This window comes from Myotis nattereri (assembly GCF_964212035.1).
Source record: "Myotis nattereri genome assembly, chromosome: 3".
NCBI lineage: Eukaryota > Metazoa > Chordata > Mammalia > Chiroptera > Vespertilionidae > Myotis > Myotis nattereri.
In genome coordinates, this window is record NC_138077.1 from 215,603,385 (window position 1) to 215,668,747 (window position 65,363).

Below are 65,363 nucleotides of genomic sequence, written 5' to 3' on the forward strand. Positions count from 1 at the left end.
GCACAGATGGCTGTGTGCATGGGGCCGGCAGGGCGCACGTCATCATTACGCGGGGGGCAGGGGCTGGCGGGCATCCAGGCCCCAAACGTTCTGTCCGCACCCCTCCCAGGGCCTGGCCATGGGCGGGGCAGGCAGGAGGGGACGGGGCGGCTGCCCCCAGAGGGCAGTGGCTTCCGTGGGGAGGGTCTGGGACCCCATCCAAGCCCCTGGTTTCTCATCCCAGTGGGCCCGCCCAGCAGGGTCCCAGCCCCACCTTTTTGAGGGCCAGAAGGGTGGACCAGCCCCCATTTTTTCCTACAGGATCCCCACCTCCCTGTAGGTGGTGGCCCCCCAGGCCCCCCAAGTGTGCAGCCAGGGCTGGGACAGCAGCTGCCCAGAGGCCAGGCCCGCAGAGTGTGGGGAGCGGCCTGGGACACTCATGAACCCCCTGACCAGACTCGGGCCTGCCTGCGGGGCTCCGGCTGGTCTCTCCTTGACCAGCAGAAGGGGTGACCCTGCGGCAGGACAGGCAGGGGGGAGGGAGAGGGGCGCAGGACGGGCCGGGTGTGGGTGGGGTGCAGGCCCAGGGCCACCCCGAGGCCGGCTTGGGGGGGAGGGGGAAGCCGTGCAGCTGTTGCTGCGAGTGGGCGGCTTCCTCTTTCCAGGAGGGCGCGCCCGGCACCCGCCTCCCAGATGAGGGCCAGGGTTCGAGTCCTGCACCTGCGGTCGCCCCCTGACCACACGGCATGGGGGGTGGCGGCGGCCGGGGCTCTTCACAGAGGTCATGTCAGAGGACGGACTAGAGACAGGCGGGCACAGCAGAGAGGGAGGGCGAGGGCAGCTGGGCTGCAGGTGGCAGGCAGTGAAAGCTGGGGTGGGGACAGGGACCCCAGGAGGCTCCCAAAAGCACCCCCTCCACTCGGGGCTCCCTTCACCTCCAGGCCTTGGGGAGTAGGGAACGTCGCTGGGCCAGCCCCAAGCAGGGAAGGCTGGGCTGCAGGATGGCCCGGGGGCCCAGAAGTGGGTGTGGGGCCATCTCTGACCCCTCCAAGCCTTTGCCCGCTCCCCTGTCCTGGAGGCCGGGGCTGCTAGGAATCGGGGGAGGGGCTTTCTCCTGCGCCGACCTTCTCTCCCCTAAACCCACAGAGGGATCCCTGACCCCCCAGAATGGCTTTGGGAAGGGGGTTCTGATGCCAGGTGACCCCCATGCTGCCTGCCCTGGGGGTGTGTGTGTGTGTGTGACCTTTTTAATCCTGTGAATTTAAGTCCAAAGTGGAGCCAGGGCAGCCTGGGCAGGCGGCCGAGCCCGGAGCCAGGAAGCTGCTGTGGGCTGGCTCCAAGTCCCCGCCGGCCACAGGGACCCAGGCCACCTTGCCCAGGGCCTCCAGCAGGGCCAGCCTCCCCCGGGACACACCTCCTGTCCAGCCTTGCCACCCCACCTCCGCCCCCCTGCCCCGGGGCCCGACCCCTCAATTCTCTGGAGGGGGGACCTCGAGTGGCATCTGGACGTGAGTGGTGGGGGGCCAGGAGGGCCAGGTGCTTGGGGAAGGGCAAGGCAAGACCCTCAGAGGCAGAGGGGCAGGACGGGCCTCAGAGGAGCTCTGGGCACCCACAGGGCAGGCCCTGGGTGGATGGACGCCAGTGGCGGCGCCGGAGCCCAGCGGTGGCAGCTGGTCAGATGAGCCCACAGGTCACATGGCCGTGCTGCCCGCTCCTGGGCTCACCCCCGGCTGCAGGGGCCCGGGACCCCGATGGGCCACAATGGACAGCCGTCACTCGGGACCTCAGAAGACGGCGGGAGGGCAGCCCCCCTGGTGGAAAGTGTTGGGGGGACCACCAGACCCTCACTCCCTCTCCTCCCTCTGGGGGGTGGGGTCCAGGCCCAGGTGACCCCTGGGGGGCAGCTGCACTGGGGGGGATGCTCTTGGGGCAGAGGATATCAGGGCCTCAGCAGTGCCCCACTGAGAGGCCACCCACCCAGGCAGGGCTCCCGGTCCAGGCCCAGCAGGAAGGGGGCACCCGGCCTGCCTCCGACCCCAGGCATCACCCACAGGGGCAGCTGCTGGGGCCCAGGTTCTGGTCTTGGCAGGGGCTATAGCAACAGTGGCCTCGGGTGTGGAGCTCTCTCCTGGGCCCCGTTCCCCCTCAACCTGGCCTGACCAGCCCTGGGGGGGGGGGTGGCCTTCTCAGGACACTGGGCCGGCCACCTGCACCTGGGACCAGGGGGATCTGTGTGCACCAGCACTTCTGGGCCCAGACTGGGGGGCCTCCCGGTTGCAGGAGACAGGGCCTGTGCCGGCTGCACCTGCGCTCCCGCCGCCTGGAGGACCAGCGCGGGGCCGGGGAGGCCCAGCACAGCGGGGTCTGCGGAGCCTCTGGGGAAGCCAGGCGGCATGGAGAGGGCCCTGCTCCTCCCCCAGGGCCACACTTGGGGTCCAGGGCTCTGACACCGTTCCCCGCCCCGTGAAAGACATGCTCTGTGGGGGACGAGGCCTCACAGGCCGCATGGAGGCTGGGCAGGGCCTCGAGCGGATGTCCCGGGCACCAGGAGGCGCAGCTCATCGTGACCGGGGTGGGGGTGGGGGTGGGGGTGGACCTGGCAGCCGCCCCTTCCCCTCCCTGGCTCCGGCGGGCGAGCACGGTGGCCGCGTGTCCTCTCAAAGTCCTTTATTGTACAAGGTCACGTCGGGGGAGGGGCGCCGAAGGGCGAGCGGGCACAGAGCGAAGGCGATAAATATGCCAAGCTTTCTTTCTCTTTAAATCAGGCATTTATAAACAAGAGCGCATACATTAATTACATAAAAATAGCTTTCGAATCGTAGAGTAAGTCGTATTGTCGTTAGCAGCAGCAAAGGAGAGGACGGGGCGCGGCGGGTGCTCCTGGGGGAACCAGGTAGAGCTGCGTTTTTCCTTAATTGAAGAAAAGGTCGTTGCGACTCCTGCTGTCGGACGGACAAGCTTCCTCGGGACCCACGGGCAGGGCGTCCCCGTCCCGCAGAGGAGCAGGTCCCGTGACGACGGCCCAGGACACAGGACGGCTCCCGGGTAGGAGGGGCTTCTGGAACCCCGCGTACACGGGTGGTGAGGGTATACCGGAGTCTCCGGGCGTCGCCCGGCCGGCCAGCTGCGAGGCGGAGGCGGGAAGGGTTAGCTGCCCGTGGATTGTTATTGCTGTTGTGTTTCCCTTCGGGAAGCCTCTCAGGGCAGAGGAAGGCGAGCGACTCGGCTACACAGTCGGACGGTGTCACACCTGGTCACCTGCCCACAGGACACCCGCTCCCTGGGGAAGGGCAGGGCCGCAGCTGCACCAGGGAGGGGGCTGGGCCTGTGTGAGCTGCACCCCAGGGTGGAGCTGCCGGGCACCCCTGCCCCGGCCTCGCCCAGGGAGCTGCCCAGGAAGGCTGAGCTGCTGGTGAAGGGGAGCCGCCCGTGTGCCTCCCGCCCCATTGCTCCCCCCCAGGCCTGGGTGGGACAGGGCCTGCCCAGGGCCCCATCCCCCCGGCTCCTGGGGACAAGAAGCCACTGCGTGTCTACCTCTTCCCCCTGGCATTTGGGGACACAGCTGGCAGAGGCGTGGGTGACTGGGGGGGACAGTGCCAGGGGACGGACAGGTGGCTCCCTCGTGTCCAACTGGAGGTCGCGTCTCCCTCCGGAGCCCGCCCGGCCCCACAGAAGCGCACCCACACGCACAAGCTCCAGCTACACCGTTTAGTTCCCTTGAAAGGGGCTGAAAAAAACACGACTAGAAAAACAAGGCTGACACGCATTCTGAGAGTTGCCTAACTGACCCTTTACACGACACGGTAATAATGCCCATCGAGGGGTGTACGTGTGGCAGAGGTTGAATTCCATGCATACAGGTTTAATAACTGCAAAAGAACAACAAAGCGAAAAGAAAAAAAACCCAAACGCTCGCTGCGATCACGGTGTCCCTTTTGCATTGCACTTCAGAAGGGGGCCCAGCGGCACCCAGGCCCCCAGTAAACCCAGGGCGACCCGCAGGGGATGTCGCACCCACGTCCCCGCCCGACGGCGCAGCTGCCGTGGCGTCAGGACGGAGACGGCGAAGATTCCGGTAAGATCTTCCTCGTCCGCAAATACCATCATCTCCGGTGGGCAGCGCCTGTCTCCCGGGAAATCACTTTCAAGCTTGGGCGTGGAAAACCTTACACGATTTGCATAAACAACAGCGGAGAGTAAACGAGATTATCTGGAATAAATGCAAGGAACTTATTCTTATAGTGGCAGGTTCGATCGCTACTGAAGACGGATATCTGGGGGTAAAGACGAGTCAGGATTCGCTGTACAAGATGCTGGAAGGCACAGAACTACCCCCGAAGTTCAGTTTTTGCATTTCGTTTCCGTGTGATTCCCTTGTTCAACCGAGCACCAGAGGGGCTTCTCGACGCCCGAGCGGGCAGGCGGGCCCGCGCCAGGGCGGGTTCAACGTCTGAAAGGTGAGAACCTCAGTCAACTGGGGGAGAAACAGGGGAAGGTTTCCGACAAAGTGCAGTTCTAAGTGTACGTTTAAATGAACAAACGAACGAGAGAAAAAGGAGAGTGAAGTAATGCTGTTTTGTTCTGCTGCTGCGGCCTCGGCTGGCGGAGCGCCATCTGCCCAGCGGAGCAGGTCGCTGCGGCCGGGCGGCCGGACAGTCCTGTCCCCTCGGCAGGTGGCGAGGGCGGGCCGGCTAAGGGGGCAGTGTCAGCTCCGGCGGGCGCTCCCCTCCCCGCGGCAGCACAGGAGACCTGGGTCCTTGTCGCTGAAAAAATAGACTCTGGAGAAAAACCCTCCCTGTCCTCATGCAGCCGCGGGCCGAGGAGCTGTGATGGCTTCGCCGGGTGCCGCCCCGGCTCCCTTGGGGTCCGGATGCGTCACGTGGTGGTGGGGCTTTTAAAAGTTAGTCAATAAAAAACGTGTTGATTTTTTTTCTGAATACCAAGCCTCCTTATTGGTTTTAAATAGCTTATAACAAAAGTGTGATGTGAGGGTGTCCCGGGCAAGCGGGGGCCCGCGGCCCAGCGGCCGGCCGGCTGCGGTGGGGCCCGCTTGCGCCTGAACTTGGCCAGTAGAAAATTTGCTGTGGATTCCAAAAGAATGTGGTTCCAAACACTCGCTTGGTGGAGGCACAGTAAGACGTTGTGCTATCTGGGCCGGGAGGAGGGCGGGCGGGCCCACCCACGCAGAGCCCCGCGGCGCGGCGACGGCCGGCCCTTCCCCGCAGGGTCCAACCGGGACAGGACGCAGGGGGTCCGCTAGGGATCCAGCTCCGTGGCGCTCTCGCTGCCTGCGGCCTCGGGGCGGGGCCGCGGCCACAGCTGCTCCTGCAGCTCCTTCACCACCTTCTCCAGGTGCTCGCGGGCCTCGCGCTCCCGCAGCAGGTCTGCGCGCAGCTGCTCGCGGTCGGCCTCTGCGTGCTGCAGCTTCACCTGCAGGTCCTCGATCTGCAAGGAAACCCGCGTCAGCGCCCCCACGCCCGGCCGCCACCGGCGCCGGGAGAGCCTCCAGGGTGCCCGTCCGGACCCACGCCAGCCGCCCGCTGGGCACGCGGAGCCCAAGGCGGGGGCTCGGGGCAGCAGTGCCTGGGGCCTCAGCGAGGCCGGTGGAGAGGCCACCCAGCCCACCGCCCGCAAGGGGGCCGTGCGGGAGGGGATCCCTGCGCCCTCCCGGCCCGCCCGCCCGCGCACCTGGGCGGATCCCTGCGCCCTCCCGCCCGCCCGCCCGCGCACCTGGGCGGAGTACTTGGCGCGCAGGCGGCCGGCCTCGCAGCCCTTGTCGCACACCCGGACCTGCCGCGCCTGCTCCAGCTCCCGCTTCAGGCGCAGCCGCGCCTCGTTCGCCTCCTTCATCTTCTTCTCGTTCTCGGCGCGGAGGCGCTCGATCTCCTTCCGCAGGTTGCGCTTCGCCTCCGTGGCCTCCCGCAGCTTCTCCTTCTTGGCCACGCGCAGGAACTCCAGCTCCTGTGCAGCAGCGCGGTCACCGCGGCCCGGCCGCCTCGGGCTCCCCGCTCCGCCCCCACCCACTCCCACGGGGAACAGGCCTGCGGGCAAGCCAGGCAGATACACACACACACACACACAGACGTGCACATACACGCATGTACAGACACACACACAGGCATAGGCACATGCATACAGACACGCACACAGACATGCGCGCACACAGATGTGCACATACACACATGTACAGACACACAGACACAGGCATAGGCACATGCACACAGACACGCACACAGACATGCGCGCACACAGATGTGCACATACACGCATGTACAGACACACAGACACGTGCACACAGACATGCACACAGACACAGACGTACACAGACACACAGGCCTGCCCTCCAGGCGCACTCTGGCCGCTCCACGGCACCTGTGATCCAGGAAGTGCCACCACTGGGCTCCTCTCTGCCTCCACACCCTCCTGCCTCCCTGCACGTTGACGGGTCCCCCGCAAGGTCCCGCAGCCTCAGGGCTCTCACCCCCTGCGTGCCAGGGCTCCGCTCTCACCAGCACCCACTCTGGGCCTGGGGTCCCAACACCCACTCTGGGCCTGGGGTCTGGCCAGGAGGCTGCTGCACTTAGAAGCTGCTGCGGAGCCTGGACCGCTTCTCCCCGAGTTCCCTCCGTGCCCACGGTGCCCAGCCCCTGGGGCTTCTTTGCAGCCAGGGGTTCCCTCAGCACCAGTGGCAGGTGGCACCGAGCCAGAGGGAGGCAGCCCCTTCCCCGCTGCTCCAGCTGGTTATCTGTGACGCACCCTGCAAACACGCTCATAAATATGCACGTGGGAGTCAGAGCCAGGCCGGAGGGCAGCGCCAGGGAGGGGAGGGCAGCGGAGCACAGAGCCTGGTGCCTGAAATACGCCTAGAGGGGCGCCCGCTATCCTGGGGCTCTCGAGACCGCAGGGTTGTGTTGTGCTAGCAGCCCACGTGTGAAGCTGTCCCGAGCTGCCAGACGCCAGCAGAGGTGTGAATTCACCAAAGCTGGTGTGAAGGCCCCGCCCTCCCCAGGCGCTGGGAACTCACTCAGCCTCCCCCACTCGTCAGAGAAGCAGCAAGCAAGCCGGGGACAGCCGTGGGGAGACTGGCTGAGCTCCAGGACCCACAGGGGTCCTGCCCTGTCTGCCCTGCTTGGGGGACGAGGGTGCCGCTGGGGCCCAGACGGCTTCAAGCCTCCAGCTCCCTTGTCACAAGAAAGTCACTTCTGTGGGGGTTGCCTTGACCTGGTGAGGGAGGGAGAGGCAGTGTGTGTGTGTGTGTGGGGGGGGGGGGGAAGAGGCAGTGTGTGTGTGGGAGAGCCTTGAGGGGGGGAGAGCCGTGTGTGGGGGGGGAGCCGTGTGTGTGGGGGGAGCCGTGGGGGGGGGGAGAGCCATGGGGGGGGGAGAGCCGTGGGGGGAGGAGAGCCGTGGGGGGAGGAGAGCCATGGGGGGGGGAGAACCGTGGGGGGAGGAGAGCCGTGGGGGGAGGAGAGCCATGGGGCGGGGAGAGCCGTGGGGGGGGAGAGCCGTGGGGGGAGGAGAGCCGTGGGGGGAGGAGAGCCGTGGGGGGAGGAGACCCATGGGGGGGGAGAGCCATGGGGCAGGAGAGCCGTGGGGCGGGAGAGCCGTGTGTGTGGGGGGAGCCGTGTGTGTGGGGGGAGCCGTGGGGGGGGGGAGAGCCATGGGGGGGGGAGAGCCGTGGGGGGAGGAGAGCCGTGGGGGGAGGAGAGCCATGGGGCGGGGAGAGCCGTGGGGGGGGAGAGCCGTGGGGGGAGGAGAGCCGTGGGGGGAGGAGACCCATGGGGGGGGGAGAGCCATGGGGCAGGAGAGCCGTGGGGCGGGAGAGCCGTGTGGGGGGGAGAGCCGTGTGTGTGGGGGGAGCCGTGTGTGTGGGGGGAGCCGTGGGGGGGGGGGAGAGCCATGGGGGGGGGAGAGCCGTGGGGGGAGGAGAGCCGTGGGGGGAGGAGAGCCATGGGGGGGGGAGAGCCGTGGGGGGAGGAGAGCCGTGGGGGGAGGAGAGCCATGGGGGGGGGGAGAGCCGTGGGGGGGGAGAGCCGTGTGGGGGGAAGAGGCAAAGTGGGTGCGGAAGAGCCGTGTGGGGGGCATTGCCCGTGCCTCGCGCCCTCCTTCCTGGCCACGCGGACACCGTGTGGGGCCTGCACACCTGCTGCTGGGGGCTGGCGGCCCCTCCTTCTAGAACACAGGCTGAGGAAAGGCCCGCAAACCCCTGCCTGCTGTCACCTGGTGGAGGCTGCGCTTGGCCTGCAGGGCGGCGCTCAGCTTCTCCTCCTGCTTCACGCGCATCTTCACCACCTCGTGCAGGAACTTCTCTTTGGCCTCCTTGGTGTCCAGGCCGCCCTCCAGGGCTTGACGCAGGTGCTCCAGCTCCGCCTCCAGCCCCCCACTCGGGGTGTCGGTGGGGACCGAGGTGTCCGGGGCTGTGGGGGGGGCAGGGGGGGCATGCACCCCTGGGGAGCTCAGGTCCTTGGCTGAGCTGGACGAGGTAAAGGACGGAGAGGAGAGCGAGGACAGGGAGGAGGTGACTGTGGAAACAAACAGGTGCCAGTTACGGGGGAGCTCGCGCCACCCCCTCCCGGAAGGGCTGTCCGCCGGGGCGAGGGGCTGGCCGCCGGGGCAGCAGGCGGCTCACACGTACATTCCTCTCTGCTCTCCACCTCCACCTCCGCCTCTGAGTCCTTGTCGTCCTCCGGGGTAACTGTGGGCGCCTGCGTCTCTGTGGCCCCAGGTGTGTCCACTGCCAACTTCCGCTTCCGTGGCTGGATGCAGGTGGCGAGGGGCTCGGGGGCCCGGGAGACGATGGTGGCACATGGCGGGCTGCTCACCACCTTCTGCTGGGCCGGTGGGGCCAGGGCCACGTTGGGGGCCACACCGGTCTCGAAGCTCTTGTAGGAGTAAAAGCTGCAGGGGCGGAGGCATGGGGTGGGGGGGCTGTCAGCGCCGGCCAGCAGGCGAGTGCTCAGCACGGGAGGTGTGAGGGAGACGCCAGCAGGGCCCGGGCTGAAACCAACACTGGCTGCCACGGCTGCAGCCAGCCCTGACTCCACAGAAGTTCCAGACCAGCTCTTCCTGACGCCCATCACAGCGGCCAACTGGCAATGGCGGGACAGCTGGGGCCTGGGCATCGGGAAGCCTACACCCACCACACGCCAGGCACAGACGCCCAGGGTCACTCAAATGAGAGGTGGGCCCTGGCTGGTTGCTCAGTGGTTAGAGCAGGGGGTGGGCAAACTTTTTGACTCGAGGGCCACAATGGGTTCTTAAACTGGACCGGAGGCCGGAACAAAAGCATGGATGGAGTGTTTGTGTGAACTAATATAAATTCAAAGTAAACATCATTACATAAAAGGGTACGGACTTTTTTTTATTTTAGTTTTATTCATTTCAAATGGGCCGGATCCGGCCCGCGGGCCGTAGTTTGCCCACGGCTGGGTTAGAGTGTCAGCCTGTGGACCAAAGGGTCACAGGTTTGACTCCCAGTCAAGGGCATGTAGCTCGGTTGCAGGTTCGATCCCCAGCCCCGGGGCACGTGCAGGAAGGAGACAAACCATCGATGTGTCTCACATGGATGCCCCCCCCCCGCCCCCTCCCTTTCACTCTCTAAAAATCAATGGGAAAAATGCCCTTGGGTGAGGATTCACTAAAAAGCAAATAACAAAAAAACCTAAGGCGGGTCCCACTGCCCCAGCCCATGGAGGCTCAGGCAGCAGGCAGCCAGGCTGCGGGAGCGTGTGGCAGGGCTGCGCCCGCAGGTGGGAGCACACCCGGCCTCACAAGCAGCTGCCTGAGGTCGTCCTGGCGGGCAGCTCAGTAGGGGGCCGACCACTGACTCGGAGGCTGCAGAGTCCAGCGGTGCCCAGGCCTGCGGGGACCGCTGGCCGCTGAGCAGCCGGCCCCTTACCTGTCTCGAATCAGGGCTGGGAGGTGGGGGGAGAGCTCCTTGTCACTGGCAGAGACGGCAGGGGACCAGGGTCGGAAGGCGGAGAGGCGCTGGCGAGGGTGAGCACAGCCCAGGCTCTGCCGGGGGGAGAGGGAGGGGCCTGGTATCAGAGGCCAGTGCATTGCGCTGGGGGCCCCGCCCCACCCATCATGCACCGCCCCTACCCCCGCCCCCTCCGCAGGCCCCGCCCCCGCAGACCTTGCTGGAGGAGCTGGCCAGGGTCCGCAGCCAGCTGGACTGTTTGTCCTTCTCAGAAGACGTGGGGTGCTGGGAGGGAGCATCGTCTGTTTTTCTGATGGAGACGGGGGGCTCAGAGGAGACCTGTGAGCGACACAAATGTTCCCGTTGGCACCTGGGGACGCCCACGCCCTGGGAGGGCCCCCCCAACCAGCAGACTCCACTGGTACGCTGCGTGGGGCCCTCACCATCGCCCCGCGGTGCCCCACACAGCAGCAGCCCAGGGCCTTCCAAAGTCTGCGCTGACCAGCCCCGCTCCCCGGCCCAGTGGCCTGTCCCGGAAGCCCCCAGGGGCAGACCCCCAGAGGACAGACCCCCAGGGGACAAACCCCCAGAGGACAGACCCCCGGGGGACAGACCCCCAGGCCGAGTGTGCTTGTCAGCAGCAGAAGCTTCCCTGGGTGTCCCACGGCTCCCCCCGCCCCGAGTTCTGGATTTCACCAAACAGGACGAACTTCCAAAGCTGCTTCTGGCCTGCACCCTGGGGTGGGGTGAGCGGCCTGCAGCAATGAGCCCTCCGAGAAAACATCTCAAAACAGAGGCACCGCTCACACCAGGTGAGCTCAGCTTCCTGGCACTGGGGGCCCAGGTGGGCTCCTGGGGGACACAGGGTCTCGACTCCCAAGGTACAAGGGGCCTGGGCGTGTCCAGGAGACGGGGCAACCAGAGCCGCTGTGCCTGCACCCACACCAGGGGCCAAAAACACCCACTGAGGGCGAGGGGCTGCGGGACGAGGCCGTCACTCCCTCCCCCGCCGGGAGCGCTGGGGGACAGTGTTGTGCCACAGAACTGGCCCTGAGGGGTGGGCTTCCCTGGGGGCGGGGGAGGCGGTCGGTCACATGCTGCTCACCACGGCCGCCGGACCCGGGGCAGGGACCACGGACCGAGGGCTCCAGGGGAAGGTCCTGGCCAGGCCCCCGGAGTGAGTGAGCAGCACGTGACAGGCGCCTGCACCCTGCCGCGGGGCAGCCATTGGTCCTGCGGCCCCTCTCCGCTCAAGGGACAGGGTGTGGGTTGGGGCCAGGGAGCCTCACCCCCAAATTCCGCTCCAGGAAGCAGGCAGCCCTCCAGCCCCGGGAGGACTGTGGACAAAAGGGGCCACGTGCTGACTTGACAGCTCAGGGGGGCCTGCGTGGCCGTCTTGCAAACTCAGACCTACAGTCACCACCAAGGATGGTCTGAATTTAAACTTGAACTAGCGCAGTGATGGGGGGCAGTCACCTCCTAGGCCGGTGTCTTCACTGACAAGGCCAAGCTTGACCTTCACGGAGCCTACCTGTCCTTTTGCATCTATGATAACACACCCTTGAAATGTCTGGGTGACTTGTAACTTCCCTTTTTGTGGAGCCCCCGGGGCACAACCTAATGTGCTGGGCTCCAGGACAGAGACCACCAATCCCTTCACTATCATGTTAATTGATCCTGCACCCACCTAAGCATGTGTCCGTCATTTTACTTTGTATCCAATCCCAGGGGTTTCCCCGCTTGGCTCTATCCCTCCTCCTTAATCTGTCACCAGTGGAATTCATGTAACCCACCTCCGTCCCTCCTCTGATTGCAAATGTATAAATACAGACGTAACCCGCCATTCTCCGGAGCACTATCTCAATGCGTTGAGGTTCTGCTTCCCGGCGTATGTCAACAGCTTGGCTCAAATAAACTCACAACAATTCCTTACAGGTTTCAGTGGATTTTTACGTTAACAGGACAATGACCCCCAACACGTGGGGCCAGGAGGGCGGTCCCGGCGGCACAGAGCAGCGGCCCTGATGGAGACCAGCACTCGGGAAAGACCCACGGGGTGTGGCCTTTTCGGGGAGACGCCCCATGAGGGTGCCAGTGGGCCGACCTCTGCCTGCACTGGCGGGTGCCTGCCACCTGAGCACAGACGGTGGGGGGCGGGTTACAGGGCAAGGGTGGGGCTTCCTGTCTGAGCGGATAGGACGCGGGAGGAAACAAGCCGGGTTCTCACCAAGAGAAAAGCCACAGGCACCGATTCCGAGAAACCTCAGGGAGGGAGACATGGGGGGGGAGGGGGGAGTAAGAGAGGGTGTCAGACAGCCTGGGGCAGCGGCCACACCCACCTGCAATGGCCACACCCACCTGCAAGCCCATCAGCCCCGCCCCAGCCCCAGCCCCAGCCCCAGCCCCAGCCTCAGCCTCTGGGCAGGGTGTGCAGGGACGCCGGCACCTTCGGGGTTTGGCACTTCCTGGTCAAGGCAGTGTGCACGCAGACCCGCCACCCAGGGACGCCCAGGGCCTCCCACACCAGGTGCTGGGGCTGGGGGACCCGGCAGGGCAGAAGGCCAACAGAGAGCTGGTCCCACTGAGCGCATCCCTGCAGAAGGAACAACACCTGGACCCTGAGCGCCCTGCCCCAGGGCCGGCTCCTGGGGGCTGACACAGCTGCAGGAAGGGCTGTGCAGGGTGAGGGATCCCGCAGAGGAAGTGACACCACTGTCCAGCTGAGACCCTGGTGTGAGACGAGCACGGACCGGTGGGCAGGAGGACAGGCCGTCTGGGCGGCAGCCAGGCCACAGTGCACACACCATCCTGGCCCCAGGCTGCAGGCACTGGGCGAGGCCGGGAGGGGAGACGGGCCGCCCCCTGTGAGCAACGACCCTCAAGGACCTCCTGTCCGAGGAGCAGAGTCCTCCAGGTCCTCTAGGGCCGCGGTGGGCAAACTGCGGCTCACGAGCCACATGTGGCTCTTTGGCCCCATGAGTGTGGCTCTTCCACAAAACACCGACTTCTGCGCATGGGCTGCGAAGTTTCAATCGCACTGTACGTACGCGCCCACATGTGGTACTTTGTGGAAGAGCCACACTCAAGGGGCCAAGGGGCCAAAGAGCCGCATGTGGCTCGCGAGCCGCAGTTTGCGGCTCTAGGGTTAGGGGACCAAATGGGACAAACACCCAGACGCCCCCGACGTGAAGCCCAGGAGGGTGCCACCCCGCAGGCCTAGGAGCCCTGCGGCCAGGCCCCTCACAGGCCGGGTCAGACGCCAGGCAGGGACAGTCACTCCCTGGCTCTCGGACACCTGCACATCTAATTAATGCCTAATTACTAATTAAAACCCAAACGAAGGGTCCCAGGCCACAGCTTTCCCGCTCACTGACCACTCGCCCGTCAAACTGCCAGACACGGGTGTCGGAGCGCCTTCAGCAGAGAGGGTCACACCCCAGAGCCAAAACAGCACGCGCACCCAGCCCCCCACGCGTGTCCTGCAGCGGCACCTGCCAGGTCTGCTTCAGCGCCGGGAAGTCAAGCGAGCTGGCCCGGAGGAAGCCGGTGCCTGCACAGCCGGTCGCCTCCACGCACGCCTGTGAGCAGGCATGTCCCGCGCTCTGGTCAGCTACCTGCTTTGCACCACGAGTCCAGCTGACGGGCTGCACAGGGCGGAGGTGTCGGTGCTGGGAGAAGATAGGCTGGGGCTCCCCCCGAGAGAGAGGGCCCCCAAACTTCAAGGGTGAAGGCACATGCCTGCCTGGGTGAGCAGGGACCGCCCATGGGAAGCTCACAGAGCTGGGCGTACCCCCCACATGCACGTGCTACCCTGCCTGCACCTTCCATCACCCCACTGGTCCTGCTCCACCACCTTCTCCATCACCCCCTCCTGCAGGCCGGCGCTCCGTCCACTGAGCCAAACCGGCCAGGGCTAGAGCCAGAAACCTCTACACTGCAAAGCACACCATCAAGAAGGTGAAAGACAAGCCACCTGAGGAAGGAGAGAAAGGACTGCAGATCAGGTTCTCTAGCAAGGGGTCCGGGTCCAGAACACACACAGAAAGCAGCTCTGCCACACACACACACACAGACATACACACACAGACAGAGATACACACATAGACACACAGTGACACACAGACAGAGATACACACACAGACACAGAGATACACACAGAGACAGAGATACACACACAGACACAGACACACACACACAGACACAGACATACACACACAGACACAGACATACACACACAGACAGAGATACAGACACAGACATACACACACAGACACAGACATACACACACAGACAGAGATACACACACAGACACAGACATACACACACAGGCATACACACACAGACATACACACACAGACACAGACATACACACACAGATATACACACACACACACAGATACACAGACACACACACACACAGAGACACACAGTGACACACAGACACAGATACACACACAGACACAGATAAACACAGACACACAGAAAGCAGCTCTGCCACACACACACACACACACACACAGACACACAGTGACACACACACAGAGACACACAGACACACACACAGACACAGAGATACACAGAGACACACAGACACAGATACACACACAGAGACACACACAGAGATACACAGAGACACACAGACACAGATACACACACAGAGACACACAGACACAGATACACACACAGAGACACACACACACAGACACACAGAGACACACACACACACAGAGACACACACAGAGAGACACACACACAGACACACACAGTGACACACACTCATAGAGACACACACAGACACAGTGACACACACAGAGAGACACGCACGCACACACACAGACACACACAGACACACACAGACGCACACACACACACACAACCAAAAAGGGTTAAAGGACAGACAGACATTTCTTCAAACAAGACACACACGCCCTAACTGGTTTGGCTCAGTGGATAGAGCCTCGGCCTGCAGGCTGAAGGGTACCGGGTTTGATTCCGGTCAAGGGCATGTACCTTGGTTGCGGGCTCATCCCCAGTGGGGGGTGTGCAGGAGGCAGCTGATTGATGTTTCTCTCCCATCGATGTTTCTAGCTCTCTATCCCTCTCCCTTCCTCTCTGTAAAAAATCAATAATTAAAAAAAAAAAGGCACACGCGTGGCCAACAAGTACATGAAGCCACGCGCAGCATCGCTGGTCACCAGGGAAACGAGGATCAAACCACAGGCAGGCCCCCCTCCCAGCAGCAGGGCCCCGCCCACGCCTGGGGAAACAGCCAGCCGGGAGGACCGGGCCTCCGGAGCCTGTGCCGCCACGGACGCAGCACGGAGCAGCCCTGTGGGAACGTGGTGGCCGCGTGGCCCGCGACCCCGCTCTGTGGTACACACGCCGGGAACTGAGCGGCTGGGACCGGGAAGGATGTGCGGCACCGGGAGGGAGCGTCTCTGACCAGCGCACGTGGAGCTGCCATCACCCCGAGCTGACCTGCAGGACGGGGGCAGCTAGACCGCCCCATGCGCCAGAGGAGGGACGTGCCATGGCCGCGGGGGTCCGGGTCCCCAAGTGGAACACAGAAGCCCCCCGGGACCGGGCAACTCCACTCCTGGCACAGACGCGCGCTCACAGCGACCGAACGTGGGAACCACCCAGAGTCCGGCGGCGGCGGCGCGTCCACACGCACGAGGGCCCATGTCAGGAGGGAGGCTCGGACACGCGCGGTAACGGGAGGAACCCTGAGCACGGGGCTCGGTGAGAAGCCGGCACAGGGCCACGGTGTGTGGCTCCATCCACGGGCAGGGCCCTGAACAGGAAGTGGGTGCTGGGTGCTGGGTGCTGGGTGCTAGGTGCTAGGGTGGGAGAGCTCTGGGTACCGGGCTTTTCAATGAAGAAAATGCCCTAAAATCAGGTGAGGTGACGGCTGCTGGGACGAAACCACTGACCTGCGCTCTCGGAAAGGGGGGTTGATGTGAACTGTCTCAATAAAGCTGTTACGAAAAAACCTCCTTTAAAACGGGAAATAAGTTGTTGGCTGAAAACCAAACCGCGGGGTCAGTGGCTTCCGACTCAGTGTCGCCCAGCGGAGGCCGGGCAGCTGCCACGAGCAAACAGCCTGTGGCTGCGGCCCCGGAGCCAGGCACGTCCGAGCGTCCACACGCAGGCTCCCCAGCGCCAGCCCGAGGCACACGTGGCTGCACCAAAGGTCAGGCTCACCCGGAGCCGCCGGGAGCAGGAGGCCGAGCCGTGGGCAGGGAGGCCCGGCCCTATCGGGGCTGCCCCGGGCCCTTGGACATGTGGCCCTGCCCCGGCCTGAGTGGTGGCAGCGAGGGCGCAGTGCAGGGCGACCCGGGACTCCCAGGGAGACGGGAGGCTGCGTCCTGCCAGGCGAGGCACAGGCACCCTCGGTGGGCCCTGGGCCAGGTCCCGTGGGGGGAGGGCGGGAGGCACGCACAGGCGGGGGCTCTCACCTGGCACCAGCCCCCAGGTGGACAGATGGCCTCCATCGCACACAGCCACGGGCCAGGGGGACGTCCGGGGCCTCCACGAGACCCGTCCCCCCTCAGGTCACTGGATGGGCTTCTATGCCTGCCCCTCCCCACAGCCCCCCACCCCCAGTGCCGTACCACCAGGGTCCCCTCGCAGCAGCCTGGCCGCACGGCTTCTCCCAGCCCCAGGAGACTGGGGGAAAGAACGTTCCAGAAAGAAACAGTTCTCGAGGCAATTGTGCAAACGCAGTGCAAAATGAAATAAAGAAGGGGAGCGGAGGGAGGAGGGACTCTGGGGCAGGGAGACCATGATCTAGGGAGGTGAGGAGCCTGGTCCACCATGACCTGCGGGGCCTCGAGTCACCACCAGCCACAGGGCAGGGGCGTGCGCACGGGCGGGGCTGTGAGGCGTGAGGCACTTTGGGGCCTGGAGCAGCCACTGCCCAGGGCACGCGCCCCTTCCCACCACCGCGAGCAGAGGCCCGTGCGTGAGTGTGCCAACCGCCCGTGAGCTCGAGGCCAGGCGAGCGGGCATCCCCGCGATGGGGACCACGCATCGCACCGCCCCTTTGCTGGGACCTCCCGCTGCCGGACGTCACCCAGGACCTGGGCGCACACGGCCCTCGGCTCCCCGAGCACCCTGTGGGGGAGGGGAGTACCGGGAAGCTCTGTCCTCTCGGGGTGCTGGGTGCCCGGACCCCACGCCGCCCCACCCGGGACCTGCGCCCAGACCCTCCGGAAGCCTCCCGGGTCTGGAAACTACGAGCTATTTTTACCGGCACCATCAGCGCCTCCCACGTGAGGAGGCAGGTTTCAGATTCTGCTCCGCTGAAATTAACCTATTTTCTGATGATTGTGGTAGAGGCAGCGGACTGAATTTGTAAGACAGCCCCAAACCCACAGTGACATGGAAACAGCCATTTTAAAAAGTCGCTTTGCTTTAAAAACAACACACACATAAGTAGCCCCTCTTTCTCCCGCTGCCCTTTTCTGAGGAACCCCCCTGACCCGCATGGCCATGCAGCACTGCCCTCCCCAGGCTCCACGGGCGAACAGCCACAGCCCCCATCTGTCCAAACACAAAAGAGCCCTTGGATGTGGAGGGGGTGCCTGTGCCTGGGGGCCCCCAACCCCCCAGCAGCCTTGGGAGGCGGGCGGGGCAAAGCGGCCATGGAGCCCATGGGGATGCCTTCCATGAGCCCTCACTGCCACCCTCCCTCCCCACCCAGGGCCTCCCCAACCCCACAAACCCTCACTTTTAGAGCCAGAGAACGGGGGGGGGGGGACCTCTTTTTCCTTCCAGTCACTGGAGAGGGACTGTCACAAGGGCTTTAGAGACAGGCCCACACCACCACGGACAGCGACGCGGTTTGATCCAGCGCGTTGTTAGGGGCTGGGGGCCAGCGCGGGGGAACCGGCCCCGCCCAGATGGAGACGGAAAAGCCGCCGAGGCACCTGCAGCACCAGGACTGCGGTCGGCTCCTGGGAGGCAGGACGGAGGCCCCTCACACAGCCCCGCGGGACCACCGGGCACAGGGGCCGGTCTCACACAGCCCCGCGGGACCACCGGGCACAGGGGCCGGCCTCACACAGCCCCGCGGGACCACCGGGCACAGGGGCCGGCCTCACACAGCCCCGCGGGACCACCGGGCACAGGGGCCGGCCTCACACAGCCCCGCGGGACCACCGGGCACAGGGGCCGGCCTCACACAGCCCCGCGGGACCACCGGGCACAGGGGCCGGCCTCACACAGCCCCGCGGGACCACCGGGCACAGGGGCCGGCCTCACACAGCCCCGCGGGACCACCGGGCACAGGGGCCGGCCTCACACAGCCCCGCGGGACCACCGGGCACAGGGGCCGGCCTCACACAGCCCCGCGGGACCACCGGGCACAGGGGCCCCTCACACAGCCCCGCGGGGACCACCGGGCACAGGGGCCGGCCTCACACAGCCCCGCGGGACCACCGGGCACAGGGGCCGGCCTCACACAGCCCCGCGGGGACCACCGGGCACAGGGGCCGGCCTCACACAGCCCCGCGGGGACCACCGGGCACAGGGGCCCCTCACACAGCCCCGCGGGACCACCGGGCACAGGGGCCCCTCACACAGCCCCGCGGGGACCACCGGGCGCAGGGGCCCCTCACACAGCCCCGCGGGGACCACCGGGCACAGGGGCCGGCCTCACACAGCCCCGCGGGACCACTGGGCACAGGGGCCGCTCACACAGCCCCGCGGGGACCACCGGGCACAGGGGCCGGTCTCACACAGCCCCGCGGGAACCACCGGGCACAGGGACCCCTCACACAGCCCCGCGGGACCACCGGGCACAGGGGCCGGCCTCACACAGCCCCGCGGGGACCACCGGGCACAGGGGCCGGTCTCACAGCCCCGCGGGGACCACCGGGCACAGGGGCCCTCACACAGCCCCGCGGGGACCACCGGGCACAGGGGCCGGCCTCACACAGCCCCGCGGGGACCACCGGGCACAGGGGCCCCTCACACAGCCCCGCGGGGACCACCGGGCACAGGGGCCCCTCACACAGCCCCGCGGGGACCACCGGGCACAGGGGCCGGCCTCACACAGCCCCGCGGGACCACCGGGCACAGGGGCCCTCACACAGCCCCGCGGGGACCACCGGGCACAGGGGCCCTCACACAGCCCCGCGGGGACCACCGGGCACAGGGGCTGGCCAGGTCTCACCTGACGAGGAACTTCCCCCGATGCCGCGTCGGCCTGGGCCACTGGCTGGCAGGGCGCGCGCACTCCCTGACGCTGGTGGCAGCAGCAGAAATGCAGTGGTCGCCTGTGTCCACCCTCGCGGCTGGGCCCACACCTCCCTCTGTCCTTGGCCCCGTTCCCTCCCCCGACATCCGCGGCAGGAGGTGCATGGGCCTCCGACGCCGCCCTCCCTGCCACCCCCAGCGTGTCGCTGCTGCCCCCCACGTGGACGCTACGCGACCCTCTGAAGGGCCCACACCCAGGGCTCCCACACCCCCGCCTCCTCCAAGGGGCTGCAGGCCTTGCCTGGGGTGCTTTCCTTAAACCCATAGGGCACCTCCCTCCGCTCCCACCTCCTGACCCTGTGTCCCTGACTCACAGCAACATTGGCCACGCTTGGGCACACAAAGATCCCTGTGTGTCCATGCACATGCATGCGTGTGTCGCATGTGCACACTGTAAGGACACACTGTGTGTCGCCTGTTGGAGGTCAGTGTGCGGTGTGAGGCAGGCCCCCGAGGACCTCGGGGCTGTCAGCTCTGCCCCGACCTGGGCGCTGGGCGCCGGGCAGCCTCACAGAGCTAAGGGCACAAAGAAACTTCCTTTTGGTGAATCTTTACCGGCTGGCAGGTGGGCTCGGGCGGTGCCGGGGCGGGTTCTGGTGTGAGGCGCCCTGCTTCCCCACTGTCTGGTCACGCTGGTACAGGGCGTTGGCAGATGCTGGCTGAGGGGCTACTGGACCCCAGATGCGTCCAACACGAATTCGACTGCCCCAATCGGGGCCCCTGTGACCAGGTGGCTCCTGCCTCCTCCTCACTCCTCCAAACTCGCTCAAAGCCCCTGAGGGAGTCGAAGGTTTCATCTCAGTAAGAACCAGCAGGTAGAGGCCCCGGTGAGCGGCCGGATGCCCTGCTGTTGGCACCCACGGACACCTGACCCGACACGGGTTGTGTCCCCAGCCACGCATCCCCCAGGCGCCATCTCCCCGCCACCGTCCCTGCAGGAGGAGCAGCTGGCCCGGTGCTGGCAGCCGCCTGCCAAGCCTCCAGGCAGAGAAAGCCTCGCCGTCCCACCCTTCTTCCCAGCACAAAGGCGCAGCTCACGCCCGAGATGAACGATGCATAACAGCTCTGTCCTAAGGAGACGCAGGGCTGGGCGCCCAGGAGGGAGGGGGGGAGGCTGGCAGCTGGGGTCCCAGCGGCTGCATGTGGCAGGAAAAGATGCACTCAGTTGGGGTGGGTGGTGGGTTTGGGGAGGGGTCCAGGGACGAAGACCTCCAAGCCTGGAATTAAGTCCCAAACGCCACCTGGGTCTCGCCCAGCACCCAGGTCTCGAGGACACTGCCCTGCCACACCCCGCGGGGCCCCCCAGCCGAGCCTCAGAGCAGACAGCACGGCCTGCAGAGCACAGACAGGACCCGGCACAGGGACTCGCCGAGGAGAGGTGAGAAGGGGGCCTCAGGCGGGGGCACGGCCAGCTCCGGGCTCCGCTCTGGCCGGGCACCGTCCACTGCCCCTCTGGGTCCCCTGCCCATGCCGGGAGGTCCCACTTCTCTCTGGACCAGAGGTTTACATGTCCAGAGCCAACACTTCCCGCCTTCAAAACCCAGGTGCACACCCCCCCAGGGGCGCCCCCTGGCAGAGGGATGTCCGCACAGCCCCGGACCCCCCGGACCCGGGAGGGGCCGAGCGCCCCCAGGCATCGACCCTGTGGCTCCTCCAGGGCAGGAGGGGGAGCGGCCCTCGCTGGCCCCATCCGGCCGTCACTTCAGAATCCAGGCCTGCTTCGCGGGCGGGCGCGGCGTGCCCACAGGTTCCCGCTCTGCTGGTGCCGCCGTGGGATTCCTGATGTCACCTCTGATGATGGGGGTGGGGGGTGCACAGCCCAGTGAGGCCGGGCAGGCCCAGGAGAGCCACGGGCCCCACCGAGAGGCCAGGGCTGCCATGCGACAGGGCGGGCGGGCGGCCAAGGAGGCAGGACGTCGTGACCCCAGCCCCTCCTGCTCCTCAGTGAGTGCACGTGGGGGGGAGGGGGATCGAGACGTGACAGAGACGCGTCCTGGCGTGAAACACTGGGTCTCAAAGGGGCGTCACACACCGTAAAGACGAACAGTTCACCGAGCGGCAGGAATTCCGTGTTCTGTGCTCGCGACACCTTACGTGGTCATAACCACACACGGCGAGACGGGCGGGGCGAAGGGTGGCTGAGGAGGGAGCACCTCGGTCAGGAAGCAGGACGAGGCCGTGGCTGCCGGCGACACCTCCGCACGCCGTCCACGTGGTCCCGGGAGGCCACTGGAGCCCACGGCAGTGGCAGGTGTCAGCAGCGGCCACGCTCCTGGAGCCGCACGCTGGACACAGGGACGTGGAAACGCCTCGCAGCCGTTTGCCCACCGAAGCGCCGGAGGGAGGCCTAAAGCTGCTCGGTTTACAGCGCCCCGGGCACGCCCAGCGCGGGCAGAGCCGCCTCGCAGCAAGAGCAGGCCGCGTGGCAAGGCCGGGTTTCCGGAAAACGGCTGCTCGGGGGCCAGAGCTCCTCTACACCGCCTGCCACCACCTCAAGAACATTCCAGAAGCTCCCGACACCAGGAAACAAAACTACACGTCAGTGAAAACACCACCTCGTGGGCCTAATTCAAACCACAACGTAAAGAATTCCTTCCTTTCACCCCCAGAAAGGCCGGTGTGGGTGCATGTGCAAAGGGAGGAGGGTGCTGTCCGGACGCCGAGCCTCCATGCCAGCCCCGACCAGGACCAGGACGGCCTCGCGGAGTCCGGCGTGGGCGCAGCCTGCGCGACGGGAGGGACAGGGCAGGAACGCAACCTGGGCGAGTTCTCAGCCGCACGGGTTCGGGGTGCAGGAGCCCCTAACAGCGCTGCAGCCTGGAACCCCCCTGGAGGGGCTCTCGGTGGTGGCAACCGGGGGGCGTGGCCTCAGCCCCTCACTTTCGCAGTGGCCACCACCCCCGCACCTGGAAATGGCCCTGAGAAGGCAGGGTGCCAGGGCTGAGCCGGAGGCTGGGGCAGGGGCCCGGGAGGTGGGGTCACAGGGGAGGTGTGTGCGGAAAGGAAGACTGGCCGGGCCCTGGACGCTGGCCCAGACCCAGGCGGCCCTCTCAGCTCCACTGCCCCGCCCACCAGCAGGGCCGTTCCGGGGGCTGCCCTCCACTCTGTGCTGCCTACAGGTCCCCCGGGCCGTCCCCCAGGTCCCCTCCTGCAGGGGAGTCCGGGCCAGGCCTTCCAGGCAGCCTCCCTCGGGCACAGGACACTTTCACCCGCTTCCCGCAGGAAGTGGAAGCCAGCGCCAGCCCCGCCCACACGCGGGTCTGTTTTGCTTCCTGGCGCCTCCCCCTCCTCGGAGCAGCAGACGCCCTGGCTGTTTTCTCTCCATAGAAACCGACACAACACGAGCCGGCTGGGCCTGGAGGGTGGCGCTGCCCAGCTGCAGGGAGGCTGGGCTGCCGAACCCGCGCAGACACCCCTGTGCCCCCAGGACCTGGGCTGGACGGCGGCCCACGGGCCCCAGGAGGTGACCGCGCTCCCCACGTGGACTCAGAGCCGGAGCCGACGTGCACCCCCAGGAAACGGCCCGCTCCACAAGATGCCCTTGCTTTCCTGGGCGGACAAACCACCCCCCCAGGGCTGCCCCTGCCGGGGGGGGGGGGGTGGGGGGGGCAACGGGCTGTGTGTGCTCCAGGCCCTGGCACCCCCAGAGGCAGGCCTGGCGGGAGGCAGCCTGGCTCCGGCACCAAGGCCCTCACCAGGCTGCCAGGCCCCCGTCCAGGTGAAGTCCTGCACCAGGGGGCTCAGCCCAGCACTGACCCCCCCGCCCCCCGCCAATGCCAACATCAGCCCGGCGCCAGTCCCCGGCTTCCACGCCAGCAGGCCCTTCCTTCACTACCAGGGACCAAGGACCACGTGGGAAGGGCGGGGTCTTCCGGAGACTTCTTGGCAGAGCAGCTCATGGGGGTGGGGGGAGAACAGAGGAGGGGTGACCAGCAGCCTTCCCGGGCCTGGGCGGACAGCTGGGCTGGTGGCAGAGCTGTGGCCTCAGGAACACAGGGTGTCCGTGGCTGGGGAACCCCGCCCACCATCCAGCACTGACCTGGGCCCTGTGCTTGCTGAGGGGGAGGCCGCGGCAGGGGGACCCCACTTTGTCCCTCCTCCACGGGACCCTCACCCTGAGACTGGGGTTCCAACGACCTCACCAGCAGGGTCCCTGCTTCCTGTGTGACACCTGAGCCGCAGTGTCTCCCCAGCTGCCCTAAGCGGGTACCTGCCTAAAGGTGCCGTGTGGGTGTCAGGTAACCGGCCTCCTGGCCCTTCTTCCCTTCCTGGGGAAGCCACGGAGCAGGCCAGGCCCCGAGGGCAGGAGCAGGAGCCCTGTGCACGGCCCGAGGGCCGGCTCCCGCACACAGACAGGGTGCCGAGGGGGGGCTCCCGCACACAGACAGGGTGCCGAGGGCCGGCTCCCGCACACAGGGTGCCGAAGGGGGGCTCCCGCACACAGACAGGGTGCCGAGGGGGGGCTCCCGCACACAGACAGGGTGCCGAGGGGGGGCTCCCGCACGCAGACAGGGTGCCGAGGGGGGGCTCCCGCACACAGACAGGGTGCCGAGGGCCGGCTCCCGCACACAGACAGGGTGCCGAGGGGGGGCTCCCGCACGCAAACAGGGTGCCAAGGGGGGGCTCCCGCATGCAAACAGGGTGCCAAGGGGGGGCTCCCGCACGCAGACAGGGTGCCGAGGAGAAGGGGCCGCGGTGAGCCCCGTGGGGTGCTTCCTAAGTGGCGAAGGGGTGGGGGCACCCCTTGGTTGGCTTTTGAAAAGCGGGGCCTCCACGGGCTGGCTGAGACCTGCCTGGAGCCGGCAGAGGCCGCTCGCCATGGCCGGCTCCGGGAGAAAGCCCTCCTGTCTGCAGGGCTGGGTGCGGGTTTGCCTTGGCGGGGGGACAACTTTCCGCAGCCCGCCCCTCCCCCGCGCCCTCGCTTGCAGCTGGAGCCGTCCTTAGAGGGAAGGAGGCATTTCCTGTGTCCCCTCCCCCTAATTTCCCGGCATTCTTGGCAAGCCCAGAGAAGAGGCAGCGAGAACAGGGAGGGGGCCGCCTGCCAACCCTCTCGCGGGCCGGCACACAGGCCTGGACATGAGGGAAGGGAGCACCGGTGCCCAGAGAAGGCCGAGGGGGTCAGGAGCTCGCCTGTGGCTGCCTCCCCTGGGGTGGCTGCCCTCGCCCCAGTGGCTGAAAAGCCTGCGGGCCGGGCCTGCTGGAGGCGCCTCCAGGACACAGAGGGGCCAGGGGGCAGGGGGGCAGGTGACCGTCCAGTCACCGGCCACTGAGGCCCCGCACAGGCGTGCTACACGGAGGGACAGCCTGGCCTCTAGGAAGGTGGCAGGGAGGCTGGGGCAGGCTGGGCTGGCGACCACAGGAGTGGCTGAGGCCCCAGCTGCCCTCTCCCACCTCCCCCAGGGGCCCTCCCATCTGAACCTCCCATCACGGGAGACAGGGTTTCCACCCGGTTCTGTAGAGCCCAGGGTCCGTCCGGGAGTGGGCCTGGGAGGGACCCAGCTGGTGTGGGGATGCCGCCCGGGGGCCAGGGAGCACCCACACAGCCCTGCGGGTCCCCGAAGCCTGAGGGAGGGCCCATGGACGTGTCCGTCTGAGGCCATCAGGGGGCCCTGGTGTCTCAGGGCTTGGCCCTCAGCCCGGGCACGTGCCAGGCTCGCTAGAACTTAGCAGGAGGACATGCTGCTGCCACAGTGGTGACCCCCCTCCTGGGCCCGGTGTGCGTGGCATGGCCGGGCCCACATGGGGCACACGGCCGCTCACCTTAAAGGGCCCCCGTGCAAGCCCTCCTGGCACTCGGGAGGAGGAACCCTGTCCCGGGGGCGAGGGCAGGTCCCTGAGCTGTGACTGGTACGTGGGCGTGAAGACTTGGCTCCAGCAGCCCTTCTGGACCGTGAGGCAGGAAGCAGGAGTCACATGGAGATGGCAAGGACAGTGCCACTGCCAGCCTGCCCGGAGCGCCCGCCCGCAGCCCTCATCCCCAAGGGAGAGCGAAGCCCCTCGCACATGACCCGCTGGGTGTACACAGCTGGTCACGTTCCCGAATCGCGCCCTCGCTGGAAGCCGCCACGAGGAGAACGTGGTCAGGGACAGGGACGCACGAGCCAATGGAAAGAGCAGAGGACCTCAGCTTGGAGAAGTGTCAAGTTTTGCCCTGGCCGGTGCGGCTCAGTGGCAAGAGCATCAGCCTGTGGACCGAAGGATCCCGGGTTTGATTCTGGTCAAGGGCATGCATGGGTTGCGGGCTCGGTCCCCAGTGGGGGGGCGTGCAGGAGGCAGCTGATCCATGATTCTCTCATCATTGATGCTTCTCTCTCTCCCCCTTCCTCTCTGAAATCAATAAAAATCTATTATTTAAAAAGTGTTAAGTTTTGAGGGTCTAAAACCGTTTCTTTTAAACAAAATACTTCCCGCGGGTGAGACCGGGACCCTCCCTCCAAGCCCTGACAGAGAGAAACTGCGGCTCCGCTCCGTGTCCTGTGGGTGGTGTGCCCCTGGGAGCCGGGATGGGCCAGGGAGGGTGCCTTCGGGACTCTCCACGCAGCCAGGATAGGATGCTGGCCTGCGGCTGCTCTGTCCCTCCCCGCCTGGCCCGCTCGGCAACTTCCTTCCAGCAAACATTGAAAGACGTACCAGAATGTTTCCAGAAACAACACCCACTCCTCCTCCTGCCCCAGGGCTGGGGGAACCAGGCCCTGCCAGGTCACATCAAAGAAAATGAACCCCCCATTTAGACTGTAAACTCAGACACCCCGGCCTGAACGCAAGCCAAAGGGCCACCATGTCCTCGATGTGCACGACCTCTGGCCCTGCCCTGGCCCTAAGCTACCCCCTGGCCCTGCCGCTCAGAACAGCTCCCGTCTGCTGCCCCTCCAGCTGCCACAGGCGTCCTCCTCAGGGAAACCATCTCGCTGCCCTTCGCACGTAGGCCCTAACCTGGAATCCCACGTCTAGGACACTTCGTCGGGGCCACAGGGCCAGGTGTCACCGGGGCTCTGCGTGGGGGACAGGTCAGCCGCGTGCCAGGACACAGATGACCACAGCGTGCCCACGGAACTGGGGCGTCACGTGAGCAGGTAGAAGGACGTGAGCCGGGAACGCATACGCAGGCTCAGCACAGCGGAGTGAGGGGCCCCAATACTCCAGGGCTCAGCCTGTGAGCACTGACCTGCCCCCAGCAGACAGAGAGCAGGCGGAGGTGAAGGAAGGAGTGGGGAGCCATGTCCACCCTTCTTGTGACCCCACAAACCAGAGGGCTGCCCGCCACCTCGGCCGTGCTGCCTCCAAGGAATGACGCCAAGATGGTGTGAAGACAGGGCCGTGCCCGCTGCCCCCCACAGCCACACGACACACTCCCCCAGGCCCGCAGCTCTGTGCACCCCTAACTCCGAGCATTGAGTACTTGGGCCGCCCCATCTTTAGGGCCACCAGAGGGGGCTCTGCACGGGGGTTCATGGTCACAGAGTCACTGTGGGGGCCCCAGCCAGACCTGGGGTGCACAGGCCGCGCTCAGGGGAGGAATATCAGCCGGGAATATCCCTAGGGCTCCATGCTCGGGCCCCCTCGTAGGTGCTGTGCTGGGCCCTGCGCAGCGGCTGGTGCAGACCCACAGGAAATGGCGCCCACTCCTGGGGGCCCACACGCTCCCCACACACCTCCCAGCCTCCGGGACCCTGAGAAGTGACGGCAGTGTGACCGACAGCCAGGGTGCAGGCGGCCAGCGTCCCGGCCGCCCGGGGACTGGTTCCCGCCACAGACGCAGAGCGAGGAGGGACCTCGGGGACACCTCCTGCCTCCCGTTCCACAGCTTCGCACAAGGAGGGTCCGTGGGGCAACCCTGTCTTCACCCACAAACAGTGTAGGACACAGCGCCACCCCCCCACCGGCCCAGCACCGTGTCTCCCCAGAGCTGGGCTCGGGCCGAGCCCAGGAGGCACCACGGGCCCCTCGCCGGCACAGGGTAAAGGGCCAGAGGGTTACCTGGGAAGAGTGAGCCCGGCGGACACTGGGGCTGCAAGATGGATGCGTTTCTGGCGGGAGGCAGGCCGTGTTCACAGCGGGCGGCAGCCCCGATCTCGGACCCCGGCTCCTGCGCCTGACCCGCCCGGAGGAAGCGTGGTGAAGGCCGGCTGGGAGCTGGCGTGAGGCGTGGAAAAGCGCCCACGTCCTGGGAACAGAAGCGCGACCTGCTGGGCCTGAGAAACCGGGCACACGCGACAAAGGGGCGCAAGAGGAGACCCCGACACCGCGACGGTGCGAGGCCACAGCAGGCAGCCGGCTTGGGCAGAACCTGCTGCTGCGCAAGGAGACGGGGGCGTGGCCGCAGGGGCTGGGGGCGACCGGCAACAACGCAGAAACGCTACCCCCCCCTCCGTCATTTTAAGGAAAAGTGCCAGGGCTTCAGGCCGTAGCCAGCCCGCGCTCATCCTGCAGCCCCCCGCGCCCCAAGCAAGCCCAGACGGCGCTGCTCACGGTGCCCCACACAGACGCGGGGGGGGGGGGGGGGGGACACGGAGGCAGCAGGCTCCGGGACGGCGGTCCCAGGCCGCCCTGTGCTGGGAGGGTGCGCCCACCGCGCTCTGGTTTCTCTCTGCCCCAGACCTGGACGTACAAGTGTCTTTGCTCGGTTCCCAACACCATCTCCAAGCTACTGAGGCAGTTCGCGTGGTGACTTTCAATTCAGACCTTTCCTGTGTTTTTCATCCCCTGAAAGGCCCTGTCAGAGCCCCCGCCTCCTGTCCCTGCAGAGGGCGCGGGGTCGTGAGAACTCGAGAGCCCGCAATAAAAATCAGGGCAGTGACCTTTCGACCCAGCCTCTTTGCAGGGCGCAGTCCTGGAGCGCAGCGAGGGCGCTGGGGGGCGGGGTGTCCCCCACGGCCAGGCCGAGCCCCTTCCCAAAGTCCCTCAGCTCGGCTGGCCCTGCACCTGCCCAGGGGCCAGCAACCCCTGAAGAAGAAACAAGACAACAGGACAGGCCCCCCTCGCCCCTCTCGTCTGGGGAGCGACAGCTGTGGTCTTGGGGGCCAGGTTCCCCCTCATGAAGGGGCTCTGGGAATCCGGCCACAGCCCTGGTCTCCTGCGTCCGCCTCTCGGGCCATCAGCACAAATGTCAACACATCTTGGCCCTGCGGTTGGGGGAAGAGCACCCCAGGGCCCCCAAGTCCCCATGGGCGGGGCAGACACGCAGGAGCCCCTCAGAGACAAGTGTGACTCGAGGGCCGGCACTGGCGGAGCAGAGGTGACCGTGGGCCAGAGTGCTGGGCACAGGGCGGGCGTCAGTACGGAGCTCGGCCCCAGCTGAGTCCCCAGCCGGCCCTGCATCCTGGGAAACTGAGCCAGGGGGCGCTGAGGAGGCCCTCGGGCTGCCAGGCACAGAGCCCCCCTGGAGGAAGGAGGCCGCCCCCCACCAGCTCCCAGCAGACGCAGCCGACTGTGGGGGGCCGGTGCCCGCCAACTGGAGCCTTCTGGGATGGGCCAGAGGCTGGGGAGGGGAGGGGGCAGCGTGAGGGCCACCGACCACAAGTAAGGGGGCTGTCCAGAGATCCTCATGCTCCCGTCGCCCACGGCGTCACCTGCCGTGAAGAGCGTGAACCCACGCAGCCCAGGCTGGGGGGCAGGCGGGAGGGGCTCCTGTGAACTTGTCTGTCCGTCCGAGGCCTGTCCCCAGGCCAGCCCGCTCTGTCCGCCCAAGGATTCCCAACAATGGACCAGCCCTGCTCAGCCACCCGGGCGTCCAGGGACCCGGAGGAGAGAAAGCCGCGCAGCCCCACCCCCGCTCCCTTTGGAGCTGGGACAGGCTGAACTTTTCACCCCCCGCAGACCCCAGAGAGCAGGGCCACAAAGGTGTCTGCTGGGGTGGGGGGCCGCCACCATCTGCACTCTGCTCCCCACCACCCCCCTCGCGATGTGGATTGCCCGTTTTACAATCGCCAGATGGCGGCCAGGGCCTGCAGGCCTCCTCACCCACTGTGACCGCCTGACCCCTCATAAACGGGCAGCCCCGGACTTGAGGCCACGCCCCTGCGCCCGGGAGGGGCGGTGCAGGTCACCAGGCAGGGTCCCCCAGATCTGCTCAAGTGGGAACTAAAAAGAACCAGAACCCGCGGGACGGGCACCAGGGGCAAAACAGACGACAGCCCAGCAAGTGCCATCCTGCCTGCGGCCGCCAGGCTCCTTGGCAGCGAGAGCACGTGCGGCCTCCGCGGGAGGGGACGGGTGGGGCCCAGGCCGGGACTGCGCACACCCATTCCACACCCCCCAAAGGTCACTATCCCTCGCCCAGCCAGCGAGGACGGCCCCCAGGCTGCTCCCCACCCGCTGGGTCCCCTCGGCCAAGTGAGACCCCCACCCCCACCCCCACCCCCACCCCCGGCCTCCCTCTCAGCCCTCCTGGTGCAGGAGCCTCTGGCCGACCCGGTCGCCTGGAGAGCCACACGGGCCGGGGCTGGGAACGTGCAAAGCAGAGGCCAGGCCTTCACCTGGGGCCGGACGCCAGGCCCTCGTGTCCCTGAAACATGCCCAGGAGGGGGGCAGAGACGTGGAGACCGCCGGGCACGCCCTTCCTGGGAACAAGCCTTTCCTGGCGCTCCTGTCCCTGCCCCGCGCCCACTTCTGCGCCCCTCGCGCCCACTTCTGCGCCCCGCGCCCACTTCTCACACCCGCCGCCCACTTCTCACGCCCGCCGCCCACTTCTCACGCCCGCCGCCCACTTCTCACGCCCGCCGCCCACTTCTGCGCCCCTCGCCCACTTCTCACGCCCGCCGCCCACTTCTGCGCCCCGCGCCCACTTCTCACGCCCGCCGCCCACTTCTGCGCCCCTCGCCCACTTCTCACGCCCGCCGCCCACTTCTGCGCCCCTCGCCCACTTCTCACGCCCGCCGCCCACTTCTGTGCCCCTCGCCCACTTCTCACGCCCGCCGCCCACTTCTGTGCCCCGCGCGCCCACTTCTCACGCCCACCGCCCACTTCTGTGCCCCTCGCCCACTTCTCACGCCCGCCGCCCACTTCTGTGCCCCTCGCCCACTTCTCACGCCCGCCGCCCACTTCTGCGCCCCTCGCCCACTTCTCACGCCCGCCGCCCACTTCTGTGCCCCTCGCCCACTTCTCACGCCCGCCGCCCACTTCTGTGCCCCGCGCGCCCACTTCTCACGCCCGCCGCCCACTTCTGTGCCCCGCGCGCCCACTTCTCACGCCCGCCGCCCACTTCTGTGCCCCGCGCGCCCACTTCTCACGCCCGCCGCCCACTTCTGCGCCCTGCACCTCGCAGTAAGAGCAGAACACAGCGCTGACCTGGGGCCCCTAAAGCCCCTCCGCCGAGGTGGCTCGTGAGCACCCAGCACTGCCCTTGGGCCCGGCCACACCCCAGCGCGGGACCAGCCTCGGCCTACGGGAGGCTGGGACGCAGTTGGGTGTTGATGTGACCGCACCCCCAGGGGAGGTAGCACCCATGCCTATCGCTCCCGGTCCTGAGCAGGGCCCCAGCGAGCACCGCCTCTCTCTGGAGGGAGTCCTGCTCAGCCAATTCCCGGTGGCACTGTGACCCCGCCCCCACCGCGCCCGCAGCTGTCAGCGCTGTCCACACTTGCGGACGCCCCCAAGAGCACGCGGACGCCCCCAAGAGCACGCGGACGCCATGCCGAGCCTGCGGCCACCAATCCGGCGCGGGCTCGCTGCAGCTGTCAGATGAATAGTCAAAATCATGGCACTTTGTTCACTATCAATTCTCATTGAAACTGAAAAGGCAGTAATGACGACGTTAACAAAACGAATCTAATGCAGCCAAATTTACTGCAGAAAGCAAACCGTATCCGCTCACATGGACACGCCAGTCAGCACAATTCACAGCTTCCGGAACCTTCCACCTCGGGGCTGGGTTCGCTCACCTTCCTCCCCAAGTCACGCTCAGCACGCAGACCTGTCACTCAGGCGGTTATTTCTGCGAGCGCGGTGCTGGGTCCCGAGCGCGGCGGCGGTCTTTTCCCTTCTCATCTCCCAGTGTTGTTCATGCCAACACTGCGGGGGCAGCAGCCACACGGCGCCGGGGCCGCCGCAGTCAAGACGATGTCACTGGGCCACATGCTCCCCAAGGACAGCCCAAACCCCGAGATCAGGAGACTGTCCTCATGGCACTGACACAAGGCCACTGGACACGCGGACACGCGGATGATGATCCCAAGAGAGACAGGCCATCACGGGGCCTCCGACCACCCTGCCCACTGCCCCGAATGCCAGGCTGCAGCCCAGGCAGGGGACCCGGCAGACCCCAGAGAAGAGGCACGCAGCTGAGGGTCCGGGGAGACTGTGCGGCTGGGTCCACAGGACACATGGCGGAGGGGGTGCCAGGTCTGAGAGCATAGGTCGGCGGCAACGCGAGGAAACTGCTTGAGGCAGGACAGACCCTCAGGATGGAAGGAATGGCCTGGGGCTCACCCAGCTGCCTGGCCGGTCCCCCCACTCCCACCCGTTCTCCCCTGCAAACTGAAATCCTCTGACCCACGGGTGCTGGCTCCGCAGGAGGCTTCGCCAGGAGGCGGGCGCCACTGGCCCCAGAGGAGCCTGCCGGGCCCAGCCAAACCACCAGCACAAAACCAGGAGGACCGGCTGCCTCCCAGGGCTCACTGCGCCCCGGACAGAGCGAGGAGGCCACAGGGCCACGGAGACGCCCGCACCCGCGGGCGACCCTCACAGCGCCTGCGGCTGCAGCGGCAGGAGAGTCTGAGCGCCACGGGGAGGCCCCTCAGTCCTCAGAGACGCCGGCACCGGCAGACAGGCGAGGCCCCGGAGGACGTCACCCGTCAGCAGACTGCTCCACGCGCTCACGACGCTAGGCACACGGCGTCCCGTCAAACCAGAGGGGAAAGCCAGGGCCGGGATGGAACTGCTCTGGGTGGGCGGCAGGCGGGCCGGAGGGGAGACGCGGAGGCCGGCGCAGCCGAGAGGAAGGGAGAGAAAGGCGTGCGAGGGGGCGAGGCCAGCACGTGCCGGGGCTGCTCAGCACGGCCTGGTAGACGGGCGACTGGAGGGACCAGGGCAGGTGCGGGAGCAGGAAAAGTCTGTAAAAACAGTGGCCAAAAACCTTGCAAAAATTTTTAAGAAAATCTATAGCCCTGGCCGGTTTGGCTCAGTGCACCGAAGGGTTGCGGGTTCAACTCCTGACCTTGGTTGGGGCATGTGTGGGAGGCAACCAATCGATGTTTCTCTCTCACTTTCCCTCCCTTCCTCCCTCCCTCCCTCTCTCTCTAAAAATCAACGGGAAAAAATACCCTCGGGTGAGGATTAACAAAAAAAAAGAAAACTATAAACCACAAACACAGGTCACCTGAAGAGACAAGCGCAAAGCCTCGTCATGGGGGTCCCAGCACCTGTTGCGGGGCCACGCCCCAGGCCTCGAAGGGCACACGGCACCCACAGCGGGCACCTTCCAGGGAAGGGAGAATAAGGAAACTTCACTTTTTTCATTTTTACTTTTGTTAATCTTCACCCAGGCATCTTTTTCCATTGATTTTCCTTTTTTTTTTTTTTTAAGAGAGAGTGAAGGGCGGGGGGGAGTGAGAGAGAAACATCGATGTGAGAGAGACATGGACCGGCAGCCTCCTGCACACGCCCCGGCCGGGGTTCGAACCTGCAACCAAGGTCCGTGCCCTTGACCAGAACTGAACCCAGGACTCTCAGTCCGCAGGCGGGCACTCTAACTGCTGAGCCACACCAGCCGTCGCTTTAGACACACAAAAGCCGTCCATCCCCGCAGCCAGCCCCCGGCTAAGGAACCCGAAGCAGAAGGGACCCCGGAGAGAGGCTGTCTGTCCACAGGAAAGAAGCTACAACGTAACTCCGTCACGTCTGTTCTCTCTCAGCCCTTTGGAAACAAGCATTTAGGTAGATGACAACACCGCATCAGTGGCTGACACATGACGGTCTGTGACAGGCCGGTGGCGAGCAGGTGGCGGGCAGCGGGAGGGAAGGCCTCACAGCCGACACTGAGGGTGGACGCGGACGGTGGGGAGTGAGAAGGTGGACACCTACAGCCCAGAGAATCCCCAACAACCACGCGATGAGACAGCACGCCGGCCAACAGGAGACACTGGCACCAGAGAAAGGACCTGGTTGCTCCGAGGAGAGCAGAAAAGCACTAAACAGGAAACATTAAAAAAAAAAAGAACTGCAGACGGAAGACTCAAACCAAATCTCCAGTCGCATTCACTGCTCACGGTGGCAGCACCCCACGAAAGGGCAGAGGTGACCAGACGGGCAAGGTAGCCACGGCCACGCGACGGAGCAGACGGGCGAGGGGGAGACGGCAGCTGTGGGCCGGTCGGCGTGAGGCCGTGCGTCCAGAGCAAAGAGCAGGAGCCAGGGACGCGGAGACTTCAGCATCCAGACGGCGGCCAAGGACTGAACACACACAACACCCCCAAAACACAAGCACTGATGTCCCCAGTGACAGAGCTACAGAACCCTAGGCCCAGCGCACCCCTCGACACGACAATTGCAACAGAATCTCAGCGCCCGTCAGAGCAGGAAGCAGAGCCGGAAGAGGCGCGAGGGGCCGAGCGTCACACACGCCCGCCCAGTGCAGGTGCCAGAGGGCAGGCCTCCGCCCGGAAGACGACCGCCCCGGCGGAAACTCGCCTCCGGACACTCAGGGCAACCGGCAAGTACAGCGACCCCGTGAGCAGGGTCGGGTCAGGGGCGCGACCCCAGGCGCAGCTGAACGTGTGTATGACCTCTGACTCCCCCAAAACTGCCGACAGCCTCCTGTGGACCGGCGCAGCCTTACCGCCACCACCGTCAGCGCGCCGGGCACGCGTCTGTTACCGCCTGTGTCTGACAGTAACGTCAGCCGGAGGAAAGACGCGTTACTCAGGAAACCAGGAGAAAAAACGCACTTACAGAGTCTGCTGAGACAGAACGCGCAGAAGTGGACCCGTGCCCGCACACCCCTGCTGTCCAGGGCAGCTGCATCGCCCTAGCCGGCTCACTCAATGGTTAGAGCGTCCGCCCAACGGCTGGAGGGTCTCGGCCCTGGTTCCCGTCAAGGGCAGGTATCTTGGCTGCAGGCACCTGCAGGAGGCAACCCATCAATGTGTCTCTCTCACATCGACGCTCCTCTCTCTCTCTCTCTCTCTCTCCCCTCCCTTTCACTCTCAAAAAAAAACAACAAAAAAATCGATGAAAGACAAATACCCTTGGGTGAGGACTAACAAAAACAAGCAAATAAATAAATAAAAGGCTCAGTGGAATCTTGAACTGAATGAAAATAAAAACAACGTATCAGAATCTGTGGGACGTCCCTAAAGCAGGACTTGGGAGAAAACCAAATGTTTGTAGGAAAAAAGAACAGTCTCAACTCAGCGACGAAGTCAACCTGAAGTCCGCCACGTGGAGGAGAATGCAATGACCAAAACACACGTCCAGGAAACAGAACACAGAACAGTAACAGGAACGTCAACGAAGCCAAACTGGTTCTTGAGACGATGGGTGACGCTGGCAGACCCCCCCAGCTGATCGGGGACGGGGCGACCCCAGCGGTGGGAGCGGGTTCCCGCAGGTGCTACGGGACCGTGAGGGGACACGAGGAACAGCTCACGCTGACACGCTGGAGGACGGAGCCGCATTAGGCAATTACTTGTAAAAACAAAACTCTCCACCAAGAACAGAAAACCCGAACAGCCCTGTGTCGTTAAAAACCATCCCCCCCAAAACGCCCAGACCCAAACGGGCTTCGTGCTACCGAGTCTTCTAAAAAGAAACAGCTCTTCATTCAGGAAATGCAAGAGGATGAGGATACGTCCCAAATATTCCATGAATCCCACGTGACTCTGATGCCAAAACCAGACAAAGACATTACAAGAACAAAAGACAGGACGAAAAAAACCACAGACCACGATCCCTCACGAATGTCGATGCAAAAGCTACACACAAAATGTCAGCAAGTCCGACTCCACAACGTCCTAACAGATAATTAACACCCGATGACCAGGGCGGGCTACCCCGGAACGAGAGGCGAGTCGGCCAACGGAACTCGCCGTGTTAACAAACTAAAAAGGGAGCGACGCTCGCAGAAATGCAGCGGCAGCATCTGACAAAACCCAGCGCCGGTTCCCGGTCGGGCAAAGTGGCCTGGGCGGGCGGCCTCCTCCCCGGACAGCCCTGCCCTGCGCTCAGCAAGCGGACGCAAGGCGTCCAGACTGGACCCGGACAAGCAAGACTGTCCTCGCTCACAGAGGACACCACCACCTGTGCAGAAAACCGGTGCCAATCTACAAAAAAGCTACCAGAACTAGTGAGTGAGTGCAAGGTTTCAGGACGCAAGATCAATACACAAAAATCAATAGCGCTAGCGACTTTTAACCAGGGACCTAAAGTTTAAAAATAAAAACTGTACTGCTTGTCATAACACAAGAGAAAAAGAAAAACCTTTTTTTTTTTTTTAAGACCACTGACAAGCCCTGTCTGGTAAGCTCAGTGGTTAGTGTGTCGGCCCACAAGCCAAAGGGTCGCCGTTGGATTCCTGGTCCAGGGCACGCACCTGGGCTGCAGATTCAACACCTGGCCCCCATCAGGGGGTGTGCAGGAGGCAGCCAATCGACGTGTCTCTCTCACATCAATGTCTCTCTCTCTCTCTCCCCCACCACGTCCCTCCCTCCCTCCCTCCCTCCCTCTCACTCTCTAAAAAAATCAACTGAAAAAATACCCTCTGGGGGGACTAACAACAACAAAGCTGCCAGCCGCTCACTTTGTGACGCTCCTAAAAGCTGTTTTTAAAAATGACCACACAGCAACCCAGGTGGACCCTGCGCTCCCGGATTCGCTTGTTCTATGGTTTAAACAGTGTCCACAGCTCAGCTAGCAGCGTAAGGCCACCAATTCTCCCAGGGCCGTCCCCCACACACCTCCTTCCCTCCCAAAAGACACACAGAAACCCTGCAGCAGGAGGGGCCGCTCCTCTCTGGCTCTGAGGGCCTCCAGGCTGCCACTGTCTCGCTGAAGCAGCCACAGGCGATGTGAACAAAGGAGGGCCGGGAGCCAATAAAACTTTATTTGCACACACAGGTGGGGGTGGCTGTGGCCGGGGCTGCAGAGAGAGTGGGATCTGCTCCGAATTATTCGAAATGCAAATTCTCAGGACCCACCTCAGGCCTAGGAATCTGCAAGTCTGGGGACAGGACCCAGAAGCTCCAGCTCAAGACCACTGGTCTAGGGAAGCCGGCCAGAGGGACGGGCTGACCGAGAGCCGAGGATGAACCAAGCTGAGCTAGCATCTCACAGGCAGCACTGGGCCTCGGGTGGCCTTGGGGGAAACACGTCTTCTGGCTGGGAACACTCACAGAAACGCGGGGGGGCGGGGAAGGACCGCTGCTGGCCCCTCCCACTCCCCTGGCAGCTCCCAGCCCACCTGAGACACATGTCGCAGCTCGCGTGGCTCCGTGACCATGCTCCACGGCAGAACGAGGACCTGAGTCACGCTTCGGGGTGACTCAGCCTGAGAACGAGGGGCCTGAGTCATGCAGGCGTTGGCTGAGACCACGTCCTGCTGTGGGCACCGCAGGTGCGACCTTCGAGGACGGCGGGTCCCGTGTGCACACGCACACGCGTGTGCACACGCGCTGGCATGGAGACGGTCCAAGAGGATGAAGCTTGCTCCCCCGAGGGACACTCTGGCTAGAGTCACAAATAACTGGCACAGCCGTGCTTCCTTCTTTAACTTTTTTTAACACTCACCTGAGAGTGTGCTTGTTTGATTTTAGAGAGAGGGGAGAGAGAGAGAGAAACATTCATCGGCTGACTTCCATACACGCCCTGACCGGGACTCGAACCCGCAACCTGTCAGTACACGGGACGACGATCCAACCAACAAGCCACATCGGCCAGGCCCGCGGTTTCTTTTTTAAAGCAGCTGCTCATGCCCTCCTTTCTTCGATGTTAAAACGTAACAAATCCGCTGACACAGAAGAGAGAACATGTGCTGCGAGGAAAGAGCAGAAACACTCCCACCCCGTCCTCCTCTCGGAAATCGCCCCCACCCTGCTCTGCAGCCGCCAGGGAGCCCCGCGCACACCGAGGGGGGAGGCGGCGGCCACGCTGCAGTGAAGACGCCCGGGGTGACGTGCAAAAGCCCGGGTGCCAGCTGCCAGCCCCCGCAGGAGGCGGGGAAGTTTCCAGGGAGCCCGTCTGCTGAGGAACAGAGCTGTTCTCACCTGGCCCTGCTGCCCACGCTGCCCACGCTGCCCACGCTGCTTCAGCCTCGACAGGAACAGCCAACCAAGAGTCACCAGCACGGGAAAGCTGCCCCGCAAAAGCCAAATCCACAACAAACCCCAGAACTTGGGGGAAACCAAAAGCAGAAACTGCCAAAGCAGCACCGCTAACCCCCGAGGACGGGCGGGAGGAGCGAGGGGCGGGGGCAGAAACAGGCGTGCGCTCTTACAAAAGAAACCAGGGCAAGAGGCAGCAGGGACACAAAAATAAAACCACAGCCCTGGCCGGCAGCTCAGTGGTTAGAGCACTGGCCTGCGCACCAAAGGGTCGAGGGTTCGATTCCCAGTCAGGGCACAAACCTAGGTTGCAGGTTCAATCCCGGGTAGAGGTGAGTACGGAGGAATGAACACATCCTCAGGCAAGGATTTTAAAAAAACACCACCACTAGGAGGGGGCGGGGAGGGCAAGCAGGAAGTGAGGTCAGAACTGCAGGGCCCAAGGGGAACAGGCAGGAAGTGAGGTCAGAAATGGGGAACCCAAGGGGAACAGACAGGAAGTGAGGTCAGAACACCCATACCAAGCAGGTGAGCACAGCCCCACAGTCACAATAATCGGCACAGAGGACGGATCTGTCAAAACCCGAGACAGGATGTGAGCAGCTGGACAGGCGGCGGCCAGCCCACAGGAAGCAGCAGCTCGGGGACGCCACCCGGGCCTGCGGACGCTGTGGATGTGGCCACAGCAGCCGCCGGGAAGCGCGTCGCCTCTCTCACGCCCTGGGAGCGCAGTGCGTGGCAGGTCAGGGTAAACGCCCACGTGCTGGGGACGAGGCTGCGTGCAGGGGCTGCAGAGACTTCGGGCTCGCTGTTTGCACAACGTGCCAGTCCTGAGGACAGACCGGCTCACGGCGTCCCTCTCCCTCCCAGGAGGCCGGCCTGGGGTCTGTGAACGAAGGGCACGTCACACCAAGTACAAACGCTGCGACGGGGACGAGGCCCCTGGGGCTGGGGTGCCCCCGGCCCCGTGACACCCACTCCTGCTGAAGATGGGGCTGGGGTGGAGAGGATGGTCCCCTGGAGGCCAAGCGTGCCCAGCACAGGCCTGGGAACAGGGCGGCCACCCACGACCGCAGGCACCTGTCAGGAGCCTCACCCCGGCAGGGCCCAAAGGACCTTCAGCCGGTCAGGCCACGCCACGGGCACGCCCTCACCTCCTCTCTCCCAGCAGCTGCGGCGCAGACAGGCTCTGGGCAGAGGCCGCGGTCCAGCCACCGTCCCGGCCAGGGAAACGCACGGACAGAGCGCGTGGGGGCCTCCAGAGCCTGGAGCCAGAGGACACCCCGCGGGAGGAAGCGCTCGGTCTCCATGGATGACCTGTGACAGGGACAGGGAGCCAAGGTCCACCTGCAGAAAACACTTCGCTTGGCAATCAGCGGCCGCCTGTCCTGCCCCACCCCCACCCGGGGGAGAAGGGTGCCACGGGGCCAACCAGCCTGGGGACCTGGATCCCGTACAGGACGGGGGGGGGGGGGGTTGGGGGGCGCTCACGCTGCCATGAGGTGGGGGAGGGGGGAGATTCTCAGGGAAAAGACATCGGGAGAGACCGCGTCCCAGCAAGCGGCCCAAAGAGGGGCAATTTCGGCGTCAAAATGACGGCCAGAACGGACGGCAGCCTGTGGCGACCGGGGCAGAGCCACGCGAACACAGGCCAACGGAGCACGAGCACAAGGCCTCTAACTGGGTCAGGCAGGATCTCGAGGGACAGGAACCCCTGGGAGAAAGTTCACGGGGGACAGGATGCCGACAGGGTCCAAAGTCCCCCCACAGGTTACTTATTAACCAGGGAGGGAGAGGCAGACCCGCCCAGGAGCCGGGCCAGGGTCACCGAGCTGGAGGGGAGGCGCTGCTGGGCCCCACCACAAGCACCCCTGCGCCCCACCAGGGGACGTGCCAGGCACCCCGACTGGAGGCACCATCCACAGGACAGCCCCGCGCTCCGAACGCACCAGCTCCACAAGGCGGTGAGGGACCCGGGAGAAGGGGCGCTGGAACAGGCGATCCCACCGAGAGGCGCGTCCCGCTGGGTCCGGGTGGGACACCGGGCTGGGGGCCCAGGCGTCCCCCTGCTGTGGCCACAGGAGCAGGGACGGACACGCTCTCGCCGTGCGCCCAGGCACCTGCAGTGGAGAGCCTGGAGGACAGCAGCCTCGCAGCTTCACCAGAGGGGGAAGACGCTCAGAATAAAACGCTGAGCCCAGCCCGGCCCGTGCGGCTCAGCAGCTGAGCATCGACCTCTGAACCAGGAGGTCACGGCTCGATTCCCGCTCAGGGCACATGCCCAGGTTTCAGGCTGGGTCCCCAGTGTGGGGCGTGCAGGAGGCAGCCGATCAATGATTCTCTCTCATCATTGATGTTCCTTTTCTTTCTTTTAATATATTTTTGTTGATTTCAGAGAGGAAGCGAGAGGGAGAAATAGAAACATCAATGATGAGAGCGTATCACTGATAGGCTCCCTCCTGCACCGCCCCCCCCCCCCCCCCAGAATCGAGCCTGCAACCCAGGCATGTGCTCGTGACTGGAATTGAACCTGGGACCCTTCAGCCTGCAGGCCAACGCTCTACCCACTGGGCAAAACGGGCCAGGGCTCACCATTAATGTTTCTCTCTCTCTGCCTCTCCCTTCCTCTCTCAAGTCAATAAAAATATATTAAAAAACAGAACGGAAAGGCTGAGCGAGGAGGAGAGGTGGCAGGTCTATGGCACCGGCGTCTGCCCTCCAGGGGGACGGCAGTCCCCCACACCAAGGGCACCTGGGAACACGCAGGACCGCGTGGCGAGGACGTGCTCAGGTGCTGGGGCCGGCCCCGCAGGGGCCACGTCTGAGCCTCCGATTAGTTGTGGGAACACGCGCTCCCTCCTTTCTGAGCCACGTGGCCTCCCTCTGGAAAGCAGGCGCCGGAAACAGCGGGGCACCTGCCCAACACGCCACACTCCTGGGCTGTGACGCCCCTGGGAGCAGCCAGAGCCCAGAGTCACAACGCTGGTGCGACGACCCAGCAGGCCACGGCCCAAGCTCCTGGACCGACAGGGGCGGGAGGACCGAGGGTCCAGCCTGGGTGTGGCCAGGGCCCGTGCCGGTCGGAGAGGTCAGTCCCTGAGCCCTGTGCCCTGGCCCTTCCTGCCCCAAACCGCCAGCTCGCGCCCACCGCCGGCAGGACAGGAAACGGCGCCTCTAGGCTGGTTTCTAAGCGCTGCCTTCTTCCCATTTTCTGAAAAACTTCACTTTTCCCCTGATAAGAATCGCCCTGGAGTCAGTCTCACCCCATCAGGTCAGGCTGTGGGCTCATTTACTGAAATCTCTGCTTGAAGAATGGCTGAAAGCTGACAGCCTCGCTCTGAAACCGACGCCAGCTTCCCTCGCCCACCACGGGCACCAACTTACTGCCACAGCTGCCTGCACCCCGTGGGCGAGGCGGGGGCTGTGTGGCGCCACCCACAACCAGACCGCACGCGGAGGCTCCGGTCAGATGAACCCTCAAACACCCCACTGCGGACGCCGTGCGGGGAAGCTGGCCAAGACCCTGGGGTGCTCCCCACTGGCAGTGGGCAGCACGGGCCTCAGCCTACGAACGCGCCCGCGCTGGCGCATCCTTTGTGTGCCACTCTCTGCACCTGCTGGCGCCCATCGCTGGCCTGGCGGGCTGTGGGGGCACCGTGCCAGCCCCGTATGCCCACATGGCCCCGGCGGGCTGTCAGAGGACGGGCTTTGCTGAGAGAGGACTGCGCAGCCGGCAGCCCCGACGCTGCTGCATCCTCACCTGCTTCACGTCCTCACCTACACGTGCAGGGCGGGCACCCAACCCTTTTTACAGGCGGGGAGACCAAGGCAGGACGTGACAGAGCCCAATGCCCGAGAGAGGAAGTGGCGGAGCCGGCCGGGCCCTGGGGGTCCCCACCCTAACCACGGGAGAGCGCTGCCCCTCAAACTTCTAGAAACTTCTCCTCAGCCGAGATACCAAACCCACACCATCTACTACGTGCAGAGGAGAGAGAGGAGCCAGAGGTCAGAGTCAGCGCTGGAGAAAGTGGTTTCTGCTTCGCGGTGGCAGGGGAAGCGGGTGCCCGAGGGCACTGCCTCTCATCCCAGCGCCTCCCCTTGGCCTCCGACAGTGGCCTCACCCCCACCCAGCAGGTGGGGCCCCACCGGTTTTGCAAAACAAAAATCGAGGCCCCTCCTTCCAGGAGCCACTGGGGAGGGGGTGCCGCCCTCACACCCCCACCCCTCGTTAACATTCAACAGCCAAGACTAAGCTGGACAGAGCGCCAGGGGCCGCCAGGCCAGGAGGCCGCCTGCGGCTGAGGTCCAGGCTTGCTCAGACTCAGGAGGCCAAGATGGGGCGTTTGGAAACCAAGGAACGGAAATGGCTGCCATGGCTGAGTCATCAGCTCCACCAGCGCGGCCAGGGGAGGGGGCCGCGGGCAGTGTGGGCACCGCCCGTCCTGGCCCCGGCGACTGTCCAGGCCCCAGGGACGAGAGGCAGCTGGCCGTGCCCTTTGGGGCTCAGGGGAAGGCGCTGGCTTCCTCCTGAGCTTCACGGCCGGCCACGCGCCCAGGCGCGCCTCCCCGCCCGCAGCCCTCCTGGACGGCCCAGCCCCCGCCAGGCCACCGGTCACCACGGTCCATCGAGTGCACACCGTGCCGAGGGCAGGCCTGGACCTGACGCCCCTGCGGGCCGTGCACTGTGGTGTCCAGAGGCCAGAGAGCAAGAAAAGCTCCCCAAGCGCCCGTCCCTCCCAGAGCCACGCTGGACGTGGGCTGCGGGCCCACCATGCACACCCCCTGCCCGCCATGCACGCCCCCTGCCCGCCGGCCGCCAGGGGCAGCCCTGGCCTCTCTCCTCCCCGGGAACAGGCAGGTCAGGCCGTCCCGGCAGCGCTGGCGTCTCCTGCTCTGGCTCTGACACGTTCGGGGCGAGATTATAAAGGAAGCAGAGCCCATTCTCTCTCACTCTTTTTAAAGAACTTCTCCCCCGGCCACGGGGCCCAGGGGCGGAGCGTCGACCTAGGAACCAGGAGGTCACGGTTCGATTCCCGGTCAGGGCACGGGCCCAGGTTGCGGGCTCGAACCCCAGTGTGGGGCGTGCAGGAGGCAGCCGGTCCACAATTCTCTCGTCGTTGATGTTTCTCTCTTTTCCTCACTGAAATCAATGAAGATATATTTCTTTAAAATAGACTAATTTTTTGAAAAAAAAAATAAAAATAATATTTTCCTCCAGAAAAGGGCAGGACAGACTTAGAGGGAAAGAAAGGTGCGTGAGGCTCATGGGGCCTCCTCGGGAGCCGCGGGCCCTCCTGCTGCCCGGCCCCCACCCCTGGGCCAAGGCACACGCACACGCAGACACGCGCACGCACACGCTGGGCTCTCACACGGGCCTCCCGGGATCAAAGGCGTCATCAGCCCCACGAACCCATGGTCCCCGCCAGGCCTCTCTGGCGGCCACAGGCTGGGCACACAGTAGGGCTCCATGACGGAGGACGTCCGCACGCAGACGGGTCTGCCGCCGCCCTCCCACCAGGACACCCCCCGGGCGCCAGCCCCTGGGCAGCAGGTCACTGCACCTCTAACAGCAGGGCCCGGGCACACGGGGTTTCATTCTAAGAAGGCGGGGTCCCCGGCTCAGTGCTGCTCCTGCCTCCGACGCCCCACAGCCGGGTTTAGCGACAGACGGACGGCTGAGCCACGACACATGGGGCGCACGAAACAGCAGCCAGTCACATGCGGTGGGACTCATACCCACAATGCACAGGGAGCTCATACAGCCCAGCGCAAAGCAGGGCAAAGGGCTCCAACAGGCATTTCTCCAAACGCGCACACGCGGTCAGCAGCACGTGGCCGGGCACTCAGCATCACTGACCACCAGGCAGGCGCAGCTCAAGCCACAGCGAGGCCCTGGGCGGGGGGGGGGGGGGGGGGGGGTCGGGTCAGCTGCCTAGAGCGTTGTCCCGATGGGCCAAGGTTGTGGGTTCGACCCCGGGTTAGGGCACATACAAGAAGCAACCAATGGATGCATCGATAAGCGGAACAAACCTATCTCTCTCTCTCCTTTCCTCTCTCTCTAAATCAATAAATAAAAACTAAAACAACAACAGTGAGACACCAGCTCACAGGCACGAGGATGGCTACCATCAAACACACACAAAACAGCAGGTGCTGGCGAGACACGGAGATCAGAGCTGGGCCCCTGGTGGGACGGACGCTGGCGCAGGCGGGACGAAGACCGGCGCGGCGGCTCCTCCGAAATTAGACAGACTCACCACCGAGCTGAGCTGCCCTCCTCTCCCGGGCACCCACCGCTCACAGCAGCGCTGCTCTCAAGGCCGAACGTGCCCACAGCCCGGTGTCCCCCGATGGGCGAACGGACACAGGGACGGACACACACGCTCCGGGCGCCAGGAGGAGCTCCGTGCAGTGAGTCGGGCTCAGAAGGACAAAGGCTGCGTGATCCCGCCCCCGGGAGGGCCCTGGAGTCAGGGTGCAGGGCGGGGGAGGGGGAATGTGTGACGGGGTCAGAGGTCACTGTGGGACGATGGGAAGGTCTGGAGACGGCGGCGGCTTCGGCGCAGGGCATGCGGGTGTGCTTCCTGGGTGCCAGGCGCTCAGGCTGTGGGGCAGGAAGTGGCGGCTTCCCAGCAACCCCTCGGCCTGGGGACTGACCCGCGTTTAGAGAACAAATCAAGACCCTACAGAGGCCCCGTGCCTCCTGGGACCGAGTCCACTAAGAGCTCGAGGGGCAGTGCACACAGAGCAACGCACGATGGTCCCAGGGCCGTGCCCCAAAACCACCGGGTCCTTAACCAGGTCACCACCGAAGTGACAGGAAAAAAGAGACCCGCACGACAACCCCACCGTCGCCCACAAAATGCAAGAGGAACACTCACACTGCACGTCTGTGAGGAGTGAGGCGAGGTCGCTGCCCACCGTCTCCCACCAGGAACGCCCCAACCCTGGCGTCCCCGCGCGGGGGAGACCCTGTAGCCAACCTGAGCCACGCGGGGGTCTCAGGCTCCGCCCTCCCTGCAGGGGGACGCCAGCCGGGGCCCCCACTTCAAACCAGCCCGGGGGCCCGCCATCTTCCTCCCTGCTCCACACGGGTGCTCACACGCGCACCCACGGAGAAGGGGACGGCTACTGCGTGAGGCCAGCACCCCGGAGCCAGAGCCCCCAGGCGAGCCGGGCACAGACGCACTGCGACCAGGCCTGGGCGTCCACCCTGGGGCGCGGCCCAGACACGCGGAGACAACGAGGAGGGGCCCCCTGAGGGAGCGCCGAGAGGAACAGGGCACAGCGCGCTGACTGTCCACACCGTCTGTCCACACTGACCGTCCACACTGCCCGTCCACAGACCGTCCACACTGACCGTCCACGCTGTCCGTCCACACAGACCGTCCACGCTGTCCGTCCGCACCGTCCATCCACACTGTCCGTCCACACCATCTGCACTGTCCATCCACACTGACCATCCACGCTGTCCATCCACACTGACCATCCACACTGTCCATCCACGCTGTCCGTCCACACTGACCATCCACACTGACCATCCACGCTGTCCATCCACACTGACCATCCTCACTGTCCATCCACACTGACCATCCACGCTGTCCGTCCACACTGACCATCCACACTGTCCATCCACACTGTCCGCGCTGTCCGTCTGCACTGTCGCGTGCTGCCGGCTGGGACATCTGTCGGCATCCCTTACAGGGACAAGAGAAACCAGCGCCCTCGATGTCCACTGAGGCCCAGAGCCTCGATGCCAAGGAGGTGGAAATGCTGGGGGATGCGTGCCCAGAGCCGTGCCCGCCGACGTGCACACGCAGGCCCGACTGCACAGCAGCCGCAGACGCGGGTTTCTGAGATCCGGATCCACACACGGCCGGGCGCTCTGCTGGGCGCCGATGGCACTGTGGGTAACGGACGTTCCCACGTGAGATAAGGTGACGTCTGGGACTGGCTTTAAACACCTGCCTCCTCACACAGAGGGAAGTCAGACACGGTCACCGCGGAGCTGGGCGCGGGTCACGGACCAGGCTCTGCCCGGTGCCGCGAGGAGTGACCCCGACGCGGGGTGTCCACGGGCACGTCACGGGGCCACCGCAGGGCCCCCTCGCAGGGGACGCAGGCGTGAGCAGCGAGTGACCCCAGGGTCGGGGACGGCGAGGCCCTGCCCACGGGCCCACAGCTCCTGCACCGTGATGTCCTTGGAGGCCGAGCAGCAGGCAGAGGCCCCGGCCCGTGGGCACACCGCCAGCGCCCGTCACCCCTTCCCCAGCCCTCCAGGGTCCCCTGCCTCCCTCCTACCTGCTTCCACAGCCAGCAGGACCCCAGACGCTGGGACCACGGGGACAGCAGGCCCGGGGTGGGCTGCCCGCGGTCGGTCCGGGTCATCCTCAGCCTCCAGGGCTCACAGGGAAGCGAGAGGCTGCATCACGGAGAGCCCCACGCACACAGGAATCAGCACGGACGCAAGCGCGTTGGAGGACACACAACAAGCAGCACGAGCGGCACCAGCTCCCACGGCAATGACGTCGGGCACGACCAACCACAGAGGGACCCCTAACCCGAGACGCTGACAGCGGCCACAGGAAATCAAAGCCGACTCCCCCCCACGGCTCCAGGACGGAGCAGAGCGCGCCGCCCGCCTCCCAGCCCACGCCCCGCACACCCGCTCGCGTGGCCCAGATGGAGCATCGAGACTCGCAGGTCCCGGCCAGCAGCAGGGACACGGCAGCAGGGACACGGCGTGCACTCAGGGCCCAGGAGCCAGTCCCACAGGTCGAGGGCCCCTCACTGCGCAGCCCCCGGCGCTGGGCTCGGGCGCCATGCTCCTCGGGTCCCACCGGTGACGACCCTTGTGATGACCCTTGGGAGCTCCGTGGCGGGCCTCCTGGCACAGCTCCCAGCCGGCCACGGCCTGGGCCGCGAGCCCCTCTGGGGAAGGCACTCCCTTGCCCTCCCGGGCCCAGCCACGCCCGCCGCCTCCGGTAAGCAGCCGCCCACTCGCTGAGCCGGTGGAGGCAGCCCACAGCTCACCTCGTTTCCACAGTTTAAAGACCTTTGTAAATTGAGACAAAACCGACGAGGGTCAGGCAGGCTGGCGACACTCACGGCGCACGAGGATGTTAAGAAAATCACAGTTTTGATAGTTCTGCAAAAAAAACTTAGCAAATTTACAACAAAACTGTCAAGTAATTAAGGCAAGGCACTTCACACATGAACTTAAACTGCTAATTAAAATCCCCTCGCTTAATTGACTACATTTGCATATCATTCAACTTGGGGAGCATAATTTTTTTAATGGTTTGGGCAAATCAGTTGTAACCTCAGGGAGTGGGCAGCAGCAGGGAGGCAGGTGAGTCTGGGGCGTCAGGGGCTTGACCCCAGGCAGGGCCCCCCCCCCCCCCGTGGGCATGGCCGCTCGGAGACCCCACTGTGGTGCAGTGTGCTGGCGGCACCTCCTGCTGCCCAGCACGCCTGCCTCCACCTCCCCACCTGGGACAGGCCCTTTCCTCCTCCGGGCGCAGGTCCCCCGCCTGCCAGGCTGCTCTGCGTGCTTGCTCAGCGCCAGCCCTGCCACGGGAGAGACCCACTCACCCTCCGTGGCAACGGGTCAGAGTGCAGATGGCACGCTGACCTTCCACAAGCAAGCGCCAGCCCAGGTGGCACTCAGCCCAGCAGAGCCGGACACGCATGGGCTCACCTCTCAGGAAGGGCCCTGCCAGTCCTTGGGCCCAGGGACCAGGGCTGCTCGGACCCGGCCCGACCACGCCACCGTTCCCGGCCGGGCTTCCGCCTGCTCCTCAGCGCAGCACCCACGGCTCTGCCACCCACTGTCCACGGAATTGGCATTTTCCCGCAGCAGGACCCCCGGGCCTGCACGGGTCTAGCTCCGATGGGAAAGTGTAGCCGCGAGTTCACACGAAACCAGACGGCCGGGCAGGCAGAAGCGCGGCCGCAGGGCATCGCACCACGGCTGCAGCTCCGTGGGACCCCACGAGAGAGCCTCCAGCAGAACCGTGAGCACCACCACGAGCAGGAGGGCCACGCGTGCCACCAGCTCTGCACAGAGACGGAGACGGGGAAGCAAGCACCTACAAAGGGGAGGAGACAGCCTGGCATCAGCCCCCCATCACCCGCAGGCCTGAGCTGCAGAACAGTGCCACGGGCTGGGATGGTGGACGGAGCACCAAGGTGATGGCAGACGGGCTATGGAGGAGATGCTGGCACGCTGCCCAGGGAAACGATGGCGCCAGCCCCCACCAGAGGTTCTCGCAGGCCATCCAGGCACCATGGGTGCGTGGTGTCCCTGGTGCCTGTCAGTGCCGGGGGGCGTGCACCCACCCACAGGACGTGGGCTGCTACGGGACTGGGGCCGTTTCCTGACCCAGGGTCACTGCACGAGGCGAGACCGGCCCTCAGCCTCTGGCCACGCGCCCTCCCCCAGCGAGCAGCTCTCAGAGAGCGTGGGTGCGTGGCCGGGAGAGGCCTGGGGGAGCCCCTGCCCCGCTGGGGAACGTGGGGGGTTGGAGACCATCGCTCCAGACCACTCCCAGACACCGCGTCGCACCCAGCAGCCGACAGCTCCTCCTGGGCAGGGAAGAGCGGTGTGGGCACGCGGGCAAGCCGGCACCTGGTGGGTGTCCCCACCATGCACCCCCCACCCCACCCCCACGTGACTGCTTCGGGCACAGTCAGCCGGGTCCTTGGTGCCACCCACACATGGGGGTCTCCACCCTGGGTGGGGGTGCACAGCTCAGCGGCCATCGGTGGCTCACCCCCACTCACCACCTCACACACGGGCTCAGACCAGCTGCGCCTCGCCCACCCTTGGGGCAGAATGCGCCCGACCAGGTACCCATTGCACTGCCTGCGCCCTGAGCGACCTCCCTCCGCCACTGCCCTGCCCGCCGCCCCGTTTCTCTGCAACAAGCAGGAAGCCTGTTTTCAACAAAAAATGTTTCTTTCAAAGGAACCAGCCCATGTCCCAGCGGAAGCCCAGCCAGGGCGGGCAACTCGCAGGCTGGGCCAGGCAGGGCCACGGCGGGGACGCCGTCACTCGGCAGGCGGCAGGCACGTGTCGGGTGGCCCCGGGCTCCTCCAAGTGCCCCACACAGACAGACCTGAGCGAGCCATCTTCTTCAAAACTCGTACAGGGCAGGAGAGGCACCTGCCAAACGCCCCCTCTGCACCCCAAGAAAGGCTCTCCGCCCCCTCCCCTCTCCAGCCGTCGACAGCAGAGCTGCTAACAGACCCCAATGACTTCATGCCTCCATGAGCCCCTCGATGGGTGTTTATCCGGCCCCGGAACTAGGGGCCCAGCTGTGACCAAGTCCCCCACCCCCACGCCCTGGGAAGCCCACAACACAACCACAAGCGCACCATCGGAGAACCAGGCCACGGCGGGCTGGGCGCCCAGAGTCGCCGAAACTTCCTGAATTCTTATCGATGCTCCCAACTCAAGAAGTGACGGCTCCTGTGAATCTTTGTAAGGCTCACAAGTAAATAGGGAAGACGCAAATGCCCACCGCCAAGAGAGCCTGGGTCTCCCGGGCTCAGGCCAAGGTGACCCCCCTTCCCCCCAAAAGCCCACTCGTGGCCCTGGATGCCCAGCAAGGGGGCTCCCTCCGCCCAGCAGGTGCCCCATCCACTCTGGTTCCCACCATTTCCTCTAAAATTCGTGCCCGACTGGGTCCTTCATTTTATTTTTGTTGTTGTTAATCCTCGCCTGAGGGTATTTTTCCATTGACTTTTAGGGAGAGTGGAAGGGAGAGGGAGAGGGAGAGGCAGAAACATTGATGTGAGAGAGACCGGTTGGCTGCCGCAAGCCAGAGCCTGCAACGGAGGTCCGTGCCTTTGACCGGAATCAAACCCAGGGCCCTTCAGTCCTCACACTGACGCTCTATCCACTGAGCCACACCGGCCAGGGCTGGGTCCTTCCTTCAGCCAGAAGTAGACACAAGTGGTGGAGACTCCCAGACCTCACTTGGCCCCTCCTCGCCGGTGCCCCAGCAATGCCGCCTGAGAGACAGCCAGCCTGGCGCAGCCCACGCCACAGGACTGGCCGCTCGAGGGCAGGGCTCCTGGAGAGAACCCTCTTCCCGGGGAGCCCCCTCTTCCTGGAGAGCCCCCTCTTCCTGGGGAGCCCCCTCTTCCCGGGGAGCCCCCTCTTCCCAGGGAGCCCCCTCTTCCCGAGGAGCCCCCTCTTTCCGGGGAGCCCCCTCTTCCCGGGGAGCCCCCTCTTCCCGGGGAGTCCCCTCTTTCCGGAGAGCCCCCTCTTCCCGGGGAGCCCCTCTTCCCGGGGAGCCCCGTCCCCCTTCCTCAGAGCGGCCACCGCTCCTCTCCCACCGGCCGCCAGTTGCGTCCTGAGCAGACCGTCACCTGCACGTCACCTGCACGAGCCCGGCCTGGTCTTCGTGGGGCCCCGCCCCTCGCGTTCAGGCAGGAGGCTGGGGGGGCCGGGGCCACCCCGTTCCCACGAACAGCCGCCAGCCACACACCCCACACGCTCCCGCGCAATGGCTTCCTGTTCCTTCTGCGAGCCGGGCCCGCCCCCCGCGTCTGAGCCGGTTCACAAGCACAAGGCGTGCCCGTCCACCATCTCACTGCCGCCGCCATCCCAACGCGGTGACGGCCAGGAGGGGACGGGCCCTCAGGAAGGAGGCCGCGGTCTCCTCCCGCAGCTCGCGCTGATCTTAAGGAAATAATCCAGCCTCTGTATTTTGAGTCAAAACAAAGAAACTTTTAAAAAACATTTCAGTTGAAACTTGCATAATTCTTCCAGGGGAGAAACCCTCCCTCTTTCGCAATCCTTCGGAAGAGCCACGTTATTGCTGCTTGTGTAACAGCCTCCAGGCCGCAGTCGGCCGGCCGCCGGCCACAGACGCGGACACGGACACCTCCCACGGACGGCCGGGTGCCCGCCCGGAAGCGCCTGGGGCTGGGGTCACGCCTCCTCCCTCCGGTCCTGTCTGCCTCTCCCGACGGCCAGCACTGCGGCACAGCCGCTGCAGGGAGGACGCGGAGCCCACGGCGGCGAGGCAGCGACCCTCTCAGCGCCCCACGCTCCCGGGGCCGAGGGCGGCAGGGACAGAGGTGCGGGCCGCTCAGTGACAGGCTGCCCCAAGCGGGATGCCCACGTCAGGGAAACAAACCCCAGAGGGCCAGGGGCCCAGCCCAGCTCCAGAGAAGGCGCTGGACCCAGGAGACGGCCGCTCCTGGAGGACCACGGACCGGCTGCTCGCACAGACAGACGGACACCAGGCAGCCCCGCCTCCCCCTGCTCCACGGCCAATGACAGGGCGCAGGGCAGACCAGCTGCTGTTTCTCGTTTGAGGAGACACCCCGCAACCTTTACCCTAATGTCCAGACTGACTCACAGACCCATCCTGCATGGGGGGGGGGGGGGCAGGAGCCTTCCCTCAGAGCATCACCCGAGATGGCACCCCACCTTCTCAGCCAACCGTCTGGAAGCAGGAAATCACCACGGAACCCACAAAAACAGAGCAAACCAGGGGACACAGGGACAGGGGACCCGCGCAACCTCTGCCAGTCCGGGTGGCCCTGGGGGAGCAGAGCTGCCCCACGAGGAGGCGGGTTCCTGGAGGGAGCGAGCGCGCTGGCCAGAGTGGCTCCACCTGATGGGACGCCCTCCCTGTGGGAATTCCAGATCAGAGGTCCCCAGGCCCCCCGCAGCCCCTGCCTCCGCAACTCAGAGCCGCAGTCACCCCCCAACAGGGATCCTGAGACGCCAGGCTGCTCAAGGCTGCCGCCGGCCGGTTTCTGCCTGAGGGAGCAGGGCCTCGGACCAGGAAGACGCCAGCCTCGGCGCAGGGAGAACAGCGTCCACTGGAACAGACCGTCCAGCCGTGGGCGCTCCCGCCGCACCCCGCGGGCCCGTGGGCCTAACACGCGTCGGCCACACGACAGGGCCACCCGGCAGGGAAGAGCCTCCCAGAACTCGGTGTCAGAAGGACAGACGGACAGAGGGACAGCACTTCCAAGGAGCCCTGCTGGGGCCACAGGGACACAGCGCTCCGCCCTGCCGTCCCGAAAGGGAAGCACCTGGGCCCCCGCGGAGGGCAGTGCTCGCCACACCCCAGCGCCAGGATTCCTCTCCGGCAGCACCTGCACCTGCGCCGCTAAAACCAGCCCAACGTCATCCAGGCGCCACTGGACAAGCCTGGGGGCGGCCGAGCCCTGGGCAGAGGGAAGGCCGAGCGGGCGAGGCCCTCAGCTGTGCGCCCGTTCCCAGCAGCAAACGCAGCACGTCTCCGCCCGGAGGCACCGACACCTCAACCTCAACCTCAACGCCCGAGACAAATCCGCTGCCACTCTCCCACCGTCCCCGGTACACGCGAGGAAACGAGGCACAGAGGCCGTGCGGTTCCCACCCGCTGCCCACTGCGGACGCCCACGGACAGCAGGCGGGGGAGCCCTCTCGCCGGGACCCGTTACATCAGAGGCGCCACCACGGAAGGCCGCCAGCCTGCGCCCAGACGCCGCCTGCACAGGGTTTCCAGGCCCGGACCTGGCACCCGCCCCACGCTCGGTTCCACCCCGGCAACCACAGGAACCACCAGCCCCCACGGCTGGGCCGCAGGCGGAGGGCGCAGGCGACGGGGCCTGGGAGCACCAGGAAGGTCACCAACCCCTCCCACCGCCCATGGCACGGCAGCGCCGACTGAGTGTCCGTCTGGCAGGAGACCTGGCGACACCTTGGCCGCCAACACCCGGGACGCACTTCCTCCTCCCAGAACCCTCCGCCCCAGGGGAGCCCTGTCCCCTGCAGAGAGCAGTGCCAGCCGCGTCTTTGTTGCCTTCTGTCCGCACGCTCGGCACATCAAAAACATTAAAATCAGCTACAAAGGAAGTGAAGAAATCAAAACACCTCCTAGGAACACGCGGTCCAGAGGCGGTGGGAGGGGCCCGCGGAGATGGGCAGGCGCTGGGAGGGGTCTTCCCAGGCGGCTCCTTCCAGAGCAAACAGCCTGGGCAGCTGTGGGTCCCCCACCCCCAGGCTGAGACCCTCCTCCTCACGTGGTGCCTCTGGCGTGTAGACACAAGCACACGGCTGTGCTGGGAAGATTTAAAGGGGACCACACACCCCAAAACTCCCAACGGTGCCATCAGAGCCACGGCAGCAGGGCAACGGAGCCAGGCTGGCAGGAAGAGCCCAGAGGCAGGGTGAGGGGTGGTTGTGGGGGGCAGCAGGAGGGCAGGCAGGAGCCCCTGGAGGTGCGGCCGGCAGAGACGGGGGACACATGAACAGCCAGCCAGACCTCAGGCCCAGGCCACCACTGTGAGGACAGGGCTGGGCTGCCACTTAGGCCTAGAGGCCGACCACTTGGGAGATTCTTTTAAATCCGCACACGCGGCTTCTGAGCGGCTTTGGGGAGGTCACTGACGCAGAAGGGGCAGCGCTGGCCATCTGTCGAGATGGCCAGAGTGAAAGTGTGCTCCGACCACTTTCCTGTGGCTCGTCTCCCCAGACAGCCCTGGGCCGCAAGCCCCAGCCGCGCCCTCCCTGAGCGGAGGACACCCGCACGGGGTGCAGGGCGCCAGGCCGGCCGCGGCTGTGACAGCGGCAACCCCAGGACAGCAGGAGACCGCAAACACACACATGACCCAGATTCGGACACAAACACAGATGCAGACACGCCCTGCCAGACAACACCCTCTGCTGTCCACTCTGCAGGTGAGGGGCCTGCCGTGGCCTCGCCCGCCCGCCCACCAGCTCCAGGCGGCCAGAACCCACCCGCCCTGCACACGGGCCCCCTCAGGCCACGCTGGCTGTCCAGGGTGCAGCCACCCCACACGGGAAAGGCTCCCAGTCCCAGGGAGGGCCCCGCAGGCCACCCAGAGCCAACTCCGTCTCCAACACAGGGCCCTGCCGGCAGCCTTCCCACCGGCACCCCCCGAGCACACCCGAGCAGACCCTCCTGCCGCCCCACGGCAAACCCGCAGTCTGCCAACAGCTGCCACCGGGCACTGGTCTGGCAAGGGCAGAAACGCCCCTGCACACGCACACGCGGCAGCCCCTCTAAGCACAGGCGACAGGCCCCCCTTCTCCCCAGCCCCTCCTCCGCTCCCCAAGACTGACACTCCGCTGGAGGGGCGCCCAGAGAAAATCAGGCGGGAGCCTCTATTCACAGATTCAGAAAAAGAAGTTTGATGCAATAGCTGAATTAATTAGGCCTCCAAGAATAGCTGAGCCAGGGCAGCATTCTGTGTGCGATTTAATAAGCTTGGAAATGTGAAAGGAAAGTTGCAGGTTTGTGGGGAGGGGGCAGATGCCAAGAGAAGTTGGTGAGGACCTGTGTGATGCGTTCAGTGTCCAGCGGTCCCGGGAGGGGCCAGACCACAAATGTCCCCGGACAGACACACAGCAGCGCCGGCCTGGCCCTCCCCGCCCTGCCCTCCCGCGTTGGAGACAGAGGAAGAGGGACATGGGCGCCTCCAAAACAAACTGCCAGCCACAGGCCACCGGAGCTCTCGGCCTGGGGTGCCCGCTGCTGCGGCCTGGCGCCCCGTGCTCGTGGCCGCACCCTCACGCGGGGACTCTGGGTTCACTCCCTGGAAGGCCCAGGGAGACACAGAGCTGGAGTCCCCAAGTCTCGGCCCCCTGCCAGGGCGCCAGGACGCGGGCCGTCTGTTAGCGTCTCCCAGGACTTCCAGGCACAGAAAGGCTCTGCCCGGCCAAGTCCCGCCGGCTGGGGCCTGGGAGCTCTGGGGCTGGCAGTGCCCTTTGCCCCCACCTGGTCTGGACACTTCCTGAGGCACCCAGAGGAAGGCAGGCCTTGGCCCCAGGCTCCAGCCCGGGCCCAGCCCAGGTCTCACTTCCCAGGGCTCTGGGCAGGGGCGTCCTGAGGACTGAGGCTGCCCTCCCCGGCCTTTCTGGGCGGCTGCCGGGGCCGGAGGGCTTCTCTTCTCCACCCACCGGGCCGGGCCCTCCAGGCCAGGCAGGCTGGCTAAGTACCAGGGGTCAGGCAGGAGGGGGCCTGCCTGCCCAGCTACAGGACCATCCGGGGGACCCTAAAGCGCACCCGATTCTCCTTCAAACAAAGCAAAGCCCTGAGCCGTGGGGGAGAGGCAGCGCGCAGGTCTCAGCCTGCAGAGACAGGGCCCCTGCCGGAGGCGGCGGCCCCCACCCTCTCCCCAGCCCCGCCCCGCGCGCGCCCTCCCCCGAGGCCGGTGGGGACACTCACCAGGGGCACCCGCCGCTTGTACTTGTTGCCGTAGTCGAACTTCTCCTTCACGTCGTCCAGGCAGCGGCCCAGGCGGGCCTGCTCCTCCTTGCCCGTGTAGTCCTGGCTCAGCAAGATGTAGGCCCGCCAGTTGGCGGAGTCGAAGCCCCAGTGGCAGGTCCGGTTCTCCAGGGCCTTGTGCGAGTGCACCACGAACTTGTGCGGCGGGTACATGAGGCGGCAGTCGAGGCACTGGATGCAGGCGGCGCTCGGGCTGCTGTAGAGCTCGGGCACCAGCAGCCCCTTGCACTTGCCGAAGCACTCGTGGTACACGCGCACGCTGCGCTCGCGCAGCTCCAGGCCCAGCGCCAGGCTGGCGGCCAGCTCCTTCTTGCAGGGCGGCGGGTAGGCGCCTCCGTAGAGCAGCGCGTTGCACAGGCGCTCCGCGTCCGTCTTGGTGATGAGCCCGCACGAGGGCGCCGAGAAGGGCAGGATGCCCATGACTTTGAGGATCTCCAGCTGGTCGGCCGTGCAGCGCGAGCAGTAGATGTGCAGCTCGTCGCACACCGAGTTGATCTGCTGCAGCGAGAAGTCGCGCAGCACCGAGTTGAGGATCTGCGGCAGGCACAGGCGCTTCTCGCCGCCCACCACGAAGCACGAGATGGTCTCGCCCTCCAGGACGGTCTCGCAGCGCTCGGTGGAGCGGTCGGACGGCATGAAGAAGGGCCCGGGCAGCACGGGCGGCGGCGGCTGGATGGCGGGCAGGTGCAGCACGGGCGGCGGCTCGGCGGCCGCAGGGACCGGCGCCGGCACCGCGGCCGCGCCCGCTTCCTTGGCGCCCTCCTTCTTGTAGGCCTCCTGCGCCCAGCGCGCCGAGAAGGCGGCCGGGCCGCCCAGCGAGCTCATGGAGCTCAGGTGGAACTGCTCCAGCGTCTTCTGCAGCCCCGGGTGCGGCTGGAAGCCGCCGCGACCGCCCGCCGCCGCCTCCATGGTGCGCTCCGACTCCACGGGCCGCTCCCGATCCCGTGCGCCGGGGCCCCCGCGGCCCCCGCCGCCGCCCCGCGCGCCCCGGCGGCGGCCCCGGCCCCGGCCCCGGCCGCCCCCCGCCGCCGGCTCCCGGACGATCACGGCCGCGGCCTCGCCCGGGGGCGCGAAGGGGAAGGCGGGCGGGGCGAAGGGGTCCCGCCGCTGGAGCCCGCCGCCGCCCGGGCCCGGCGCCACATCCACGCGCCCCGCGCCGCGCCCGCCGCCTGGGCCCCCCGCGCGCCCCCCGCGCGCCCCCCGGGCCCTAGGCGCGGGGCATGCCCCTGCGCGCGCCGCCAACGCCAACGCCAACGCTCGCGGGCCCGGGGCACGCGGGGGGCGCGCGGGCAGGTGCCGGCGCCGCGAGGCGCGAATCGCCGCGGTGGCCGAGGCCGAGGGGCCCGGGAGGAGCGGGGGCGCGGGCGCGGGGCCCGCCGGGCCGTCCTCGCGCGGCGCGCCGCCGCCGCCCCGCTCCTCCCACCGCGCGGCGCCCGCCCGGCTCGTCCCGGCGGCGCTGGCCGGCCGCGTCGCGCCCGCCGCCGGCCGCCCCGGCCCGGCCCTGCCCGCGCCCACCCCGCCGCCCGCGCCGGCTCCGCGGCCCGCCCGTCCGCCCCCCGCGAGCGCGGCTTCCGGGGCGGCGGAGCGCCTGTGAGGCGGCCCTCAAAGCACGGCGGCGGCGGCGGCGGCGGCGGCGGTAGCGCGGGGAACGGCGTACATCCTCCCGCGGCTGGCTCCGGCTCGGACTGAGCGCCGGGCGCTGAGCTCACGCCGCCGCCCCGCCCCGCGCCCCGCCCCGCGCCGCGCCGCCGCCCCGCCCCGCGCGCCGTCTGGGCCGCGCGTCCGCCTCAGCCGAGCGCCGGCCAGGAATGCGACCGCCCCACTGCCGGCTCTTCCAGGAACGCGCGCTCCCCCGCCCGCGCCGGTGCCGCTCGGCCGCGCTCGGCCACGCTCGGGCCTGTCCGCCTGACACTCGGCCCCGTCCGCCCGGGACTCGGCCCCGCTCGGCCCCACCCACCTGGGACTCGGCCCCGCTCGGCTCCGCTCGGCTCCGCCCACTTGGGACTCGGCCCCGCTCGGCTCCTCTAGGCCCCGCCCACCTGGGACTCGACCCAGCTCGGCTCCGCTTGGCCCCGCCCTCCGGAAGGCCGCTCGGCGGGGGCGGCGGCGGCGGCGCCGGGGGGGCCCCCTTTCCGGCCGAGGCCGCTTCCTGCGCGGCTGGGAGGGCTCCGGTCCCGACGACGGGGCCCAGGAACCCACACGCGGCCCCGCCACAACCGCAAACCAGCGGGGAAGCTGGCGGGATGGGACCGCGCGGCCCCACCTCACGCCGCGCGACCCCTTGTGTGACGGGGTTGCAAACGCACCGCACAGCCCAGCTCCCCACACGCGACGGGGACGCCACGAACACGGCCCGGGGTCCCACACACGACCGGCCTCCACGCAGTAGGACCCAAGGGCCGACATCGGACAGGGCGCCACGGGACAATAAGGGCCACTGACACGTTAGGGTGGAGACACCCCGAGACCCGGGCAGGGACCCCCACCCCCAGGGGTGTGGCCTGGGCAGCACCCACCACCTCGTGACCCTGCACCCGGGTCGCCCCCGCGGCCAGCGGGACCGCCAGGCAGCAGCGTGGCCTCCCAGCTGTCCCCGCGCAGGACGTCGGGCTCCAGGGGCCGGGGCGGGGCTGGGAGGGATGCCCTGCACCCGGGAGCTGAGCCCGGTGCTGGCCAGGGTGCGGCCAGGGCCAGGCCTAGGGTGGGTCCTCGGGAATCGGGCCCCGCAGCCCCCCGGAAGTGGCCCGTCCCCCACCCTGGCTGGGTCCTGGGGGCAGAGGACTAGGGACCCGAACTTGGACGGGCGGGCGGGGTGGTCCCCGGCGGAGGCCTGGGGGTCGGGGCTTGAAGTCGGAGCAGCCCTGGTCGTTTTCAACCTGAGAGAGGACAGGAGGACAGTCCCGCTGAGCCGGACGGGAGCACCTCTTTCTCCACACCACGAGGGCACCCACACCAGCCTGGCATTGGGGGGCCTGGGGACCCTGCCTGCTGGGCAGAGGCCCTGGGGCCTCACCCACTTCCGCTTGGGTGGCCTTCAGCCTGTCACCTGCTCCTACCGCCCCAGTGGAGGCTGGCACGGACTAGACCCCACACCAGTGCTGCTGGGGGCAGCGCCTGCCCAGGGCACTGACCGGGCACCTCTGCAGACCTTGAGGTGCAGGCCGGTTTCTGGAGAGGCAGGTAGCTCGGATGGGTGGGTGGGCGGATGACCACACACCTTCCTGGCCGCAGACCCAGCAGGCGCCCGGGGTGGCCCTGGGGTCTGAGGTTCAGGGTGCAGTGCTCCATGTTTGAAAACCAGACTGCTCCCCACCATGGACCTGAACCCCCCTTCCCCCCTCCCCCTGGCCAAACCTGCGCCCTGGGGATGCTGAATGCTGTTGTCACGCCCATGACTTCTCTGTGTGCGAATATGAGATTGGGGAAGGGGGTTTAAGAACCAAAGACACTCGGCCAAGCGTGGCTCCGCGGCTGAGCATTGCCCTAAGAACCAGGAGGTCACGGTTCCATTCCCGGTCAGGGCACATGCCCGGGTTGCAGGCTCCATCCCTGGGGAAGCAGGGGGCGGGGGGGGGGGGGGGCTGTGCAGAAGGCAGCCGATCAGTGATGTTTCTCTCTCATCGATGTTTCTATCTCTCTATCCCTCTCCCTTCCTCTCTAAAAAATAAAAACATCATAAAATAATAAAAGCCAAAGAGAAGGGGCTTTTCAGACACCACTCTCTTGGCCCACACTTGGACCGAAAACAACTGTCTTGCACCTGACAGCGTCGGTCCCTGCCCCGTGGACTGGAACCCTGGACAGCGGGCAACCTGGAGCTGAGAGAGGGTGGTCTGCATAGAGGCTGGACCGGGAACTGAACCCCGACCTCCTGGCCGTGCTGGCTCCTGCCCCCCTCCCTCCGTACCCTCGGGCTCTGCAGGGCTCTGGGAAGGAGCCCCAGGAAGAGCCAGCCGAGGGCCAACACTGTCCCCACAGCCGCAGGATCCAGAGTGAAGCCAGCGGGGGTGTGAGGGGTGGTGGGGACAGGTGTGAAGGGCCCTGAGATGCAGGACTGGGTGACGGGGGGTGTGGGGGGGTGGCTGCTCTCAAAACCTGCTCCCCGTGAGAGTGGAGGCCTCCTCCCATAAGGTGTCGAAGTTTCTGGAGCAGCCAAGCCCTCCCACCCAGGCAGGACCAGGGCAGCGTGTCTGCATGGCGCCGGCCAGGCCCTGTCTGCCCTGAGCCTGGTGGGGGCGCTCCCCCCTGCTGGCCTGCGCCCCGGCAGCCCATCCCAGCAGCCCACTCCTCCCACGGTGTCAGGACCACGGACCAGGCACCATCCCGGCAGGTGGAGGGTCAGGGCCCAGGCACAGCTACATGAGGGCGGAGGCAGGGACCAGGCCCTCGCCTGGCGGGTGGGTGTGGGCAGCTGCTCGTGCCGTGCCCACGCACTCGGGAGCTTAGCCCCTGCAGGTATGAGCCGGGGCCTGGGGCCAACCAGCTTCTCTCCATCTCCTCCCGGGAGACGGCACAGGATGGACCGCAGTGCGGGGACGGAGGGGGTCCTGCAGGCTCAGGAGGCTTCTGGGGCCGGGACTGAGAGATGAGGGGGCGGCCATGATAGGGGCTTCTGGCCTGGGGAGGAGCTTAAAGTCCCAGCTGGAGAAATGGGCTGAGAGGCCTGGATCGCAGCTTCTCGGAGGGTCCCGCACCGACAGCTTGCCCCAGGCGGGCGGCTCCGACCTCCGGGCTCCCAGCGGCCCCTGCTCCCTACACCTTGAGCAGCAGAGGAGACACTGGGTGCAGCCGGGCACAAACCCCCGTTGTCAGGAACGTGCTAGGATACTGTCTTCCACCGGCCGGCCTGGCTCCATGGCTGAGCGTCGACCTATGAACCAGGAGGTCAGGATTCAACTCGCGGTCAGGGCACAGGCCCGGGTTGTAGGTTCGATCCTTAGTGGGGGGCGTGCAGGAGGCAGCCGATCCAAGATTCTCTCTCATCGTTGTTTTTACTTTTTTTTCTCTCTCTCCCTTCCTCTCTGAAATCAATAAAACATATTTTTTTTAAATATATTTTATTGATTTTTTACAGAGAGGAAGGGAGAGAAATAGAGAGCCAGAAACATCGATGAGAGAGAAACATCGATCAGTTGCCTCCTGCACGTCTCCTACTGGGGATGTGCCCGCAACCCAGGTACATGCCCCCGACCGGAATCGAACCTGGGACCTCTCAGTCCGCAGGCCGACGCTCTATCCACTGAGCCAAACCGGTTTCGGCAAAACATATTTTTTTAAAAAGATATTGTCTTGCCAAAACCGGTTTGGCTCAGTGGTAGAGCGTCGGCCTGCGGACTGAGGGGTTCCGGGTTCGATTCTGGTCAGGGGCATGTACCTGGGTTGCGGGCACATCCCCAGTGGGAGATGTGCGGGAGGCAGCTGATCAATGTTTCTCTCTCATCGATGTTTCTAGCTCTCTATCTCTCTCCCTTCCTCTCTGTAAAAAATCAATAAAATATATTTAAAAAAAAAAAAAGATATTGTCTTAAAACTTTAAATCTGAAAAAATGTTCTCAAGTAACATGATCTTAACAGTTTAGAAAAGACTTTTGTCTTCATTTGGTTCCACCAAAAGCAGCCTCAACACACAGGGTGCAGACGGTTGACTTGGGAGGCCATCCCCGCACACGCAGCCAGGGTGGGGCCCGGCGTGTGTGTGTGTGTGTGTGCGGCCTGTCACCCTCCTGCCGGGGAGCTGGGCCTGGGCACAGCGGGAGGGCACAGCCCCGGGAGCCGGGAGAGAGCGCCAGGGGGCACGGCTCAGGGGAGGAGAGTGGGTTCCTCGCGGGCCGAGCTGGGAATTCACACCCGGGGACCGCGTGGGACCATGTGGTTCTGCGCTGGAATTCGCCACGAACGCGTCTCCATATTTATGAGCAAATGGAACTGCCGCAGGCGTGGATGCTGGTACAAACCTCGGCACAGTCGGTAGCTGTGTCCAGGGAGAGGCCCCGAGGGCGGCCCCACCGCGGTCAGCGCACCGAGAACTGCGTCTAGGTTTCTCCGTTCCATCCTCTGCTGGGAGGAACCAGGCTCGGCTGGTGGGGGCTTCGTCCCGCACACGGAGAGGTTTCGGGTTCGATTCCCAGTCAGGGCACAGACGTGGGTGTTGGATCCCCGCGGGTGTGGGAGGCAGCCGGTCCATGCTTCTCTCTCTCCCTTCCTCTCTCTTTCAAATCAGTTTTTAAAAAACAACATATCCTCGGGTGAGGATTTAAAAAATAAATTATATTAAAATAAATAAATTAATTAATTAAAAATAAATTAAAAAAGAGAGGAACCAGAGTTCTTTAGAGAAATAGCTGGTCCCGGTGCCAGGAGGGACCGAGGGCCCACAGTAGGACAGGGCAGGTCAAAGGGCACGGAGCCCCCCCACCCCGGACTCCCAAGGGAAACCAAAGCTCACTGAACATCACCAGGGAATAAAATAGGAAACCACAAGTCCACGCAGATGCAAATATTTATTAAAATAAGTGTATTCAGCCCTGGCCGGTTTGGCTCAGTGGATAGAGCGTCGGCCTGCGGACTGAAGGGTCCCGGGTTGGATTCCGGCCAAGGGCACATGCCCGGGGTTACAGGCTCCATCCCCAGTGTGGGGCGTGCAGGAGGCAGCCGATCAATGATTCTCTCTCATCATTGATGTTTCTATCTTGCTCCCCCTCTCCCTTCCTCTCTGAAATCAATAAAGAAATATAAAAATAAAATAAATGGCCCTGCCCGGTTTGGCTCAGTGGATAGAGCGTCGGCCTGCGAACTCAAGGGTCCCGGTTTCGATTCTGGTTAAGGGCACAGGCCCGGGTTGTGGGCTTGATCCCCAGTCGGGGACGTGCAGGAGACAGCCGATCCATGATTGTCTCTCATCATGGATGTTTCTGTGTCTCTTTCCCTCTTCCTTCCTCTCTGACATCAATAAAAAAATATTTTTTTAAAAAAATCAATAAAATATATTTAAAATAAATAAAATAAACGCGTTCTTACGCTGAAGGTGTGGTGAGAAACGATTTGCATAGTTTTGAAGTTGCTCCCGCAAGGTTCCCATTAGCCACAGAGGGAAGAGGCGCGGGCACCCAGGGGAGACGCTGGCAGCGCCGCCGTCACCGAGCCACCTGGATGGGTGCCCTCGGCCACCGGTCAGCCTCGGTCCCGCCCCCCACGTCATGACCACCACACTCCTGCCAAGAGGCACCGCCGGCCTCTCCCCCCTGACGACACCTCAGACGCCCACGCGGGGACTTTGTCCAGGACGCGGCCGGAATCCTGGAAAGTGTCAGGGCCCCGGCAGTCAGGGAAAGGTCGCGGAATGTTCTGGGCCAGTGGGCACGGGGCAGGCAGGAAGGCTCAGCGCCACGTGCGGCCCAGAGATCGCCTGACTCCCGAGGGTGTTAACGGGACCACCAGGAAGCCTCGCTGTGGCCGGTGGCCCAGCCTGGGACGGGGTGCGCGGCGCCCTTGTCTGGGGTGCAGGACACCGCGCCACGGCCACTGTCAGGCGCCTGGGGTGGGGCAGCTCCTGTGCTGTTCTTGGAACTCTTCTGGAAGCTGGAAACTGTGGGAAAACACGAAACACGTCTTTTTTAAAATATATATTTTTATTGACTTCCAAGAGGAAGGGAGAGGAAGAGAGATAGAAACATCAGTGATGAGAGAGACCATTGGTTGGCTGCCTCCTGCACGCCCCACACTGGGGGTCCAACCCGGGCACGTGCTGTGACCGGGAATCGAACCTGGAACCCTCCAGTCCGCAGGCCGATGCTCTATCCACTGAGCCACACCAGCCAGGGCAGACCACATCTTTCAGGATGTGCCGGGAGGAGGCCTGGTGTGGGCAGCCTCACTGAGCTCGAGCGGCCCAGCAGGGGCCAGTCCTACCCTCGGGCCCTCGACCGACCGAGGCCTGAGCTGACACAGAGGACGTGTGGAGCCCCCACTGTGACCCCAACCACCTCGGGAAGGACCTGCCTTGCCCAGCCCGTTGCCAGGCCGACCAGAGGACACCCTCTCCACCGCCTTGGGAAGACACGGGCGGGGAGCGGGGAGCTCTGAGGGGCGGGAGGCAGGAGGGCACCTGAGCCCCAGGTGAGCCTGGGGGGGGGAGCGGGGGGAAGGGGGGGATCAGCAGCCACTGGTGGGGCCGCCTCACAGCTGCCGGGACGGGGTCAGTGCAGGTCACAGGCCCTTTCTGAAGGGCGGCTTGAGAAGGGGCTGTCAGTGCAGGAAGGGGTCGGAGGGACCTGGGGACTGCACTGGCTCGGCCTGGAGGTGGAGCCGGGGAGCAGCCAGACAGGCCAGGACGGAGGTCAGGGTGACAGGGAAGACACGATGCCTTCGACCAAGTCAAAGCGTCGCAGAGCCTGAGACGCGGGAGGGACAGCCACAGGCCCAGGGAGAAGCCGCCCACCAAAACCTAAAGCAGCAAACAACCCAGGAGAAATAGAGGGCGGCCTCGGCGGGGCCCGCGGGGCCCGGGGCACAGCACTGACGACGCTGGAGCAGAGCACAGGCCGAGGGATGAGGTGCCTCACCTGGGAAGGTGGGCAGAGAGAGCAGGGTGGGGGGGAGGGTGCTGGGGGAGAGCCCCGGCAGCTCGCGATGTCGGGAGCTGTCGTCCAAGGGAGAGCAGTGAGAACACACCTAGAAACGGGAGGAGAATCAGACAGGAGGTGGCTGAAAGCCCGGCCGGCGTGGCTCTGTGGTCAAGCGTCGACCGAGGAACCAGGAGGTCGGGGTTTGATTCCCCGTCAGGGCACATGCCAGGTTGCAGCTCAATCCCCAGTGTGGGGTGAGCAGGAGGCAGCTGATCCATGATTCTCTCTCATCATTGATGTTTCTCTCTCTCTCCCTCTCCCTTCCTCTCTGGAATCAATAAAAGATAGATATATAGATATACTAGGTATAGATATAGATATAGACATAGGTATAGATATATAGATATACTAGGTATAGATATAGATGTATATATATAGATGTAGGTATAGATATATAGATATACTAGGTATAGATGTAGGTATAGATATAGGTATAGGTATAGATATAAGTGTAGGTGTAGGTGTAGGTGTAGATATATAGATATAGATATATAGATATAGATATACATAAAAATATAGATATACTAGGTATAGATATAGGTATAGGTAGAGATATAGATATAGGTGTAGGTATAGATGTAGGTATAGATGTAGATGTAGATGTAGATGTAGATATAGATATAGATATAGATATAGATATAGATATAGGTGTAGCTGTAGATAAAGATATAGATGTAGATGTAGATGTAGATACAGATACAGATACAGATATAGATATAGATAAAGATATAGATATACTAGGTGTAGATATAGGTATAGGTATAGCACCAGGAGGGCGTGGGGGCCTCTGCAGACTTGGCGCAAGGATGCCCGCCCCCTGGGTTCTTTGTGGGATGATTTTCTTCGTTAATCTGTGTATCTTTCCTGGGTGAGAATTCAAACAGACAAACCCGTACCCTACACTAAAAATAAATAGCAAGAGAACAAACTGACATTCCCGCCACAGAACGCCAGAGTCTGGGACGTGAGGGGACACACTCTGCACCCGCGTCGTCGGTGAAGGGGGGTCCAGGGGACCCGCAGTGTTTGAAGCGCGATGACGGGGGCACTGGGGCCAGGCCGCCGCCACCGCCGCGGCGCACTTAGGCACTTAGGTTTTCCTAGGGTTTCCGGCCTGGGGTTCCCGCGTCGGAAAACACGAGAGCGGGGCTGCGAGTGCGGGAACGGCAGAGGTGGTTGGTAATCCTCACCGAGGACATTCTCTTTGATTTTTGCAGAGAGTGGAAGGGAGTGAGGGAGAGAGAGGGAGAGAGACGCCGATGAGAGAGACACGCCATTGGCTGCCTCCCGCGCTGGGCCCCAGCCTGCCACTGCGCCGCGTGCCCCTGACAGGAAGCAACCGGGACCCTCGGGCCACGGCCGACGCTCTAGCCACTGAGCCCAGCCGGCGCGAGCAGATCTTTTCGCTCCTTCGTGCTGACCTGCGCTTTCCAGTGGCCAGAAAAGCTGCTTCCGGCTGTGCTGACCTTCACTGTTGTTCCTCCTGGACCCTCCTGGCCGGGAGGGACCTCCCTCCCTCCTGGAACCTTCTGTGGGGCCCGCTGCCTGGACCACATGCTGAGGGTGTGAGTCGGCCTCCCCTGGAGGGGGTTGGGGGCTGGGGCTGGACCGGGGTCCCACGTGGGTCCCAGCGTCCACCGCGCAGCCTAGACCTGCTTCGTGGGGTCGAGAAAGGGGATGCCGGGAAGCAGAGCGCCTGGCCCGGGCCCGGGAGTCCCGCTAGACTCACCCCGGAGGGCGAGAGGGGGCGCTGGGCGCTGCAGGTGCTGGCCTCGCAGTGGGGTGCCTGCCTGGGCTGTGCCCGCAGGTCCCTCCCTCTCCACTGCAGACAGACCCCAGGGCCCGCCCCGCCCGCAGCTGCCCTTGGCTTCCTGGAGGAGGGAGGAGGAGACGCTGCCGGGTTCCGTGCCACGCACAGCCGTCCAGTGCCAGCCCCGGGCTCCGTGGCACTGCCAACCTGACGGCCTGGCCTCCGCTGTGGACGCCGTCGGACGGGCAATGCCAGGGCCGTCCAGCCTCTCGGGGCGCGGGCAGGCACTGGGCTGCCCTGGGAGGATGGCTTGGCCAG

General features: G+C 65.3%; 1 protein-coding gene across 1 annotated transcript; it reads right to left on the bottom strand.

Moving 5' to 3' along the window:
* Positions 1-2,724: 2,724 nt before the first annotated feature.
* SKI (SKI proto-oncogene) lies at positions 2,725-55,580 on the bottom strand (the record flags this gene model as incomplete). The annotated part of the gene is made up of 7 exons (XM_081086273.1): positions 2,725-5,424; positions 5,710-5,940; positions 8,197-8,498; positions 8,612-8,874; positions 9,875-9,990; positions 10,112-10,234; positions 54,612-55,580. The coding sequence occupies 7 exons, from the start codon at positions 55,578-55,580 to the stop codon at positions 5,236-5,238; spliced, it is 2,193 nt and encodes a 730-aa protein (XP_080942399.1). The 3' UTR covers positions 2,725-5,235.
* Positions 55,581-65,363: the final 9,783 nt, after the last annotated feature.